Source organism: Apium graveolens, chromosome 4 (assembly GCF_009905375.1).
Source record: "Apium graveolens cultivar Ventura chromosome 4, ASM990537v1, whole genome shotgun sequence".
Classification (NCBI taxonomy): Eukaryota; Viridiplantae; Streptophyta; class Magnoliopsida; order Apiales; family Apiaceae; genus Apium; species Apium graveolens.
In genome coordinates this window covers 279,131,020-279,203,108 of record NC_133650.1, presented here as the reverse complement: position 1 = coordinate 279,203,108, position 72,089 = coordinate 279,131,020, and the positions used below count along the sequence as shown (strand labels likewise).

At 36.9% G+C, this 72,089-nt stretch overlaps 2 non-coding genes across 2 annotated transcripts; both read left to right on the top strand.

Annotated features, from left to right (window-relative positions):
• Window positions 1–8,522: 8,522 nt before the first annotated feature.
• On the top strand, window positions 8,523–8,629 carry LOC141722459 (small nucleolar RNA R71). Its single transcript, XR_012575476.1, has one exon. It is a non-coding gene; the product is annotated as a small nucleolar RNA R71 (small nucleolar RNA).
• Window positions 8,630–56,482: 47,853 nt separating this feature from the next.
• Window positions 56,483–56,591, top strand: LOC141722214 (small nucleolar RNA R71). Its single transcript, XR_012575236.1, has one exon. It is a non-coding gene; the product is annotated as a small nucleolar RNA R71 (small nucleolar RNA).
• The last annotated feature ends 15,498 nt before the right edge of the window (window positions 56,592–72,089 follow it).

Below are 72,089 nucleotides of genomic sequence, written 5' to 3'. Positions count from 1 at the left end.
ATTCCTTTTGATTACATAGGGCGAATAAAACGGTTAGAGTTACCCACAAATCATGCATACTCATACATGAACCTATGCTAGCATGGCAAGTTCTAAATCTCAAGATCCACCGTCGCTTCACAAGAGATTAACAACCTATCTTATATGTTCGCGACGCACATAAGACGAATAAGCACAACCAATACTAGATATCATACAATCATCACACACTAAGGTATTAAACAACTAACTAAAGAGTTCCATAGTAAATCCGTTACGACCCATGATCACGATTAGCCCATGATAGCACTCATCGTCATCATGGGTTCATATGAAAACATGATAATAATACACGAGAATAATAACTAAAACTACTTATATTAAACCAGAGTACGTCACAAGAGTATATAGGTTTAAAGTAAAGAAAACTAGCATCCAACGTTACAACGAAATAAAGAATCACAAGAAAATATGCTTCCTCTTCGTTGCGGTGTGCTAAAATGGTCTTCTTCCTTATCTCCTCGCTCTTCGATTAATCCTACGATCCAACCTTTGTGAAACGTCACTGAAAACTACTTATATAGGAATCCCATAATACCCAGATATCTCAGAAGTTGGAAGTTAAACAAAACTAGGAGTCCGACATAATAATTCTAATTTTCTGTCCCTGAGCGGTTGCTCAGCATTCCTGAGCGGGCGCTCAGCTTCCTGAGTGGTTGCTCAGCAGAGCTGAGCGGGCTCTCAGACCCCTACTGGAAACTGCTCTGTTTTTCTCCCGTTTCTTCGCTGCAATCTGCTCCTATCTTCCCGCTTGCAATGCTAAACACATGCCAAGGCTTATTCTTGATGAAATCTCTCCAGAAATGCAATTATTACCCTAAAATGCACAAACACTAGAAAAACGCATCAAATACACAAAATACTTGATTTCAAGACACCAATTCAAGCCATTATAAGACGTTCCAAGTGGTATTAAATGCCACTTATCACACCCCCAAACTTAAATCGATGTTTGTCCTCAAGCGTCACAGACTCAAAAACAAAACAAAAACATGCATGAATGCAATCTATATGAAATGCAACGATCCCCCTTACTACGACCAAACCAACCAACTTACGACATCTCAACAAATGTAATTAGGCGAACAAAGATCAATCAAATCATGCAAACTAACATTCCGCCGGAAATGTGGTGTGTGCAGATGCTTAACAGATATGCTTCGAAACTAGATCAATTATCATAACTCGACTATCTTCAAGGTAATCACATGATTATACGAAGAATAAAATTCTAGGCATAAAATGCCTTATAACACTTCAAGATTACTGGAGCTTATTACGGAATCATGCTTTTTATTTATCACACAAACAAATGCTTATTTGACCGTGCAATGAGTGAGGTCCACAAAAGACTTATGCAATGGCATCCATGTAGCGAGCGTTAGGTTAGTGGATCCCAGACTATAAAAGCCTTAGGTCACTAGGCACAAAGTCCTCTAAGAACTTAATAACTCGAATACCAAAGAGCCCACTCGTGATCAATTATGCATTAACTCTCTATTTTTTTTCTTTTTTTTTCTTTTTCTATTATTTTTTCTTCTTTTTTTTTCAAAATTTTTGAGCAAGTGCGTTTCGCTCCATCTTGCTCAACCCTAGACTACTCGCATAAAAATACGAGTCGGCTATTAGCCATTTGACGCCTAGCCACTATTAGCAATGAATTCCACTTTTTAGTCCAATTTTTCTTTTCATGTTTTTTATCACTAAGAACCTATTATAAATTCTATGCATAATTAATAGATTAATCTCGAAAAGCATCAAACCATAACAACAATCTAGTCCCTAAGCATTCTCTAAGACTTAGTGAAATTACAAGTGTTTCTAGCATGGATGTCAATCTACAAGACTCAACATCACTTTAACGCTATCATTACACTCGCATCAACATCATAAATTAATTGGCAAAGTAACGCAAAAGGGATCATGGTGTATGCATGAGCTACATGACATGATAAATAAATCTATAAAATAAAAAAAACTATATGGCAAAAAATATGCAACTATATGAACTAAACTATCATGAATAAGCAACTATATGACACACACACAAAATATTCCTTAACTACCACCCCCAAACTTAAAATCTTCACTGTCCCCAATGAAGGTAGTAGAAAGGAACATAGGGTATACCTACTCGGAGAGATCATCATCATCATCATCATCATCACCCTGAGAGGGTGGAGTATCAGGAGGCGGATATGTAGAGTCCTCACAAAAAACTGGCCACTGGATGTCAGCTCCAAGGCCTCTAAAAGTAGTCCCAAGCGCAAGGGTGAGCTCCTGAGCAAACCTGCTCTGCGTCTCGTACATAGCATCCATCCTCCTTGACAGCCTCCTATTCTGGGCATCAATCATCCCAGTACCCTCCTGAGCTCTAGAAGAACCAGCCTCATCATGCCCTGGTCTCGTCATGGTAGCACCGCGTGCTGGATGCCCTCCTGGAAGACTATAACCCATCCCATGCTCCTCGGGCTCTCCACCAGTCCACTCCTGTATCGCATTCAGAGTGCCGGAGTCAATGGTAGTGGCCGACAACTGCAACTGCTCGTGAGACGGCCACTGAACTCCCACTGCTCGGCAAAGCTTTGTAACCGTGGATGCATAAGGGATGTTCATGTGCTTAGCTCCCCTCAAAAACTTCAGAATTCCTTGGTAGATGAACTCACCAAGGTCCACATAGTACTCTTCATTCAAAATACCCCATAACAACTGTGCTCTCTCAACTGTGACCTCATGTGCATGTGAAGTAGGCAGAATATTACCGCAAATAAAAGCATTCCATGCACGGGCATACCTATTCATCGCAATCACCGGAAAATGGCGATACTCATTAGTCCCAGTCTTAAAGGTCCAAACTGTGTCCTTCCTACAAAGAGTAGCACAAATCAAATCCAAGTCAAAATCCTCAGCAGTCTTCTCATTCCAATTCTCCTCTGTGGGCTTCCTCTGTCGCTGCCCAATCACACGGCGAATCACCGCAGGGTGATAATCCACCGTCATCCCCCGCACAACAGAATAACCATTATTTTCAGCCTTCATGTTCGCATAGAACTCGCGAACAACGCTCATCGGAACTACTTCAGGAGACTCACAGAAAGCAATCCAACCCTTCTCAGCAATCATTGGCAACAACTCCCCATCCCTCCCCGATGGTAAGAATCCCCTCTCCTTCAAAATCGGCTTTCCCAGAAACCTAGTATATTCCTCCTCAGCAGCCCTATCAAATAAACGAGGCCTCGCAGCAGTACCCCTTGAAGAATCATCAGCAGGGACAGTGCTACTGCTATCAATAGTCGTAGATCTCTTGGGTGCCATCGAAACTGAGAAAAAGTGTTTAAGATTTATGTTTTTGAATATGGGAGAGAGTTTAAGGTTTGAAAGTGTATGGGGAGTATATAGAATAGTTGTATATATATAGGGTAGAGATTAGGGTAAAATTTGATTAGGAGTGGGTTTGAGGGTTAAAAACATGGGATAATGGGGAAATAGGTCGTGGATAATGGGGCTGTGTTTTGTTTTTTTATTTTTCAGATTTTTTTGGATTTTATAAGACTTAAAAAAATTTATCCCAGTCGGGCCCTGAGCGGGCGCTCGGGGGTCTACTGGAAAAAAATTTTCCTTGCCCTGTTTTTTTGATTTTTTTGTGGTTTTGGATAGGTTACTAACTTCTAAGTGTTCCTGTAACAACAAATCACGGGTTGCCTCCCAAGATGCGCTTCTTTTTCGTCATTAGCTTGACGTAACGTATCATAATCAAGTTGACAATAAAACGGCACTAACCACTTCCCGGTTTGTCATGTCCCCATAGTAATGCTTCAAACGCTGACCATTAACCTTGAATTCTTGGTCTGGATCATTCTCAAAAATCTCCACCGCTTCATGTGGAAACACAGTTTTGACAATAAAAGGTCCAGACCACCTTGATTTCAACTTCCCAGGAAAAAGTCGGAGATGAGAGTTGAATAAAAGAACTTGCTGCCCCGACACAAATGACTTATGATATAACTTCCTGTCGTGCCACCTTTTCACTTTTTCCTTGTACATTTTGTTGTTCTCGTACGCTTGGAGTCGAAATTCATCAAGTTCATTTAGCTAAGCATTCGCTTCTTTCCAGCTGCATCTAGATCCAGGTTCAACTTCTTCAATGCCCAATAAGCCTTATGCTCAAGCTCCGCAGGTAAATGACATCCCTTACCATACACAAGTTGAAACAGGGACATCCCAAGTAGAGTCTTATATGCTGTTCTGTAAGCCCAAACAGCTTCATCGAGCTTTAAAGACCAATCCTTCCTTGACGGACAAACAACCTTCTCTAAAATGCACTTGATTTCTCTATTAGACACTTCCACTTAACCATTCGTTTGCAGATGATAGGCAGTAGTAACACGATGATTCACATTGTAGCGCTACATCATAGAAGTGAACTTACGGTTGCAGAAATGCGACCCTTTATCACTTATGATTACTCATGGCATTCCAAACCTTGTGAAAATCTGCTTATGAAGAAAATTCAACACGACCTTTGCATCATTCGTCGGCAGAGCTTTGACTTCTACCCATTTTGAGACATAATCGACTGCTAGCAAGATGTACTGATTATTGCAGGATGAGATAAATGGCCCCATGAAATTGATTCCCCAAACATCAAAGACCTCAACTTCAAGCATCACATTTAACGACATCTCATCCTTTCTTGTAAGATTTCCCACTCTTTGGCAACAATCACACTTTAAAACGAACTGATGAGCATCCTTAAACAACGTAGGACAGAAAAAACCTGCTTGCAGAATACGAGCTGCCATCTTCTCACCACCATAATGTCCACCATATACTGTGGAGTGGCAGTCTCGTAATATCCCCTCCATCTCACAGAATGGGATACATCTCCTGATGATCTGGTCAGCTCCCTGTCTAAACAAATATGGTTCATCCCACATATAGGACTTCACCTCATGCAGAAACTTCTTCTTTTGAGCTGTATTCAAATTAGGAGGCATTATATTATTGACAAGATAATTCACAATATCTGTGAACCATGGCTCTTCCTCCTGAACTGCGAACAACTGCTCATCAGGAAAAGATTCGTTGATCAAAGTCTTATCATGTGAAGTAGACTCAGGATTCTCCAATCTAGAGAGATGGTCAACTACTTGATTCTCAGTACCTTTTCGATCCTTGATCTCTAACTCAAATTCCTGTAGCAAGAGCATCCAACGAATGAGTCTGGGCTTCGAATCCTTCTTGGAAACCAAATAGCGAATGGCCGCATGATCAGTGAACACTGTCACCTTTGTCCCAAGCAAATAAGATCGAAATTTTTCAAAACCAAAGACTATAGCCAAGAGCTCCTTCTCAGTAGTGGTGTAGTTCATTTGAGCTCCATTTAAGGTCTTGCTAGCATAGTAGACCACATGAAAGAGATTATTCTTGCGCTGCCCAAGAGCTGTGCCCACCGCATAATCACTCACATCACACATCATCTCAAAAGACTCTGTCCAGTCAGGTGCTGTAATAACTGGTGTAGTTATCAAACTCTTCTTGAGAGTCTCGAATGCCGTCAAGCATTCATCATCAAATTTGAAAAGCACATCCTTCTCAAGCAGGTTACACAACTGCTTAGATATCTTCGAAAAGTCCATGATGAAATGCCTATAAAAACCCGCATGACCAAGAAAACTACGGATTCCTTTCACAGAAATAGGTGGTGGAAGATTTTCAATGACTCCCACCTTGGCTTTGTCCACCTCGAGACCCTTACTAGAGACCTTATGCCCAAGAATAATGCCTTCACGCACCATAAAATGACATTTTTCCCAATTGAGCACCAAATTAGTTTCCACACACCTTTTGAGTACTACACGAAGATTATTCAAACATTCATCATACGAATGTCCAAAGACGGATAAGTCGTCCATGAACACCTCGACATTATTTCCAATCATATCAGAGAATATAGCCATCATACATCTCTGAAAAGTGACCGGTGAGCCACATAAGCCAAACAAAACTCTGCGAAAAGCAAACGTGCCAAATGGACAAGTGAAGGTAGTCTTTTCTTGATCCTCTGGTGCAATACATATCTGATTATACCCCGAATAACCATCCAGAAGACAATAATACTCATGATCGGCCATCATGTCAAACATCTGATCAATAAATGGAAGAGGGAAGTGATCCTTCCTCGTGGCCTTGTTCAACTTTCTGTAGTCCATGCATACCCTCCATCCTGTGACTGTTCGAGTGGGGATGAGCTCGTTCTTCTCATTTGCTACCATGGTAATACCTCCTTTCTTAGGTACACATTGCACGGGGCTCACCCAAGAACTGTCAGAAATAGGATAAATGATTCCTGCATCCAGCCATTTTAGAATTTCTTTCTTCACCACTTCTTTCATGATAGGATTAAGTCTGCGTTGTTGCTCAACAGTCGGCTTACTACCCTCCTTTAGCAGAATCTTATGCATGCAGTATGAAGGGTTGATCCCCTTGATGTCTGCTATAGTCCATCCGATAGCCGATTCGAATTCTCTGAAGATCCTCAAGAGCTTGTTCTCCTCACTACCTGAAAGGTCAGATGCAATAATAACAGGTAGAGCAGATGCATCACCTAAAAAGCATACCTCAAGTGTTCAGGCAATGATTTAAGCTCCAAGGTAGGTGCTTCCTCAATCGATAGTTTGAGCTTTCCTTCAGCATTTTTGAAGTCTGAAGTACCAAGAGATTTAAATGGCATGTCTAGCTTTCGCCTCCAAGGAGAAGCATTTAGATATTGTAGTTGCTTATTGCCATCCTCATCATCACTGTCAAAATCCCCCATTAAGGCTTTCTCTAATGCATCAGACATTAGCATATGATCAAGTTCTGAAGTAACCGCAGAATCAATCAAATCCACTTTTAAGCACTCCTCATCTTCTGTAGGGAATTTCATCGCTTTGAATACATTGAATGTCACATCCTGATCCTGCACCCTCATAGTAAGTTCACCTTTCTGCACATCTATCAAGGTACGACCTGTAGCCAAGAAAGGTCTCCCCAAGATTATGGGAATCTTCTTATCTTCCTCGAAATCCAGAATAACAAAGTCTACAGAAAAGAAGAGCTTATCCACCTTGACTAGCACATCCTCCACTATGCCTCGTGGGTATGTAATAGAACGATCAGCCAATTGTAGAGACATGTAGGTGGGCTTTGGATCAGGAAAGTTCAACTTTTTGAAGATCGACAACGGAATCAGATTGATGCTTGCTCCCAAATCACAGCACTTGTCAAAAGACAACTTGCCAATGGTGCAAGGAATGGTGAAGCTACCTGGATCTTTAAGCTTTGAAGGTAACTTTTGTTGCAGCACAACACTGCATTCTTCCATTAAAGCAACGGTCTCCAGGTCATCCAGTTTCACCTTCCTTGAAAGAATACTCTTCATAAATTTCGCATAACTAGGCATTTGCTCCAGAGCCTCAGCGAAAGGTATATTAATGTGGAGTTTCTTGAACACCTCCAGAAACTTACCACACTGCTTATCCAGCTTTTGTTGTTGCAATCTCTTAGGGAAATGTGGTGGAGGATAGAGTTGTTTATCCCCTGTATTACCCTCAGGCAGAGTATGTTCAACAGTAGTCTTCCTTGGTTCCGCCACTTTCTCCTTTTGCTTAGCTTCTTCACTACCAACTTCAGCTTCTCCTTCTTTTGCTTTTTCAGCATCAACAACTTTTCCAGACCTTAAGGTAATAGCCTTAACTTGCTCTTTAGCTTCCTTCCTGCCTGGCACTTCAGTATCACTGGGAAGTGTGCCAGGTTGACGATTGAGCACTGCATTGGCTATTTGACCGATTTGATTTTCCAAGGTCTTGATAGAGACCGCCTGACTTTTGCACAACAGTTTAAGTTCCTCAAAATCAGCACTAGAGGGTGGAGCCGCACCTCCTTGTTGAGGATATGATTGCCTTTGAGCATAATGATGTGGTTGCTGAAATCCAGGTGGATTGAACTGTTTACTTACGCCTTGCTGATATGGTTGCTGAATAGCATTATGATTATTACTCCAGCTGAAATTTGGATGATTTCTGTTGTTAGGATGATAAGTAGCTGGCACAGGCTGCTGCGGTCACTGATAATTATTCACATACTGAACAGATTCATTAACAAGAGAACACTGATCCATAGCATTAGAATCTGCACAAAGCTCACAGACCATAGCTATCTGATTGACTCCATAGGTGGCTAGAGAATCGACCTTCATAGACAGCGCTTGGAGTTGCGCTGTAATAGCTGTAGCTGCATCAACTTCTAGAATACCTGCTACCTTCCCAGACATCATCCTTTGAGTTGGGTTTTGATGCTCATTTGCAAGCATAGTCTCAATAAGATTATAAGCCTCAGTATAGGTTTTAGCCCACAAGGCGCCTCCAGCTGTTGCATCGAGCATAGGCCGAGATTGGGCCCCCAAACCATTATAGAAACCAGTGATCACCATCCAATCAGGCATTCCATGATGTGGACACTTTCTCAACATTTCCTGGTAGCGCTCCCAAGCTTCGCACATAGATTCTGAAGGTTGCTGCGCAAACTGAGTAAGAGCACTCCTCATAGCCGCAGTCTTCGCCATTGGATAAAACTTCATCAGAAACTTTTGCGCAAGATCTTGCCAAGTAGTGATAGACCCAGCTGGTTCAGAATGTAACCAGTCCTTAGCTTTATCCCTCAGTGAGAATGGGAAAAGCCCCAGCTTGATAGACGCATCAGTCACACCATTATATTTGAAAGTACTACAGATCTCGACAAAATTCCTTATGTGCATGTTGGGGTCTTCAGTCGCACCACCTCCGAAAGAAACAGAATTATGCACCATCTGAATAGTGTCCAGCTTGATTTCAAAGTTATTGGCCTCAATAGCCGGGTGCATGATGCTAGACTGAATATCATCAATTTTAGGCCGAGAAAAGTCCATAAGAGTTGGATCTGCCGGAACTATACGATCACCCATGATTACTGGCTCTTTCTGCTCACTTCCTGAATCCGAATCTTCAAATTCTATCTTCTCCGGAATATCAAGAACTTCGTCTGTCTCCTCAGCCGTATCTAAAGTCCTCTTGCGAGTACGAGAACATGTTTGCATAAAGGCTCGCTAAGGTACCTGAAACACAACCGGAAACAATACGTAACACGCCTTAATCACCGAGTCCTAATGACCACTGATGGTAAGTACATAAACTAAACAAATACGCCGAGTCCCCGGCAACGGCGCCAAAAACTTGTTAGGGCGAAAACACGCGCTAATAATACACGCAAGTATATGCGTTCGCAAGTAATATATAATACTTTCTAGTTCGTTCCCACAAATACTCAGATTAATTATGTTCAATTACACTCACTCACCAATGTATGATTACTTCTCAATGTTAAAATAATAACACTTAGATTTGATTAACTAATTATTAACTACAATTAACTACGAGAATTAAGCACTTAATTAACACTTGAATTAACAATATTAAAGCACACATGAGATCATAACTTCATTACTACTTCCTTCAATAGTCATTGTTATTACCCTTAGCATGCAACAGTGATGATATTAATCGAACAACACGAAAATGATGAAATCCAACTTTCATTGTACTAATACCATTCTACCAAACATCCACAATTAAGATAAAAGTTGAATAGGCATCAATTATGTTGAGTCCCTATATGTCTACAGAAATTGACAACATAACGATTTAAGCACAAGTTATTCCTTTTGATTACATAGGGCGAATAAAATGGTAGAGTTACCCACAAATCATGCATACTCATACATGAACCTATGCTAGCATGGCAAGTTCTAAATCTCAAGATCCACCATCGCTTCACAAGAGATTAACAACATATCTTATATGTTCGCGACGCACATAAGATGAATAAGCACAACCAATACTAGATATCATACAATCATCACACACTAAAGTATTAAACAACTAACTAAAGAATTCCATAGTAAATCCGTTACGACCCCATGATCACGATTAGCCCATGATAGCACTCATCAACATCATGGGTTCATATGAAAACATGATAATAACACACAAGAATAAAAACTAAAACTACTTATATTAAACCAGAGTAAGTTACAAGAGTAAATAGGTTCAAAGTAAAGAAAACTAGCATCCAACGTTACAACGAAATAAAGAATCACAAGAAAATATGCTTCCTCTTCATTGCGGTGTGCTAAAACGGTCTTCTTCCTTATCTCCTCGCTCTTCGATTAATACTACGATCCAACCTTTGTGAAACGTCTCTGAAAACTACTTATCTGGGAATTCCATAATACCCAGATATCTCAGAAGTTGGAAGTTAAACAGAACTAGGAGTCCGAAATAATAATTCTAATTTTCCTTCCTTGAGCTGCCGCTCAGCAATCCTGAGCGGGCGCTCAGCTTCCTGAGTGGTCGCTCAGCAGAGCTGAGCGGGCGCTCAGACCCCTACTGGAAACTGCTCTGTTTTTCTCCCGTTTCTTTGCTGCAATCTGCTCCTATCTTCCCGCTTGTAATGCTGAACACATGCCAAGGCTTATTCTTGATGAAATCTCTCCATAAATGCAATTATTATCCTGAAATGCACAAACATTAGAAAAACGCATCAAATACACAAAATACTTGATTTCAAGACACCAATTCAAGCCATTATAAGACGTTCCAAGTGGTATAAAATGCCACTTATCAGTCATACACATTGCTTGATTAACCAAAGAAATATTCTGAGTGTAGCAATCAATATTTACAGCTTCAGCCCAAAAATATGTTGGTAACTTTGATTCTTCAAGCATTGTCCTTGTAGCTTCAATAAGTGATCTGTTCTTTCTTTCCACTACTCCATTTTGTCATAGAGTCCTTGCTGCTGAAAACTCATGCATAATCCCATTCTCTTTACAAAATACTCTCATAAAAGAATTCTTGAACTCAGTTCCATTGTCACTCTTGATTCTTCTAACTTTGAAATCAGGATGATTGTTGACTTGTCTTATGTGATTAATGATGATTTCACTAGCCTCATCTTTAGAATTTAGGATATATGTCCAAGAGAACTTTGAGAAATCATCTACAATTACTAGGCAAAATCTTTTCCTTGAGATGGACACCACATTGACTGGTCCAAACAAATCCATGTGTAGCAATTGCAAAGGTTTTTCAATTGTTGAATCAAGCTTCTTTCTAAATGATGCTTTAATCTGCTTTCCCTTTTGGCAGGCATCACACAGTCCATCCTTAGAAAACTCCACTTGAGGAATACCTCTAACCAGTTCCTTCTTGACAAGCTCATTCATGGTCTTAAAGTTTAGATGTGACAGCTTCTTGTGTCACAACCAACTTTCATCTTGACTTGCTTTACTGAGAAGGCAAGTGCCAGATTCTACATTTGATGAGTTGAAGTCAGCTAGGTACACATTTCCTTTTCTCATTCCAGTAAGAACCACTTTGTTGCTCTTTTTATTAGTCACAACACAGGCTTCTGAATTGAAGGTTACTGAATTGCCTTTATCACAAAGCTCGCTGATACTCAACAAGTTGTGCTTGAGACCATCCACTAAGGTAACCTCCTCAATGATGACATTGTCTTTAGAAATCAAGCCATATCCCACAGTATAACCCTTGCTGTCATCTCCAAAAGTAATACTTGGTCCAGCTCTCTCCTTGAACTCTATGAGCAGGGAAGAATCTCCAGTCATGTGTCTTGAACAACCACTATCCAAGTACCACAGATTCTTCCTGCTTCCCTGCACACATCAAAACCAAATCAAGTTGATTCTGGTACCCAAGTTTCCTTGGGTCCCGCCTTGTTAGCTTTCTTCTTTTGTTTCTTAGGTTTGATCTCATTTGACTTAGGGATATCAGATTCATCCTTAGTCATCTGAGTAGGACCTTTGAAACCAGTCATTAAAATAGAATTATCATGCACATTTTGATTAACAGGAAAAGGCATACTATTTGCAAACATGTTATTCCAGTAAGGCATGCTAAATGGCATTTGAGGCATACTAAATGCAGCATAATAAGGATTAGGTGCAAATGGCATATTAGCAAATTGTGCATTCATATTCTATACAGACATAGCATTCATAGGCATAGAAGGCATGACATTCATGTTGGGAAAAGAAGATGGTACAGATATAGGAGTAGGTATGGCAAGTTTGCAATTAACAAACAAGTGATTAACACTACCACACTCAACACAGATTTTTCTGGGAGCATATTTATCAGGTGTGTAGTTGTTATGTTTGTTAATCCCTACTTTTCCATTTCTATTATTTTTCTTTTTAGTTTCTGATTCAACCTCAATCTTTTCTAATCTGTCATTCAATTGCTTGATAGACAGATGACCAACATTCACTTTCTTCTCCTTCTTCACTTGACTTGATTATCCTGAAACAAAGTTTTTAGAAACTGATCCATACTTTTCATTTAACTTAGTTTGGCTTTGCTCACAGGTTTGCTCACAGCCGACGAATGAGGATTTGTGTCACTCGACGGATAATCCTTTTGATTATCTGACGGATTACTCTCATCATCCGTCGAGTCTACATCTGTTAGTAATCCTTTAACCAAATTGGATTCCAGCTTCTCCCTACTCTTTTTCTAGGCTGCATCACAAAAGGACTCAATACCTTGAACTTTAGTGATTTGAGCATGAACATCTCTGGATGATTTTCATGCTTTAATCACCTCCTGTTCTCGTTCAAGTTGCCTCTTCAAAATCTCTTCTTTCTTCAAGGACTCAGCTAATTCATCCTTAGCAATCTTACATTCTATTCTAAAATTTTCAAATTCAATAAACTGAGACTCTAACACATTATTCCTCTCACTTAAAAACAGATTGTTTTCTTTGATTTAAGCATTTTCCTTAGTGAGGGACTTAAGTGTAACGCAAATGATATAATTCTGTAGACATGTCATTAATTGCATCATTACACTCAGCTTTAGATAAATATGCTAGGTTAGTGGTGATTACCTGATTACTTGAAGAACTTGTCTCCGTTTCATTAGACTTGGCCATTTGGGCTAGATTGACATAGCTGACATCTTCATCTTCATCCAGACCATCTGTTGCCCAGTCATTTTCTTGTGTAATAAAAGCCCTCTCCTTTTTTTAAGCAACTCAAAATACTTCTGTTTATAATCCATAGGCTCAAACTTCTTCTTGCTTGAATCTGACTTTCTACACTCACTGGCAAAATGCCCTGCCAAGCCACATTTGAAATATTTGAATTTTGATTTATCCACCATGTTTTTATTTGGCTCAGCTGCTCCAAAGTTCTTTTTGAACTTGAGCTTGGAAAATCTTCTGGAAAGAAATGCAAGATCTTCATCAATATCATCCATGTCATCTTGGCTCAAAGAATCTTCATTATCAGCTACCAGCCCCTTACCCTTGTTTTCACATACCTTAGAAGTAGACTCAACAGCTTCTACCTCCACCTCTTTCTCTTTCTCCAACTCAGAAACCAGTGCTATGGACCCTCATTTCTTCCTTCTTGAAAGGCATATGTCATAGCCTATTTGTTTATTCGAGGATTTAACTCAACTCAAATAAGAATGTAATAAGTAATTAGTAGATCCACAGTCAAAGAGATCTCTCCAAGTAACATCTGTCAAAGGATTCAGTATCAATGTTCATCTACAACTTGAGAAATTACTTTACTGGAAGAAGTTCAAGAAATTGATCAAGCCTCAGTGATATAAATCAATATTATGGATTTAATCAACTGACAGAGATCTCGTCAGGGTATCAAATATTTACAGGGATTTAATCTGAAGAAAATCAAGTTATTAAAGTCAAGACATGAAGAAACGTCACGGAATTTAGTCACTCATGAACCAGACATTACATCGAGTATCAACATTGAAGTGGTGGAATTGATTCATAATTATCAAAAGATTTTCAGAAGAATGGTTGATGTTCAAGAGTAGTATTAATTCTCTAATAATTAATTAAGTCGTATAATTTAGTTAAGAAAATAAATTATATCTACAAAGATTAATTTATTGATTAATTGAATAATTAATTCTGAATTAATATTATAAATTTTCAGAATTGATTTTGAATTTAAATTCAATATTAATTCAGCAAGACAATCTTTTGAACTAGTATGACAATCGGTATGACAATCAATAGTCATACCGAAAGTCATGCCAGTTCATTTGATTGTCTTATCGGAAGTCTTACTAGCTGTTGGGATTGTCATGCCAGTTCATTTAACTGTCATACCGAAAGTCTTACCAGCTGGTGGAATTGCCTTGCTAGCTCAATTGATTATCTCACAGATAGTCATGCTAGTTCAATTCATTCTGTTGATTGAATATAAAAAGACAGAAGCAGAAGCTCATTAACTACAGAACAACAACCTGAAGAAAGAAAACATCATAAGCATTTCATCTCTCTCAACTGCATTCAGAGCCTATTAATTTCTAGTCATTAATGTTAAATTCAAACCACTAGAAATTATTATCTTGTTGTTGTGTAACTATCTAGCGGATCAAAATCCCTAGAACTTAATCTCAAATTGCTTTAAGCATTTGATCTTTTTATTTCAAAAATAGAAAAAGTTCATGTCGAATTTATTTTAGATTTGGAATAATTTATTTGAGATTAATCCCTTGTAAACGATACCGTTGTTGTAACACCTTTCAAGTTTAATAATAGTTTTATTTAACTTGAATTTTGTTTCACTTTTTTATTCCTCATTTTATTCGATTAAACGGTATAGTTTGTATTCAACCCCCCTTCTACAAACATATTGGGACCTAATAATTGGTATCACGGCCTTAGGATTAACGAACAAATCAAGATCCTAGACTTTTGTGATTCTTCCACTCCTTGAATTTTTATTTACTCAAAAATTCATAATGACTACACAAAAAGTTGGAACCGTTAAATTTCCACTATTCGATAAAGAAAATTATATTATGTGGAAGAAGAAGATGCTCTTGTTTTTACAAGTTGCAAATCCCAAATATCTGGACGTGTTAAAGAAGGGTCCAAAAATTCCGATAGTTATTAAACCAGAGGTTATAGAAGATGATGTTGTAATTACCAAAGCTAGAACCTATGTAAAAGATCCTGAGGATTTTTCTCCTGCTGAAAAAGAAGAAGCCTCCTTGGATGCCAGCCTTCAATTAATTTTAGTTGATTCCCTTGATCCCTTGATGAACAGACATGTGATGAACTGTAAAAATTCCAAACACATCTGGGAAACTATTGAGGTGATTAATGAAGGCACAGAGGAAGTTCGAGAGAACAAGTTAGAGATCCTAACCTCTGAGTATGAACACTTTAAATCCAATCCAGGAGAAGGAATCACTGAAATGTTTGAGAGGTACAATGCATTGATCAACAACCTGAACATAAATGGAAAATATTATTCAATTAGGGAGGTCAACAAAAAGTTCCTTTTAACACTGCCAACTCATCTTGAACATAGAATCACTGCCATAAGAGAAGCGAGAGATCTGAATGAGATTTCTTTGGAAAGGCTCTATGGTGTGCTAAAAACCTATGAGTTGGAGCAGATTCAGCAGAAGGAAGTCTACGGGAAAGGAAGAGTGGTCAGCATGTCTACTGCTCTAGTAGCTGAAGAACAACAACAACAACAACAACGATCTCAACAGTCAGAGAGAATGGTACAGTCTTCCAAGGCTGAAGAAAATATGATAGTAGCCGAATTTGATCCTCCTACTACAAATCAATCAGGAGATGATTTTTACTCCTTGGAAGAACTGGAGCAATTGGAAGATGAGTCGATGGCACTGATTGTCAAGAGATTCTCCAATGTCAGATTCAAGAGGAATCCCAAGTTCAAGTACAAGTCCAACCACAACAGATTCCAGAAAGGTGGATCTTCATCCTCTAACACCAACAGTGGTGGATACAAAATAGGGATGGTTGATCGGAGCACCATTCGATGCTTTAACTGCAATGAGTTGGGACACTTTGCCACAGAATGCAGAAAGCCAAAGCAAGTTAGGAAGAACTCTTATGATTCTAATCAGAAGAGTAAATATGAAAGGGCTTACCTGACAAAGGGAAGAAGCTGGGATGATACTGACAGTGAAGATGAAGAAGATGGGAATCTTGCTCTTATGGCTAGTGATGCAAACACCTCATCATCAAGAAAAGAGGTAAAATTTACTGATGCTGAATTAGTTTATCATCTATGAGGCTCCTTAGATTGTGCTCGTCGTGATAATGAAATGTTAACTCAACAAATCAAAGACCTTGAGAAAGAGGTCAATGAATTAAGACTTGTGCACATTAATCAAGATAAATTAAAAGAACAAGTATCTTTTCTAGAGATTAGAATTGACTGTTATAGACAACTCGAAACTATTCTCAAAGACAAGAACACCGGTCTTGAGACTAAGGTCAAAGCTTACTTTAATTCTTGCTCTAAGGCTAAAGAGTTCTACAATAAGCAAACTATTAATCAAACATCTGGAGTAGGTTATGATTACAATGTTGCTATTGGAGAATTAGGCATAAACTCCCCTCCCCATATTTGTGCTAAAGGTAGGGAAGTACCACATGTGCTTAAGGGTGTTGATAAACCCCTCTATAAAAAATCAATTGTTGAACCATTTGATGAGACCTCCTTTATTATTCAAGAAGAAATACGTGCTGAAGATATTGCTAATGAGAAGGTTGTTTCCAAGTCAAGTGTGTTGAAAGTTCCAGTCAAAGTTGTGAAAGCAACTAAGACTAACTCATACACACCTTAGTTGGATAACAAAAATGCCATGCCTACCATACATAATTTGCTTGTTGCTAATTCCTCTCAGAAAGTATGTGGTGTTTCTAATTGCATGTCTTGTGCTTTTAATTTGATGGTTTCTTATTTTAATGGTAAGCACGTTTCTAGTGATAAGACTACTCCTCGTCAGCATGTGAATAATAAGAAGCATAATAGGTCTAAGACTGCTAGTCCTCCTAAAGCTAGAAAGGAGACATTTGTGCCTAAGCCTAAACAGAAATTTGTCAAGGCTGTTTACAAGGTCAAATATCCAGTCGTTGAGAAAGTTGAGAACATAAAAGTTAAGAATGTTGTTTTGCCTGATAAAGGCCAATTCTACAAGTATGCCGGACCCAACCAAGTTTGGGTTCCGAAGAAGGTCTAATCCATTTGTATTACAGGGCATTAAACATGTGGAACCGATAGTGTGGATTCTTGACAGTGGATCGTCAAGACATATGACCGGAGATAGAGCCCTGCTATCAAATGTGGTTGAGAAAGCTGGCCCAGTGGTTACCTTTGGAGATAACAGCAAAGGTCTAACTGAGGGATATGGTTGTTTGCAAGCTGGTAATGTTATCATTGAAAATGTGTATGTTGTGCAAGGACTTGAACACAATCTGCTTGGTATTAGTCAGTTTTGTGACAACGGCTACAATGTTTTATTCGACAAGCTGAAGTGTCAGATTCTGCACAAGAAAAGTGAAAAACCCTCCTTGATGGGAATCTGGAAAGAAAATCTGTTCGTAGCTGACATGAACTCTGGAAGCAATCCTGAAGTCAATTGTTTCTATGCAAAGGCATCTTCAGATGAGAGTTGGCTATGGCACAAGAGACTTTCCCATCTTAATTTTAAATCAATGAATTCTCTTGTCAAGAGAGAACTGGTCATAGGTCTGCCTCAGCTGGAATTCTCCCCAGAAGGACTGTGTGAGGCTTGCCAGAAAGGAAAGTCAAAGAAAGCAAGTCACAAAGGCACTGAAACATCCTCCATAACTGGTGTTCTTCAATTATTGCACATGGATTTGTTTGGACCAGTTAATGTTCTTTCGATGTCAAAGAAGTGTTACTGTCTTGTGATAGTTGATGACTATTCCAACTATACGTGGGTTTTATTCCTTCACTCTAAGGATGAAGCACCACAAGTTGTGATTGATCATATCAAGTTGATCGAGTTAGATTCTAATGTCCGTGTTAGAGCAATAAGGTCAGATAATGGAACAGAATTCAAGAATTCACTTCTCAATGGATTTTGTACAGACAAAGGGATTACCAGACAATTTTTAGCTCCTAGAACCCCTCAGCAAAATGGAGTGGTAGAAAGGAAGAATCGTACATTGATTAAAGCTGCAAGAACTATGTTAAGTGAATCAGGTCTTCCAATGTACTTTTGGGCTGAAGCTATCAATACTGCATGTTATACTCAGAATCGAACTCTAATCAAAGCCTTCATGAAAACTCCTTATGAGATTATGAATGAACAGAAACCTTCTATCAAATACTTTCATGTATTTGGTGCCAGATGCTTCGTGCTCAAAGATGGAGATAATCGTCGTGGTAAATTCGAGGCAAAGGCATATGAGGGTATTTTTGTTGGATATGGAAGAAGATCATACAGGGTGTATATCATTGATCAACATAAAGTAACTGAAAGTGTCAATGTTACATTTGATGACACTAAACTCCCTAGTATCCAAACTGAAGATCCTTCTGAGAAACTGAAGTTTGATGATATGTCAGATTCAGAATCAGAACATGATCAAGAACCTGAGGTTGTTGCTGGTGAAGAACCTGTTAATCATGATGATACTCAAGGTAATGGTGATGGAAACATTGGCAACAATGGAGATACCACTGCTACTGACGAAGAATCATCGAGTCAACCTGTCAACAAGTCAGGGGGAGATGCTGAAGGATCAACTAGTAGGACACAACATCCCAATGAATTTCAAGGCGAATCATCAAGATCAAATCTTCCAAGACAGACTGTCTGGAATAAAGCTCATCCTTTTGAATTGATTATTGGAAATCCAGATGTTGGAGTCAGAACTAGACGTGCTACTCAAAATGAATGTCTGTTCTCAGGATTTCTTTCTGAGATGGAACCTAAAAAGATTGAAGAAGCACTGACTGATCCAGATTGGGTGATTGCTATGCAAGATGAACTCAATCAGTTTGAACATCAACAAGTCTGGAAACTGGTACTTAGACCTACACACAAGAAAGTTGTTGGTACTCGGTGGGTATTCAGGAATAAAATAGATGAAGATGGCGTGGTTACAAGAAATAAAGTAAGACTGGTAGCTAAAGGGTATTCTCAAGCTTAAGGCATTGATTATGATGAAACCTATGCTCCAGTAGCTAGACTAGAGGCCATCAGGATATTTCTGGCATTCGCAGCATTCTCGAACTTTAAAGTTTATCAAATGGATGTCAAGAGTGCCATTCTGAATGGAAAGCTGGATGAAGAGGTTTATGTAGAGCAACCTCCTGGTTTTGAAGATCCAGATCATTTGGATTTTGTCTACTTTATTTTCAAGGCTATCTATGGTCTCAAACAGTCTCCGAGAAAATGGTATGACACTCTTTCTGAATTTCTTATTGAAAATGACTTTACTAGGGGTGTCATCGACTAAACTCTCTTTTCCAAAAAGCATAAAAATGATACTATATTAGTCCAAGTCTATGTGGATGATATAATATTTGGGTCTACTAATGATAGTCTCTGTAAGAGATTTGCTAAGTTAATGCACAACAAATTTGAAATGAGCATGATGGGAGAGCTGAAGTTCTTTCTTGGAATACAAGTAAATCAAAGGTTAGATGGAATATTTATTTGTCAATCCAAGTATCTCAAGGAACTCCTCAAAAAGTATAATCTAGAGGATTCTGCATCAGCAAGGACTCCGTCATCTACAGCTGTCAAGCTTGGACCATGTAAAAACTCCATTAAGGTAGATGTCACAAGCTACAGAGGTTAGTCTCATGGTACAGCAAGAAATAGCAAACAGTTTCCAACTCAACAGCCGAGGCTGAATATATTGTTGCTGGAAGCTGCTGTACTCAAATATTATAGATTAGGAATCAGCTACGGGACTATGGCTCTGTGTTGAACAAAATCCCTATTCTATGTGACAATACAAGTACAATAGCCATCACCAACAACCCTGTGCAGCACACAAGGACCAAGCACATTGACATCAGGTTTCATTTTATTAGAGAGCACGTCATGAATGGTACTGTTGAACTATTTTTTGTTCCAACAGAAGAACAAATAACAGATATTTTCACTAAACCTCTTGATGAATCCACATTTACCAGATTAGTTGGTAAATTGGGTATGTTGAATAGCTTTAGTGATTAAACTTGTTAATATCTGAAATCTGTTCTTGAATGAATTTACAAATGAATTTTTCATGAATGAAAAATTCATTTGCAAATTTATTTTATCATATTTACCATAATTCTTGCTTAATTCTATGTAATTGTTATTATCTTATCTTATTTATTTATTCAACTTGTTAATTTTATTATATCTCAGAATATTTTATTTTCTCTAAAAATATTTTTCTACGAATTTTATTTGCTAAAATTCAAAAGAAATCTATTTTTGGACTGAAAATATAATTATCTATGAAATATTTTAATTTTGTAAATATTTTCTGCCATTTTTATTAGTCTTTAGTTCAGTTTTCTGTAATTATTTTCTGTATTCTGTGTTTTTGTAACTGTAATTGTCTTGTAACTACAATGACAATCGGCAAGACTATTACAATTGTCTTGCTGAAAGTCATTGTAGTTTAACAGTGCTTAGTTTAAAATTATTCAGTATAGTTTTATACTGGCATGACAATCGGTATGAAAATCAATTGTCATGCCAGTTATAAAACTTATTTTATATTTTTATATTTATTTTTGCACTAGAATGACAATCGGTATGACAATCCGATTGTCTTTCTGGTTTATTCGTGTTATATTCCTAAGGTTTGTCTACTATAACTATCAGTATGACAATCGGTATGACCATCCTGGATTGTCATACCAGTTATACTAAATCGTTTTTTTGTTATTTTATTTGTTTTGTTTTTAATTTTTTTTTGTTTTGTTTTGCCTGGTATGACAATCGGTAAGACAATCGGTATGACTATCCTCGATTGTCATACAAGTTGTCCTACTTAATAGTTTTTGCGTTTGTATAGATTGTCATTTCCAGTCAATTCGCAACTCATTCTCTTAAACAAATTCTCTCAATCAATCAGTTTAGTTTCTTTCTCTCTCGGCTTCAATCAATTAAAAACCTCCATCGCCATTGTTACTCTTCCGCTCGAGTTTTTACTCAGCTTCACAAAACTCCACTTCTGTGATATATACATATGCGTGTATCTATACAGAAGTGCTGCCCGTTTTGTTTCTAGTATTTAAAAAAAATAGTGACTTTATTGTGTTATTGGGTGCGTATAAAATCTGTTTTTTTTAAGTGTGTTTGTGGGACAAAAATCAACAAGATATACTTTTTTAAATTTTTTTTGGGATATAATTAAATTAATTCGGATTATTAATTATTTTTAATTCAAATTTCTCTTAATTTAATTCTTAAAATTCTGAAATTGTATGTTTTATTGAATTTTTTTAAATGGCTCAAAATTTCCAAATTGTCTCGCATAATCATGTTGGTTATTTTAATCCAGAAAAGTGTAATATGGAAAAATTTAAGCCGTGGATTAGATTTTAAAAATGACCATTCGATTGTTAGCTCGGCTATTAAATCAAATGTTCTATTAAATGTCGATCTGCTTAGACTGATTTGCACAACCTCTACTGTGGCCGCTGATTCTAACTCTTTTTCATTCACCGTTGCCAACACACCATTATGTAGTTGATGAAACAGTCATTAATCGAGCGTTAAATTTTCCAATGGACAATTTCTGTAATTTACCCTCTCAAGATGACATTTCAAATTTTTTCCATGCTATTAACTATCAGGGGGTGATTAATTTAACTAAGCTTTCTAAATCCAATTTGGTTTCTGAGTGGGACATTTTCTTTGATACACTTTCCAAAGTGTTTGCCAACTGCACTAAATCAAATTTTCACAACATCACTTCCACTCTGCAGTATATTGGTCTTGCGGTTATTTTCAATCAAAGGATCAATGTTGGCAAATTACTTTTACCTATTCTTCTGAGACGTCTCATTTCAGCTAAGCGTGATCATTCCACAAATCGTAGGGTTTCTTGCTATTACGCTCGCTTTCTCATGCTTATAGCAGAACATCTTCTCACACCTGAGCATAAGGCTCTTTTTGCTAACTCATCAGTAGCTGAACCCCCTCCCGTAAGCAAAAAGATATACACACGCCAAGACACTTCCTTCAAATTCATGCAAATTCCAGTACTTGTATCTGCTTTCATGGCCACCTTCATTCCTTTACCAATTTTCAATCTTCCCGGTCATGAACAGCAAGCTCAACCTCCAGTGGTTCAAACCACCCAGGCTCAAACATCAGATGCTCTTCCACTGCAGGTAATAATTTCTCACTCTCACACCATTCCTACTTCTGTTGAAAGACCCCCAGTGGTTGATAGGGCTGACCATGAAGTTGTAGAACCGCAGCTTCAATCCCAGGTCATAGAGCCAAACACAGAGTCTCAACCTATCTCAACCTCTCCCCCACTGTCTAAAATGTTACCGAGAAAGTTAGTAGGAAGTAGTATGTTGTTGGATGTGAATGAACCCTCAACTCTGCCTCCTCCCAAGAAAAGAAGAACATTTACTGAGGCATCTGAAAGCCCATCCGTGTCCTCCCAACAGGACATGGACTTTGAAATGACCAATGAACAGTTACTAGAGACATTCTCTCAACAGGATGAATCTATTGAAATTCGCCATAGGGCCATGGCATCTTGTACTGAGTCAAGCACACTTCCATTACTCACAATGGAAGCATACATACCCATAGCTGATACTCAGGACACCGAGAGAGGAGTGCACATTGAGTCGGTTACAGTGTCTGCCATAGTTACGGCAGAAGAGCAGTCACATGCTTCAGAGGGAAAATTTGACTCTCAGCCACCTCTAATAGAGTCATTTTCTCCCCTCCCAGATCCAACACCCCTGGCTCCCTCACGGGATTCTCCACTCACAGATTTATCTGGAGAAAGTGGAGGGCAACTCGGTCAATCTATCCCTGAAGCAATTCAGACATCTAGTTCACATGAAAAGATAGGTTTGATTGAGGATCGGGACTCGCGAATTCCCATTGCACCACCACTGACCTCTCTTGAAAAGGCTAGGGTGATTTCAATTGCAGGTACAGAAGACCAGCAACAGGAAGGCTCCTCACGAGCAATTATATTGAGAGATACACAAGCACGTGAGTTGAGTGAAATAGATACGAGAGATATTCAGGTGAGCGCGCACACAGACACAAACACTGACAACCTGTTAGCTCAAATTACTGCTCTGAAAGAACAACTTGCTCAAAGTCAGGCTGAGACTCAAAAATTCAAAGCACAAGTGGTTGAACGGTCTTCTTCTTCCACCTCTCTCAATAATCAGCTGGCACTCATCAGGGCTGAGATATCATATTTGAAGTCCACTGTTGTACCAAAGCTTAATTCCATTCAGGAATCTCCAACTTTATCAGCCGACGATATTGCAAACTTCTGCTCTTTCCATACAAGAATGACTTCTCTTGAAGACCTGGTTGAAATGAATCATTCACTGGACTCTTCCAGATTCGTGAAGATAGAAAAGGGCATGGAACATCTCAATGAAGGGATGAAACACTTGTATTTCATGATAAAAAAATTCTCACTGCCCTAATGAAGAACAAAGGACTTTCTTTGAAGGGCCGTCTGGTGGAGGCTCAGGCTCTGGAGGTAATGGAGGTCAGGGAGGGTCTAAAGGAAAATCGGTAGAGGATTCCTCAACTAAGGGGGAGAAACAGGGGAGAAGTGGAAAAGAAAAAGTTTAAGATTCTGATGTTGGAGGGACAAGGAAGGCTGATGATGAATACTATAGTGGAGAACAGGATGACTTTGAAATTCTTAATGTTCCAACTGTTACCACTGAACCAGTCATGGAAGATAAAGCTGGTATCTTTGAAACTGAAGAGGAAAGTCATTTTGAAGACTGGGAAGAGGAAGCATCAGTGGACCATGTCTTTGAAAAAGAGTTCCAGAAAGAGCAGCGGAGTTGAAGAGAAAAGAAGTTGAACTTTAAAAGATATCTCAGATCATTGACATGAGGAAGGAAATACAACGAACAGAAACTCTTAAAAAGCAACGTCTTCATGACATCAAAGCTGAAGAAAGGAGGAGAGATGTAAATCTAAAGATTGGTGTAAAATGGGATGAAGCTAGGAGAGTACTTGATATGCCTCAGCTGAGCACAAACAGTGATAGGCAGTTTCTACACCTTCTCGACAAGCTGGAAATCTCTAATCCAAACAATGACGTGTACATGGATGCTATCAAGACTGAAGTCTCAAGGATCACAGCTACCTTTGACAGATCTTTAAATGAAATGAGCATCTTTGTATATTTTCATAATGAAGGATCTTTCAAAGTATCACTTCACTTGTTTGAGAATCGTTCTTTATCTGAGATTTGGGTTCTACTCAATAAAGTAAAAAGAAGCTCGGAATTGAATGAAGTTCTTCGAGAAAGGCTCAAAGAGTTTGCCAGCAGGGCTAGTCCTCAAGTGGTCAACAATCCTCATCAAGTAAGATTCTTTAAGTCTGACTGTCTTCAAATCTGCCATCTCGATGCACAATCTCTTAAAGACTACTCTGCTAAGCATCTTGCCTGGATGGAACATCACTTAAGAACTGCCGGATACTAATCCATGTTGAAAACTCAAGTTGCTGATCCGATTCAAGCTTACTGCGAAAAGAACATCAAAAGGTACAATCAGTTTAAGAATAAGCTAAGTTCAGTCAAGGTTCAACCAGTCAAACCAGACAGTCTTTCTACAGAAAAGGATTGTGTCTTCGACAAGGAATTGCTGCAAGAATTGGAAGAAGGTGAAGTTAAAAGGGAAGATTACTGAATTCGAATAGCTCAAAACTTAATGTATTATGCTTAGAGCTTTATGAATCAAGATAGACCAATGTATTCATATGTTCAGACTAGAGGAACATCCATCTTGTATTCACTTGTAAATTTCTTTTAGAATCTGGAAAATGTTAAATATAATCCAGAACTTTTCTGCTATTTACTTTGTATTTCTATTTATATCTTTTCTTATTTGTTAGTTGAGTTATCCTCTAGGTATTTGTTGTTATTGTCTTACAAACAAATAGGGGGAGATTGAAAGGCATATGTCATAGCCTATTTGTTTATTCGAGGATTTAACTCAACTCAAATAAGAATGTTATAAGTAATTAGTAGATCCACAGTCAAAGAGATCTCTCCAAGTAACATCTGTCAAAGGATTCGGTATCAATGTTCATCTACAACTTGAGAAATTATTTCACTGGAAGAAGGTCAAGAAATTAATCAAGCCTCAGTGATATAAATCAATATTGTGGATTTAATCAACTGATAGAGATCTCGTCAGGGTATCAAATATTTACAGGGATTTAATCTGAAGAAAATCAAGTTATTAAAGTCAAGAAATGAAGAAACGTCACGGAAGTTAGTTACTCATGAACCAGACAGTACATCGAGTGTCAACATTGAAGTGGTGGAATTGATTCATAATTATCAGAAGATTTTCAAAAGAATGGTTGCTTTTCAAGAGTAGTATTAATTCTCTATTAATTAATTAAGTCATATAATTTAATTAAGAAAATAAATTATATCTGCAAAGATTAATTTATTGATTAATTGAATTAATTGATTAATTAATTCTGAATTAATATTATAAATTTTCAGAATTGATTTTGAATTTAAATTCAATATTAATTCAGCAAGACAATCTTTTGAACTAGTATGACAATCGGTATGACAATCAATAGTCATACCGAAAGTCATGCCAGTTCATTTGATTGTCTTACCGGAAGTCTTACTAGATGTTGGGATTGTCATGCCAGTTCATTTAACCGTCATACCGAAAGTCTTACCAGCTGGTGGAATTGTCTTGCTAGCTCAATTGATTGTCTCACAGATAGTCATGCTTGTTCAATTCATTCTGTTGATTGAATATAAAAAGACAGAAGCAGAAGCTCATTAACTACAGAACAACAACTTGAAGAAAGAAAACATCAGAAGCATTTCATCTCTCTCAACTGCATTCAGAGCCTATTAATTTCTAGTCATTAATGTTAAATTCAAACCACTAGAAATCATTATCTTGTTGTTGTGTAACTATCTAGCGGATCAAAATCCCTAGAACTTAATCTCAAATTGCTTTAAGTATTTGATCTTTTTATTTCAAAAATAGAAAAAGTTCATGTCGAATTTATTCTAGATTTGGAATAATTTATTTGAGATTAATCCCTTGTAAACGATACCGTTGTTGTAACACCTTTCAAGTTTAATAATAGTTTTATTTAACTTGAATTTTGTTTCACTTTTTTATTCCGCATTTTATTCGATTAAATGGTATAGTTTGTATTCAACCCCCATTCTACAAACATATTGGGACCTAACACTTCCTTTCTCCATTCTCTCATCTTGCTTTATTTCAAGCTCATAAGTTTTCATGATGCAATACAGTCTCTCCAGAGTAAAATCCTTATAATCTTGAGAGTTTCTCAATGAGACTGTCATTGGTTTCCACTCCTTTGGAAGAGATCTAAGGAACTTGAGATTGGAGTCTTTTTTCTGATAGAGTTTTCCATGCAACTTCAGAGCATTTAGCAGTTTTTGAAATCTACTAAAAATGTCAGTGAGAGACTCACTATCTTCATAATGAAAGTGCTCATATTGCTGAATTAGCAGTTGCATCTTATTTTTCCTTACTTGCTCAGTACCATCACAGATAATCTGAATTGTGTCCCAAACCTCCTTGGTTGTTTTATAGTTAATGATGTTATCAAATATATCACCATCAACTCCATTGAATAATATATTCATGGCCTTCTTGTCTTTCCTGACTTGCTCAATATCAGGATCTGACCATTCATGCCTAGGCTTGGGAACATATGGTTTATTGCCTGTTGCAGCTCTCATAGGCACATGAGGACCTCTCTCTATGCAATCCACATAGGCCTCATCTTGAGAAAGAAGATGTAGGTGCATCTTCACCTTCCAATGGTGATAATTGTCTTTTTCCAGAAATGAAATCTTGACTCCAACATCCTTCTTGTTCATCTTGCTGTTTTGTTGTGATCTTTAAACTTTTTGTACTTCAAGAGCTTGCTCTGATACCAATTGTTATTCCCTAACAATACAACAAGAATTACAGAAAGTGGGGTTGAATGTAACTCTGACTTTTTTTTGAGATTTAAGAAAAATGGTTCTAACTCAATAATATATTTGTGTTTGATTTGCACAGTGCGGAATAAAATAATTATATAAATCAAAACACAAGTAATAAAAATACAAGTCTTTAAAACTTTCTAGTGGATTTGAATGTATCCACCAGATATATATATATATAGAGAGAGAGAACCCTGTGAAGCTTGAATAGCTCACAGTTGCTTTACAAGTGAACAACTAAACTTACAGAGAAATGCTATAGGATACAGCTTATAAATGTTTCTCTGAAAATGTGTTTTGATTCATCTATTGTTTGTTGTTGTTGTTGTTATTGTTCTACTTGCTACACTTGGTTTATATATCACTAAGTTTACATAGAGTAAGACAAGATAATAAAACAAAACCTATCAAGTCTAACTCCATGCTGCTTCACTACTCTATTCCAGTATCTTTGAAAATCTTCATAACTTGCATGGAAATGGTAATGCTTCTTTGTTCTCAAAATCCTGCTAAACAGGCTGCCACAATCCTTTTGTAAACACTCGACGCATGTGACTGTGTTGTCACTGTCAACAGCTATTTAAATTGATCATCCGTCGGGTACATGCTTGTTATCCGTCGGGTAGCCTTGTTGATCATCTGTCGGGTAGCCTTTTATCACTTGACTCCATTTCATTTGTGCAGAATTATAAGACATCTTATATTTACATTTAATCAACCTATTCTGCACATCTACTAGCAGTCTACATGATTCATAAGCTACTACAGAATTTATACAAAGTTGTTTGCAGAAATGTGCTACATGACTTATTGTTACATAAGCTACTCACCCGATGGATATCAATTAGTCATCCGTCGGGACTATATTGAATCATCCGTCGGGACTATAATTGATCATCCGTCGGGTGCTACAAAATTCACTAAGTTAAATCTACTAAGGTGTTTCGTTTAGCTTATCATCAAGTACAAAACATATTCCTAACAGTTACCTTAAGTAAAGTAGTGACAAATTCCAAATCCTGCCATGGTTTATTTTCAACTGCTCTTGATTAAGCCTCAACCTTCTTCCAGATTCCAAAAAATAAATCAGCTTTTCACCAATTATATCATTCACAATCTATACTGACAAAATTTTATGCAAATATTCAAGTATTGTATTATTCCCAATTCCTGTCAGATTTCCAGGATCCCTTAGAATTAAAGTATCAGCAACATATTTATCAGCTTTTGAAAATACGAAGCCACTTGTTCAACCATCTCTTCAGGACTGAGTGTTTCCATTATAGATCTTGTTTATAGTCTCAGAAGAATCTCTTACTGGTGCAGGTGTCTTACTTTCCCATAATAACTTTTTCTTTTCTTCTAAGGTCAATTTTGGCATATCAGAGTTTACATTTTCCAAATCAGGATTTGTGAAATCAGCTTGTATTTTACTTGAACTGTTAACAACTTGAGTAGTATCAGTGGTTGTGATTGGTTGAGCTTTAACAATCATTTCTTCATCAACTTGAGCATTGTCGGAGGTTGATATAAGCTGTAATTTCTCATCCCAATCAGCTTCAGGAATCATCTTTCTATTCTTGTGAAACTGGTTGGCTTCTTCTTTTTGAATCTTCTCTTCATCAGCACCATCATAAGCTACAACTACTGAATAGATTGGATCTATCAGTGTTTGACATTTTGAAACTTTAGATGCTGATTTCTTCTTGGATTTTGCTTTAGGCTTTGGCTTTGATTTCTCACCAATTTTCTCTTTTCCCTTATAACTTCTGTCAGCATTTAAAATTTCTTGAGACCTTAAAGGCCTTTCAGCATCAGTTTGACTGACCTCCTTGCTCACTACTCCTTTTGTGGGTTTGCTACCAGGAACATCTTCATAAGGTGAGATAACATCAGTATTTGCTGATCTCATTGATTTGAATTCTTCCTCCATAAGCCTAAACTGTTCCATATCAACTCCAGGATTATCTCTCTCAAATATTCTTCTACTCATCTCAGAATTAAAAGCTTGAATCTTTGGATCCTTGTAGAAAATAGTTATTTTTTCCCTTTCACTTTCAGTATTTGTAGATACTAACTTACTTCAACACCATCTTCTATCTCCAGAATTCCCTGGTCATCATCAGCATTTGCTTTTAGAGTTTTTTGAGATTTAGTCACAGTCGGCTCGTTTACTTTTCCAATTCTTTGAGACTTGCCTTCCAGATCTCCTTCCTTCACCTTGTCTAGATTGACTAGTGGTTTTAGATGTACCAGTAGTACCAATCAGATCTCCACCTTGTTTCTTCAAAACTAACTCCTTCTTAATGCCTTTGCTATAACCATCAGGACCATCCTTATCAGCATTTTTCAGTTTGAACTGCTTGCATTTAAATTTAAGTACTTTCTCCCCCTTTTTGACATCATCTCCAAGTAGGAGGGAAACTATAAGCTCCATTGACTGTTGTACCTCATTCAATTGCCCAGACATCTTATTTTTGAGTTTCCTCCAATCTAGCTTGATTGGCTTCCATTTGTTCCTGTCTGGAAAGAATGGGTGCTAACTGCTTTTGGATTTCCTTAAATGCGGTCAACTTGGTTTCAAGAAAGGATTCCTTGAGTTTATTGATTTGAGAGTTGGCAGATTCTTGTGAATTCTGAACTGACTTGACTAGTAAAGCTGAAGCTTTGAGATGATTCAAAATGTCAGGATTTTGAATGTTCTTCTCAGCTGTCTGCAAATGTTCAATAGCATGAGTAACAAAAATTGGATAATGAGCATCCTTCCATTTAGAAATTCAAAGTTGATCAAAGAATTCATGTTGCCTTTTAACATTAAAGTCAGCTAGTTGCCTTTTCTTGTCATGTTCAGATATTACTTCAAGAAAGAAAATTTGATCAAGATACTCATCAGGATTTAATGTTACATTGTTATCTTCTCCATCATTAAGGGTTAAATATCAAAGTGGTCACTCAACTGAAGGTCATACAAAATTTTTATATCAAGAAAGAATTAGACGATTGTGTCTGCACTTTGAGAAGAATGGAATTAATTTGAAAAGTTTCAATAAATTATACAACTGTGTATGCTTTCCGATAATTGGGAGTTTATTTGAAAGTTTGTGATGACGGTATTTTGAATTATCAGAGTTTTTTTTTGAAAATCTTATATATTTTGGAAATTCAGATCAAGGATATAATATATTCGAATGTTGAGTTTGTAATATGAAAAGTATTTGAATTAAATGTTTAATCATTTTAGGATGCAGAATTGCAGTCCAGCTGAATTATGATAGAGCGCGACATTGCGCCTCAGAGTTTTGTAGAGTTTGAGCCCAAACAATTTTTTTAGTTGTCTCAATGATTCGCTCATTTACCAATGGTCGTTGCTTTAAACAAAGTGAGATTCAGCTTCTTCTTCTTCAAAATAATAAAGTAAGGTATCTTCTCTGTGTGTCATCATTATTGCATTAAGTATATATATCAAGCAACATTAAACTCCAAAACAGTAATTGAAATTTCTTGTAACTTATTTTTTCCCAAAAATTTACACAAACACATCAAAATACACAAAATCTTTATTTCAAGTTTAAAATCAAGCTTTGTTGGATTAGATAAATTATCAGTTTGACCTCTTATGAACAATGACCTTTAGGCAACCAAGCATCAACGAGAATAAGATGAAGATAAAAGGATCGACATCATGAGAACCCTGCAGACTACCTAACAGATCACCAACTGGAGGAGGAACTCACCCTACAACAATGATGATTGTGAAAATAATTGAGGTCATGTCGGCGAACGTGGTAATAATAGTATATGTCGTCGAAATAATAAAAATCGTGGTAATTGAGATGAAGATGATGATGATTATGATCATCAATATGATGATTACTACAGGAGGGATACCGATGACATTAATGAAAGGAATATATATGATGATCATAGTAGGGGATCACTATAATTATAACCAATATGATGAAGTAGTCTTTCATGAGAGCAATTGGATAGATTGGGAAGAAAGATGCATGGTGAATGAAATGATGACTACTCAATGGAATCATCATCGGTTAGAAACAACCAATATTATGTTCCTAAAGTTGGTTATGCGATTATGAAAAAGACTTACTACTATGATAAAACTCTCCCGTGAGCATGTCACCAGATATGAGAGACAAATATAGTGCACTTGTCACGAAGAAACTATCACGTATAATATATCTGAAATCACTACAAGAAAATAAGGATAAATACAACTGCACAAATACAACCGGAGTCAATTTCAACCACTTTCGGTTGAATTTAAGGGCATGGCTAAATTCAACCGCAGGATGTCGTATTTAAATACAGTTGTATATATGCGGTCGAATTTATTAATATTTACAACCGAATAAATAAAACCGTATTTATATGCAACCATATACAACTGAGTTTAGCCGTGCTCCTAAATTCAACCGCACTCGGTCGAATTTAGCCTTGCCAAAAAAATGGAGGGAATTTTCCCGCCAATGATTTTTTTTACACTACTTAATTCAACCGATTTCGGTCAAATTCGATTTTTGAAAATGGCGGGAAATTTCTAAAAAAAAAGATAGAATAAAATTTACAAAAAAATTAAATTTTAGTTCTTGCAAAAAAGATCATTATGATAGTTAATATTTATGGTTCAAGTAATAATTATAATTTGAGCTTTAATTTATTTTATATTTGTTTTAAGTTATAATCCAACCATAAGGATTTGAAAATTGTCAAAAATAAAAAGTGTACGGGAAAAATTACGTAATTTGAATATTTAAATATTAACTATTTTTACAAATTTAATTTAAGGTTTGAGATCCTAACACTAAATTAGTTCGACCAATACTTCTTACTAGTGTTTAGTACCGTACTGATGTTTCGATTTTTTCAAAAATTTGATGAATGATCCCACCTTATAGATTTCAAGATATATATATTTTAGTGATATGATAAATTTTTTAGAAAAAATAAATGTATTTGGCTTGCTATTTTAATAGTCAACTAGTTGTTTGACTCGTTCTTCTTACTTGTATTTAGTCTCATACTGATGTTTCGATTTTTTTAAAAATATTTATGAATGATCCAACCTTAAGGATGTCAAGATCTATATATTTCAGTGATATGATAAAAATTTTATAAAAAATAAATGTATTGTTTTGCTATTTTAACAGTCAACTAGTAGTTTGACCAGCACTTCTTAATAGTGTTTAGTCCCATATTAATGTTTCGATTTTTTCAAAAATATTTATGAATGATCCAAGAGTAAGGATGTCAAGAGCTATATATTTTAGTGATATGGTAAAATTTTTATAAAAAAATAAATATATTTAGTTTCCTATTTTGACAGTCAACTAGTAGTTTGACCAGTACTTATTCTAGTGTTTAGTCTCATACCGATGTTTCGATTTTTATAAAAAATATTTATGAATGATCAAACCTTAATGATGTTAAGATCTATATATTTTAGTTATATGATAAAACTTTTAGAAAAAAGATAAATGTATTTGGTTTGCTATTTTAAAAGTCAACTAGTAGTTTGACCAGTACTTCTTAATAGTGTTTAGTCCCGTATTAGTGTTTCGATTTTTTCAAAAATATTTATGAATGATCCAACTATTATGATGTAAAGATCTATATATTTTAGTGATATGATAAAAATTTTAGAAAAAAATAAATGTATTTGGTTTGCTATTTTAACAGTCAACTAGTAGTTTGACCAGTACTTCTTAATAGTGTTTAGTCCTATACTGATGTTTCGATTTTTTATTTTTTTTTTATGAATGATCCAATCTTAAGGATGTTATGATCTATATATTTTATTTGATTTGCTATTTTAATAGTCAACTAGTAGTTTGATCAATACTTCTTAATAGTATTTAGTCCCATATTAATGTTTCAATTTTTTTAAAAATATTTATGAATGATCCAACCTTAAGGATGTCAAGATCTATATATTTTAGTGATATGATAAAAATTTTTGAAAAAAATAAATGTATTTGGTTTGCTATTTTAACAGTCAACTAATAGTTTGACTAGTACTTCTTAATAGTATTTAGTCGCATTGTAATATCCGGGAAAATTATGTGAATATTTTATGTTAAATAAATAAATATTATGTGTTTTATAAGTATAAAGTGATTACTTCCATGTTATTAAATGTTATAGCTGGTATTTGTGTTCCCGTGCGGACCAGAAATTTTTTGATTGATTATTATGTGTTTAAACTGTAATTATATGAATCGATCTGCAATTTGGACTCGTATTTAATTGCGTCTTTATCGAGGTACTCGTTTCATCTCGTTTTATGTGCGTTTGAATGAATTTTATGTGTTTTCGGGGTTTTCTGTTAAATTAGGAATCATTCCTGTTTTTCAAAAATAAACGGACCGGGACCCTACCGGGACGTCAAAACCCACAAAATTTACGTTTTTATTTTTATAAAATCAATCGTATTTCAAATACTCAGTATTTCTGCATTTTTAAATTATTCACAATTTTTGGGAAATTTTGATATAAATTTTGTATTTTATCATTTTTAAAATTATTTCCCGTAATTATTATTAATGGGTGTAATTATTATAATTAGGGGATAAAAACACGCTAAATTGATTTTGGATAATTATTTTCCAAATAATATAAATAGCAGATTTTATTATTTTACTTTATTTTTATCTCATTTATTTTCAGAAAATTGAAAAACTCAAGAATAGGAATTGGGGGTGAACATTCTTTCTCAAACTTTGATTGATGATTTTGGAGTGACCAGGGAACCAAATCAAACGTTCTAAACACCAAAATGATCCTTGTTTCAAGCTCTATATTTTGATATCAACATCGTGATCTGAGGTGCCGTATTCCTAAAAATCAAATTTTTGGTGTTCTTATTCTTAAGAATTCGTTTTTGATTCTAGATGGATTGTTTGATGTTTTGGTTGGTTGATTGTTGTTCCTGGAGTCCTAAGGATCGATTTGGTATATAGTTTTGTTAATTTTGGTTACGATTTAGTGAAGTTCGACTTTTTAGTTTTTTTAGTTTTGTTAATTCGAATTTAGGTTCTTGATTTTGATTCTGGGTTGATATGGTTGGGACTAATAGATTACATATGTTCTGGGCTTTATTTTCGTATAAAGAACACTGGATTTCGTCTAGGATTGCTTGAGTTTGGATTTTCCGATGACCTCACCGGATTTTTCCGAGTTCGCCGACGTTTGGCCGAGACTCGCCGGAATCGACGATTGCAACGTCGATTTCAGTAGTTGTTGTTTCAGTCATGTTTGTGATTTGATTTAGAATGAAACCAGAACAAACAAATAGAGCTTGGCTATGTGTTTTATCCGGAGAAGGGACGGCCGAAGCCGGTCAAATCCCCGTCGGAAACTGGGTGTTTTTCCAGAATCCGACGGGTATTCAACCCGACCCGGTGTTCTTCTTGGAGACCCGTTTTTTTGTTAACGTGACCCGGTTTTAATCCTAAAAATCCCTTTCCTGTTTTCTAAAAACTGTTTTCAGTATTTTCTTTTTATTTTTAATTTAAACTTCACTTTATTTTTCTAAAAATCATTTATTTTATTTTAAAAATCATTTACTTCTTATTTATAATTCTAAGAATTATTTTCTTAATTGTTTTAAATTCCAATTTTTTTTTATTTTCAAAAAAAATCATAATTTTTTAATTATTTATAATTTATTTTAATTAATTATTTATAGATTTAATTAATTGGTTAATTCATTTAATCAATTAATTTTATTTATAAATAGTTAAATAAAATTAAATTATTTATAATTAATTCAAACAGATCCTAAAAATTGTTTTTAAGCTTTTCAAAATTATATTTTGGTATTTAGAAATCAATTAATATTATTATTAATTGATTTATTCCCCTTTAATTCATATTTTATTTATAATAAATAAACCGTTCGTCTGTTTAATATGAAACGAACGCGTACAGACTTAGAAAATCATTACGCTTCCAATAAAAATGCTTTCGAGTCCTAATTTATTTTTTAATGCATTATCATTTGAATTATATATCATTCTGAGTCGGTATCTGATCAATAAACATTGTTATTGACCTGATTTCTGTTCTGAACATATTGAGACCTATCTGTTGAGTATCTAATTTATGTATTGATATGTGATATGCATGCTATCTGTTTATAGTTTTAAAATGCCATGATTAATTATAAACGATCGGGTAGATGTCAAGACGTATAGTTACGTCGATTGAGTTTGGTTCTGTCAATTAAGAAAGTCCTTTTGTTTATAGAATCGAGTAGCAAGAAGTGTAATCAAGTGTTAGACGGAGTCAGTAGACAGCAATTATAAGCCAGAGTTATAGTGAGAAGATATCGAATATACCAGGTAAGTTTTCTCCCCTATTCTAAATTCAGAATAGCTTATTGTTTTACGTATTCAAAATATTAGAACTGTTTGTAAATACTCTGGTAGCACAGAGGATACCAATAGTCATTTGTTTATTGGAATTCTTTTATTCTAGCAATCATTCTTCTAGAACAAACCTGTTGAATTGATAGATAGTGAATAACTATGTTATCCAGATATACTCAATACAGTGAAATTTTGTGATGAGATTAGCGAATAACTAATTATTCTAGTTATTTCACCAATAGTTGTTGAGATAACTCAAGACCATGTGAAATGGGGAGTTGAATGGATAAGGATGTCATTAATTTGACTTCTTTAATCAAAATTGTTTTGTGAATTGGTTATTGGTTAGCGTAAAAGGCCGAGGCACCGGTCCAGCGTGAGCTATTATACGAAAGTGTAATATCTTGCAAGACGAGTAATTCAGGAGAAGATCGTATCGAGATGTGTACAGGTCCAGCGATTGTCCAGATGTTGGGACTGATGCAGCAACAAGTATTGCATCTTACACAGTAGCAACAGCAGCAACAACAAGCAACAGCACCACCTGCGGTAACTTTTAAGAAATTTCAAGCTGTGAAGCCATCAGAATTTAAGGGAAGTGCTGACCCCGTGGAAGCCAATGCATGGCTTAAAGAGATTGAGAAGGCTTTTGACTTAGTCGGGGCATGAGCTAAACAAAAGACCAAGTTTGCAAGCTACTTTCTAAAGGGTGAGGCGAACTATTGGTGGGAATCCATGCGAGCGTTGGAAGGAGGTGAGTTTGTAACTTGGGAAAGATTTACAGATTTGTTCCTGGAGAAGTATTTCCCAAGGTACATGAAGAATCAAATGGAGATCAAGTTCTTGAACCTGACCCAGGGTGATCTTACTGTCGCTGAGTATGAAGCTAAGTTTACTGAGTTAGCGAGGTTTGTGCCAGATCAGGTTGATACAGATGAAAAGAAAGCAAGAAGATTTGAACAGGGATTGAAATTTTAGATTCAGAACAGAGTGGCAATATTTCAGTTGACTTTATATGTGGTAGTGGTTCAGAAAGTAATGGTGATCGAAAGTAGAAGTGATATGTCTTAGAGAGAAAAAGATGGAAAGAAAAGGAAAATAGAAACCTCAGGAGGAGGCTAGCAGCAAGGAAATTTCCAAGGCCATTTCAACAAAAGGCCAGAGTTTCAAGGTAATAGGAATGTGGGATTCTGAAAACCACAATAAGGAAATGAAGGACAAGGCAACCGTTTTCAAAATTCAAATTAGCAGAGGCCCATTCGTCAACCAATACCAGATTGTAAGTTTTGTGGCAGAAAACACTTTGGGGTTTACAAAACTAATTATGTGTGCTACAAGTGTAATATGAAGGGACATCATGCATATGAGTGCCGCAATCAGATGCCAGAAGTTACGTGTTTCCGATTCGGGAAGACATGGCATTATACAAACAACTGTAAAGAGCAAGCTCAAGTTGCAAATGTACCAAGGATTACAGGACCATCCTCTCAATTTATGCCTAGGATTGAAGGAGCACTAGCCAAGAATCAGCCAAAAGCCAGGACATTTAACATGACAATGAAGGATGCTGTTCAGAGTTCAAACGTGGTTGCAGGTACGCTTCCAATCAACTCCGTATATGCTAAAGTTTTAATTGATTCTAGGGTTGCAAGATCATTTATTTCTCAAGATTTTGTCGATAAACTGCATTGCGAAGTTGAATTGTTAGAACAAGAATTAATGATAGAATTAGCTAATAAGAACCAAGTTCCTATCGACCGAGTGTGTCCGAGATGTGACATTGAGATATGAGGACATCATTTTTGTTAGGGTTTATACTGAAATATTCGTTTGAAGTATATATTTTAATAATAAATTATTTGAGAATCTTGAATGCATGTTTTCATATAGTCTGTATATTATATATTGTAGACAATCTAGTATCAAATGGGATATCAGAAGATTAGATGATAATCTCCTTATATAATATAATAAAGGTTCACAGTCTAAGTGGTATTAGACAAACCACTGGAACGGCTAAAGTATTATTTAGAAATAGTTTATCTTGACTATTGAATAATACTTGTATACTTTGTGTATATTGAACGGGATCAAAATAGTAGAATAATTGTTTCTTTTATTCAGAAATAAAGAAGAACTAAGATTCTATGATATTATTATTGCTTATATTCTTAATCCGGATGTAGTAATTGACACTTGTATTTAATGCACATGCCTTGATTCATACATTAAGTAATTTATTTTAAATTACGAATTTATGTATTGGGCAATGACATTATATACAGAGTGGGATATTAACTATAAAAGGAAACCGTGTCCGAAAAATATATTTGGGTGATGATGTCCTCTTGAAAGCTCATAAAGATAATTATGCTTTAGTCCTGTAGGCAGATTTGTTCTTGCATAATTATAAGGTTGAGTGGATGATCAAGGATAAAAGATATTGATTAAATTAATTGTCAGAAATTAATTTAATTAATGGACATGCAAAATCTTAAACATGGGAAATTTATAAGCAATTAATATGGGAGCCGAATTAAATAATTAATTTACGGAATTAGGAAAGGTAGTGTAAATATTAATTCTTTAGTGGATTGAATTAATATTTAATGACATTGGGCTTGGCCCGGAATGTCATTAGAAGGCCTGACCTAATGGTCCATGATCCCTACTGTAGCCTATAAATATTCTCATTCTCCTAAAGCTAGGGTAAACACACAAAAAACAAAATTACATCCTAGGGTTTGAGAGAGGCAGCCATTTTTCTCAAGGAGCCAGCTAGGGTTTTGAAATTTCGGAGCTTTGGGAGAGGTACACCTTGGGAGATCGAAGCCCACACTTCGTCCAACGAGAATCAGGGAATACAGTAGAAGACGTGGATTTGAATCGCTTGCGCTGCGATTAAGGTTAATGTTCTATTCGTACTCTTTTAAATTAATATCATAAAATGCAGGGCCAAGATTCGATAGATCCAATAATTGGTATCAAATCCTGGTTCTTGGTTCTGCGTTTTATGATATGTTGTCCATGTCATGATTATATATGCATGTATATAGTGGTATGCTTGTATTGATTCTGTGATGCAGGTTATTATTCACTATTATGGCCATGTTTTAATTATGTGTTTGGATCCCACGTGGTGTAATCGTGGTTATTTTGTTATGATTGGATTCCACGTGGTTTATCATGGTTTTGTTGTAAATCACGAGGGTTGATCGTGAAAGTTTTATTTTTTCCTATTATGATCTTGTAATCTTGTAAATCAATTTGTAATTGTTTTAGATTATAATCTGATGTAATAGAATAGACTGGTTCATCTGTATTATTTTTTATGTAATTGTTTGATCAACAGAGCTGCAAGAAATAGAGATTTTCCGCTGCTGCATTCTGTTCTCGGGGTGCTTCGTTATTTTGGCTGCAGATTTTGCATACGATGTCCAATTTGGGCGTACGATACTTTTTCGGAAATGGCAGAATGAGACGATCAGGGATCCAAAGGTCGAAAGACTGTTGACCCATTATTTCAAGGCGTTTTGAGGCTGTTTAGGCCTCCAACCGGGCTCTCGAAGATTTCTAGAATTTTTTGAAGGATGAATTCAAAGCTTTCTGGAGCCATAATAGTGGATGTGTTTTATTATGTTTTACATAATTTATGCTTCTCTTGATTATTGCTACTATCTGTTTCTTGTCTGTATTGTTATGCCATGTGATACTAACCCTTAGCATGCTAGAATGACATGGACATAGGGATATTTTTATTAATGCTTTAATCATGATAGTATGCTGCTATGTTATGTGTTCTTTGTGTTATAATACATGTGGACTTCGAAGAAATAACATAGGACGATGCATCTAGATTAAAATCCTCAAAGTAAATACTAAGTGGGAGAGGGAATTAATATAAAATTAAATCCCATGGTCTCCATTATTGTTTGTATGTAATTTAACATAAAGACGAATATAAATTATATATACGTCACCCATCGTGGCATGTAATTTATGGTGTCTAGAATGTTATAGAAATTACTAGAACAAACTTCTTAAATTAATAAGTTTTAAAAACAAGGAATAAATACGAATTTTCTTTATTTCTGATATGGGGTGAATTTGTCAAAAACGGGTTCATTGAACTTGTAAGGCTGTGGGTATTAAGTGAGACCGATGTGACTCCTCCACTACCTGGAAATCAAACCATTGATGAATATTGAATTGAAGTATTATATTCAAGGAAAAATTACGAATATTGGAAGCTATACACGCCACCCATCGTGGCGTACCAAGTTCCAAAGATTTCGAATAATTTAAGATTTGATGATGGAATACAATTAGCTATGAAAAATAATATAGACCACCCCAACGTGGCATATTGTTTAGTAATAGGACTGAAGTAACATTTAAACAAATTTAGGTGGTATACATGTCACACATCGTGGCGTACCAGAAACTTATGGTGTGTAGATGTTAGTGTATTTAATTTTAATAATTGTTAGAGGAATCAATAGGTCTTAATATTTAATGCACCCTTATTTATGTGTAATGTGATGTTTTTTATGCATGATTCTCAGGATAAAATGGGCTTTAATCCAGTATCACCATACTTAAGGATAACAAATTTACCGGACCTAACTATATTGAATGGAAATAAAATTTGGACATTGTGTTGACTGCTGAGGAGTACAAGTTTTGCACTTATGAACCCAAGCCTGATCAGCCTGCTGCTGATGATCCTGAAGATGAGAAAGAGTATTATAAGCGGTGGATTAAGGCTGATGAGATGTCACGATATTACATTCTGGCAGCAACGTCGGGTGTTTTGCAGCATCAGCATAAGTCTATGGCCACTGCTTCAGATATGCTCTTTAATCTCAAGGAACTTTTTGGAGATCAGAATAGGGCTGCTAGGCAAGTAGCCATGAAGGCTTTAATGAACACTCAGATGGCTGAAGGAATACCTGTAAGGGATCATGTTCTCAAGATGATGTCAGATCTGAATGAGATAGAGATCCTTGGTGCTGAACTTGACGGGGAAACCCAGATTGACATTATCCTTATGAGCTTGTCCAAGAGTTTTGAGCAGTTCCACTTGAATTACAACATGAATAAGAGGCAGTATAGTCTCACGGAACTGCTGACAGAACTTCAGGCTGCTGAAGGATTATTTCGGCAGAGTGTTCAAGTGAATGTGGCTGAGAAAGATTCTTCCTCTAAGCCGAAAGGTTCCAAGAAGAAGAAAAGGCTCAGACACAGAAAGCTGTGAAGGCAGTGAGAGTTCAAGGTGGTATGAAAAAGCCTAAGGGAAAGTGCTTCAGGTGTAAATAGTCAGGTCACTGGAAATAGGATTGTCCTCTTCCTAAGAAGATAAACAATATTGGTATGTCTCTTTCTCTAGTTACAGAAACATTTATAGCGGCTATATCTACGAGCACTTGGTGTGTAGATACAGGAGCCACTGATCATGTTTGTAATTTTATGCAGGGGTTCCAGCTATCCAGAATGCTTAGAGATGGTGAGATATACGTGTTCATGGGAGATGCTACGAAAGTAGCAGTAGTTGCAGTAGGAGTTATTCATTTATCTTTTGGTTCTGATAGGATTTTGGTTTTGAATAATTGTCTTTATGTACCTTCTTTTAGAAGGAATTTAATTTCGGTTTCTAAACTTGCTTTGGATGGTTATAATGTTTGTTTGGATCGTAATGTTTCTATTATGATGAATAAACGAATTATATGTTCGGGTACATTGCAAGACAATTTGTATATAATCAATCCTAGTCAACCTGCACTGCAACTGCAATATAGGGAATTAAACAACACATCTTCTAACTCTACTAAAAGAAAGGAACCTTCTAGTTTGAACCAAACATATCTTTGGCACTTGAGATTAGGTCATATTAACTTGAGTAGGATACAAAGACTGATAGTAGACGGGCATTTAAGCTCATTGGCAGTGGAGCCATTTCCAGTTTGTGAATCCTGCTTGGAAGGTAAAATGACTAATAGGCCTTTCAAGGCAAAGGGGAATAGAGCCAAACAAGTGTTAAAATTGGTTCACTCTGATTTATGTGGACCCATGAATATCCAAGAAAGAGGTGGTTATGAGTATTTCATCACTTTCATTGATGATTATTCTAGATATGGGTATGTTTATTTGTTGCGTCGTAAGTCTGAGTGCTTTGATAAGTTCAAAGAGTACAAAGCTAAAACGGAGAAGCGACTTAATAAAAGTATCAAGTCACTATGATCAGATCGTGGTGGCGAATACTTTCCTGGAGAATTTTGGGAATATTTATCAGAAAATGGGATAGAATTCCAGTTAACTGCACCAGGCACACCCCAGCAGAACGGTGTAGCAGAGAGAAGAAACCAGACTCTTTTAGAGAGTGTTAGATCGATGATGAGTTATTCGGATTTACCCAAGTCATTTTGGGGACATGCCTTAGAGACAACAGCTTATCTTCTGAACTTAGTACCTTCTAAGTCAGTTCCTAAAACCCCCTTAGAATTGTGGACCGGGTATAAACCGAGTCTAAGACACATTCAGATACGGGGTTGTCCAGCACATGTGCTGAACAAGAATGCGACTAAGTTAGAATCTCGTGTAGAAGTAAAGTTGTTTGTAGGCTACCCCATGGGAATGAAAGGTTATTTATTTTATAGTCCGAAGAATTGGGATGTCATTGTTACCAATGCAAGATTCTTAGAGGAGGACTATATAATGAATCACAAACCCATGAGTAGTGTCATTTTAGAGGAACTAGTGGGAGGGACAAATAATACCCATGAAGCTGTAGTACAAGTAGAACAACCACAACAAAATATACAACTTGTCACTAATACCGCACCAGTGCCTCGTCGTAGTGGGAGGGTTGTTCAACAGCCTGATAGATTCATGTTTTTGGGAGAGTCTTCAGACTTGGTCTCTGGTGAACATGATGATGATCCCCGTACATACGAAGAGGTAGTACAAGAAAAAGATGCAGATCTTTGGAAAAAGGTGATGGAATCTGAGATGGAATCAATGTATTCTAATCAGGTCTGGGAGCTCGTGGAACCACCCAAAGGTATAAAACCTATTGGATTTAAGGGGATCTACAAGAAAAAGAGGGGATTAGATAAAAAGGTTAAAGCATGGAAATCAAGACTTGATGCGAAAGGGTATACTCAGAAAGAAGGTATCGATTATGAGGAAACCTTTTCACCGGTAGTCATGCTTAAGTCAATCCATATTCTTTTATCTATTGCAACTCATCTCGATTATGAGATTTGACAAATGGATGTCAAGATAGCTTTCCTTAATGGAAGTCTTGAAGAAACCATCTATATGCAACAACCAGAGGGATTCATTAAAGAAGGCCAAGAGCATCTTGTATGTAAGCTTAAGAGGTCTATTTATGGACTTAAACAAGCTTCTAGGTATTGGAACATTTATTTTGATCAGGTAGTCCAGTCGTATGGATTTGATCAAAGTCCAAGCGAAGCATGCGTGTATAAGAGATGTGAGGGAAATGCAGTGGTTTTTCTAGTACTATATGTTGATGACATTTTACTCATTGGAAACAATGTTAAGATGTTGTCTTCAATAAAGGCATGGTTATGGAAATAATTTGAAATGAAGGACTTAGGTGAAGCAGCATACATCCTTGGGATCAAACTTATAAGGGATCGCAAGAAAAAGGATGCTGGCTTTATCTCAAGAGCCCTACATAGATGACGTATTAGCTCGTTTTAACATGCAGGACTCCAAGAAGGGCAATTTACCTTTCAGACATGGAATTTCTCTATCAAAGAGTCAATGCCTCTGGTGAACATGATGATGATCCCCGTACATACGAAGAGGTAGTACAAGACAAAGATGCAGATCTTTGGAAAAAGGTGATGGAATCTGAGATGGAATCAATGTATTCTAATCAGGTCTGGGAGCTCGTGGAACCACCCAAAGGTATAAAACCTATTGGATGTAAGTGGATCTACAAGAAAAAGAGGGGATTAGATAAAAAGGTTAAAGCATGGAAAGCAAGACTTGATGCGAAAGGGTATACTCAGAAAGAAGGTATCGATTATGAGGAAACCTTTTCACCGGTAGTCATGCTTAAGTCAATCCGTATTCTTTTATCTATTGCAGCTCATCTCGATTATGAGATTTGACAAATGGATGTCAAGATAGCTTTCCTTAATGGAAGTCTTGAAGAAACCATCTATATGCAACAACCAGAGGGATTCATTAAAGAAGGCCAAGAGCATCTTGTATGTAAGCTTAAGAGGTCTATTTATGGACTTAAACAAGCTTCTAGGTATTGGAACATTTATTTTGATCAGGCAGTCCATTCGTATGGATTTGATCAAAGTCCAAGTGAAGCATGCGTGTATAAGAGATGTGAGGGAAATGCAGTGGTTTTTCTAGTACTATATGTTGATGACATTTTACTCATTGGAAACAATGTTAAGATGTTGTCTTCAATAAAGGCATGGTTGTGGAAATAATTTGAAATGAAGGACTTAGGTGAAGCAGCATACATCCTTGGGATCAAACTTATAAGGGATCGCAAGAAAAAGGATGCTGGCTTTATCTCAAGAGCCCTACATAGATGACGTATTAGCTCGTTTTAACATGCAGGACTCCAAGAAGGGCAATTTACCTTTCAGACATGGAATTTCTCTATCAAAGAGTCAATGCCCTTCGACACCTAAAGAGATAGAGAACATGAAGGTAGTTCCTTATGCTTCGGCATGTGAAAGCCTAATGTATGCTATGTTATGTACCAGGCTTGATATCTGTTTTGCCGTGGGCATGGTTAGCTGATACCAGTTAAACCCAGGACAAGAACATTGGAGTGCAGTACAAATAATACTCAAGTACCTGCGAAGGACTAAGGAGTATATGTTAGTTTACAAGTCCTCTGATTTATTGCCTCTGGGATATACTGATTCAGATTTTCAGACAGATAAGGATAAGAGAAAATCCACCTCGGGATGTGTTTTTACTTTGGGAGGTGGAGCCGTAATATGGAGGAGTGTGAAGCAGAAATGCATTGTAGACTCAACCATGGAAGCCGAATATGTGGCAGCCTCTGAGGCAGCCAAAGAGGCTATATGGTTCCGAAACTTCCTGCTGGATTTGGATGTGGTTCCTAATTTGCCACGGAATATCATGATTTATGGTGATAATACTGGTGTTGTGGCAAATACCAAGGAACCACGAGCCCATAAGACAGCAAAACGCATAGAGCATAAGTATCACCTCATACGGCAGTTCGTTAAGCGAGGAGATATCATTGTGGCTGATATAGCATCAAAGGATAACCGGGCAGATTCTTTCACGAAGAGTTTACCAGATAAGGCTTTTCAGGAGCACGTGGAAGCGATAGGAGTCAGATACTTGGTCACATAGTTATATAGTTGGTAGTGGATTGCTTGTAATAAACACCGATATACTCAAAGAATATCTTGAGTATAAGTGGGAGATTGTTAGGGTTTATACTGAAATATTCGTTTGAAGTATATACTTTAATAATAAATTATTTGAGAATCTTGAATACATGTTTTCACATAGTCTGTATATTATATATTGTAGACAATCTAGTATCAAATGGGATAGCAAAAGATTAGATTGTCAAACTCCTTATATAATATAATAAAGGTTCACAGTCTAAGTGGTATTAGACAAACCACTGGAACGGCTGGAGTATTATTTAGAAATAGTTTATCTTGACTATTGAATAATATTTGTATACTTTGTGTATATTGAACGGGATCAAAATAGTAGAATAATTGTTTCTTTTATTCTGACAATAAAGAAGAACTAAGATTCTACGATATTATTATTGCTTAGATTCTTAATCCGGATGTAGTAATTGACACTTGTATTTAATGCACATGCCTTGATTCATATATTAAGTAATTTATTTTAAATTACGAATTTATGTATTGGGCAATGACATTATATACAGAGTGGGATATTAACTATAAAAGGAAACCGTGTCCGAAAAATATATTTGGGTGATGATGTCCTCTTGAAAGCTCATAAAGATAATTATGCTTTAGTCCTGCAGGCAGATTTGTTCTTGCATAATTATAAGGTTGAGTGGATGATCAAGGATAAAAGATATTGATTAAATTAATTGTCAGAAATTAATTTAATTAATGGACATGCGATATCTTAAATATGGGGAATTTATAAGCAATTAATATGGGAGCCGAATTAAATAATTAATTTACGAAATTAGGAAAGGTAGTGCAAATATTAATTCTTTAGTGGATTGAATTAATATTTAATGACATTGGGCTTGGCCCGGAATGTCATTAAAAGGCCTGACCTATTGGTCCATGATCCCTACTGTAGCCTATAAATATTCTCATTCTCCTAAAGCTAGGGTAAACACACAAAAAACAAAATCACATCCTAGGGTTTGAGAGAGGCAGCCATTTTTCTCAAGGAGCCAGCTAGGGTTTTGGAATTTTGGAGCTTTGGGAGAGGTACACCTTGGGAGATCGAAGCCCACACTTCGTCCAAGGAGAATCGGGGAATATAGAAGAAGACATGGATTTGAATTGCTTGCGCCGTAGGGATTAAGTTTAATGTTCTATTCGTACTCTTTTAAATTAATATCATAAAATGCAGGGCCAAGATTCGATAGATCCAACCGTTTTTATGCAATTTAATACCTTTTAAGTTGGGAGAATTTGATGTTATCTTAGGAACGGATTGGTTGTCAGAGAATAACGCTCAGATTGATTGCAAGAATAGGAAAGTGAGACTTCAGACATTGGATAGTAAGAAGAAGATAATATTTCAAGGAATTAAACAAGAAAAGAAGTTTTTAACGATAGCTCAAGTGAAGAAGTTATTACGTCAGAATTGTGAGGCATATTTGGCCCATGTGATAGACACCAGCAGAGAAGTTCCAGCACCAGAGGAAATTCCAGTTGTCAATGAGTTTCCAGATGTTTTTCCAGACGATCTTCCAGGATTACCTCCCGACAGAGAAATTAAATTTGTGATTGACTTAGCATCCGGAACAGAACCAGTTTCTAAAGCTCTATATCGAATGACACCAGTGGAGATGAAAGAATTGGCAACTCAGTTATAAGATCTTTTGGAGAAAGGAGTTATAAGACCCAGTGTATATCCGTGGGGTGCACCAGTATTGTTTGTCAAGAAGAAAGACGAGAGTATGCGACTGTGTATTCACTATCGGGAATTGAATAAGCTGACCATTAAGAACAAGTATCCGTTGCCGAGGATTGATGATTTGTTTGACCAACTGAAAGGTCCTGTATGGTTTTCTAAGATTGATTTAAGATCAGGATACCACCAACTGAAGATTAAGCCAGAAGACATACCGAAGACAACATCCAGAACTAGATATGGGCATTATGAGTTTTTAGTAATGGCATTTGGATTAACCAACACACGAGCAGCTTTCATGGATCTAATGAATCGAGTATTCAAGAAGTATTTGGATAAATTCGTGTTCGTGTTCATAGATGACATTCTAATATATTCCAAGATAGAAGAAGAGCATGCAAAGCATTTAAGGATAGTTCTAGAGACACTGCGACATGAGAAATTGTACGCAAAGTTTTCAAAGTGTGAATTTTGGTTAAAAGAAGTACGATTTCTTGGACATATAATTAGCAATAAAGGAGTGTGTTAGTCGCTAAACACGCGATAATATTACACGCAAGTATACGCCTTCGCAAGTAGTATAAGATATAAATCAAATTCGATCCCACAGAGACTGTATTGGTTAACTAATCAACTCGTGCACTTAAGCAACAATGTATGGTTATTATTTAATGCTAAGATGATAAGAAAGTGAGGTTGTTTATAAGTAAGAATTAAACTAATTATTATAACCACTAGAATAAGATAGACTGAGTTAATATATATAACAAATATGGAATTAAAACTTCATTAAGTACTTCATTCAATAGCCTTACTGTTCTTAACCTTAGCATGTAATGATGATGACACTAATCAGACAACACGAAACTGATAAATGCCAACTTTCGTTGCATGAGTACCATTCTACCAGACATCCACAAAAGAGATAGAAGCTGAATAGGCACCAATTATATTGAGACCCTATATGTCTATAGAATTCGACAACATAACGGTTTAAGCACAAGTTATCTATCTTGATTACACATGGCAAGTAAGATGGTTAAAATTACCTACATATCATGCATAGCAATACATGAACCTATGCTAGCATGGCAAGTTCTAAATCCTTAAATTCACTTTCGCTTCATTAAGAATTAACACACTATCTTATAAGTTCGCGACGCTCACAAGACGAATATGCAAAACCCTAACTAGAATATCATATAATCACCACATACTAAGGCATCGAAACAATTTAACTAAAGAAATCCATAAATAAATCTGCTAGAACCCCACAACAACGATTAGCTCATAATCCAACTCATCGCCAACGTGGGTTCCAATGAAAACATGATATAGCAAATGTAGTCTTTATATGAATAAATAAACTAAAGTAAAAACAAGAGTAAAGGTTCAGCAAAATAAGAAACAAATATCCAAATTACAACTTAAAACAAAGATTCACAAGAATAAACTAGATCGTCTTTGCCTTGGTTGAATTGTGCCCAAAAGGTCTCTTGACGTCTTTTCCTTGCTTGATGTCTCTGAAAAATGACCTAAGTTATGTTTATATAGCAGTCTATGCATCCCAGGAATCCAGCAAATCAAATTGTAGTTGAATCAGGATTTTAATATCCCGACCCAGCGCGACCGTGCGCTTCACCAGCGCGGACACGCTGACTTTCTGTTCTCCCGGCGCGGCCGCGCGCAACACCAGCGCGGGCGCGCTTTCCTTCTGCCAAAACTTCTTTTTTTCTTCTTCTTTATTCCTTGAAGCTTCAAGCCAGTCTTTCAAGCTTTTATTCCAGCACATCTTAAACACCATATTAGCATCAAAATAATGCTAATTCACCTGATTCACGAAGTAAAGCCTGAAATGCAAAAACACTTGAAAACACGTTAAAACACAAATAACTTGAGTACAAATACACCAACTCAAAGATTATTAGAGCATAAATAAGTGTCATAAATGCCACTTAACACACCCCCAAACTTGAATCGATGCTTGTCCTCAATCATAAACAGACTCAAAGAACAATAAATAAAAATGCATGAATACAACTAATATGAATGCATCGATCCACAAAGAATAACTAAACCAATCAACCAGCAACACCTCAGCAAATGCAATTATTCACATAAAGATCCATCAAATCTCATAAATCAATCTACATACGAGAGACGTACGTGTGTGCAAATGCTTACAGATATATTATCGCAACTAGATCGACAATCATAACTCACTACTTATCAAAACAATCACAAGTTTATAAATAGAATAAAATCTAGACTCAAAAATAATGTATAACACTTCAATTCTTATAACGGAGTTAACATGGATTCACGCTTTTATTCACAACAAAACAACATAAATATGCTTATTTGATCGTGTAATGAGTGAGGTCCATAAAAGACTTATACAATAGCACCCATGTAGCGAGCGTTAGGTTAGCGGATCCCAGACTATAGAAGCCTTTGGTCACTAGGCACAAAGTCCCCTAAGAACTTAATAACTCGAGTACTAAAGAGCCCACTCGTGATCAATTATACATAACACTTATTTTTTTCTTTTCTACATTTTTTTCCTCTTTTTTTTCAACAATTTCTGAATGAGTGCGTTTCGCTCCATCTCATTCAACCCTAGACTACTCATAAAAATATGAGCCGGCTACTAGCCAATTAACACCTAGCCAATACAACTAGCAATGAAATCCAATTTCTCCAATTTTTAAATATCCATGTCTTTATTATTAAGAGCATATCCTAGATTCTAAATATAAACAAGCGATTAAACCTCGATAATCAAACAAATCATGACTATGATCTAGCACTCTAGCAACCTATAAGACTTAGTGAAATACAAGTGTCTCTAGCATGCAAATCATTCCAATAAGAATCAACATCACTAAATACAACACCACTACACTAGCACCAATATCACCAATTAATCGGAAAATTATCTAAGGGGTCATATTATAATGCAAATGCATGAAACTACATGAACAAATTATCATAAAAACTTCCGAATTAAAAAAACTACAAGGAAAAATATATGCAACTATATGAAATAAAACTATCATGAACATGCAAACTATATGAGACTCACACAAACTATATTTCTTCAACTATTACCCCCAAACTTAAAATATTCACTGTTCTCAGTGAAGGTAATAGTAAGGAATCATGCATACCTACTGTGAATCAGAATCCTCACCCTCAAAGGGTGGAGTGTCAGGTGTGTCCGGAGGTGGATACACAGAATCCTCACCAAAAACTGGCCACTGAATGTCAACTCCGGTGGCTTTAAATGCAGTCTCAAGTGCCTGGGTGAGATCGCGTGCAAAACGACTATGGATGTCGTACATTACATCCATCCTCCTCGCAAGACGCCTATATTGCATCGAACTTAAACCAGCTCCCATGTCTGCTCCTGCTCTTTCATGCTGCTGCTGTGATCCTGACGATCCAGCCTCCTCTCCATACCGAGCTCTCCAAGCTGCTCTACGTGCATGCTGAGAACCTCCTGCTGTAGCTGCTTCCATAGGCACACCACCTGGCAAATGATCATATGAGTAACCAAGCCCCTTAGGATTGGGCTTCCCTCCATACTACTCAACCATGTTGTGCAGTGTAGAACTGTCAATAGGAGCATTGGGAATCTGAAGCTGCTCATGTGCAGGCCAACAAACACCAACTGCCCCGCATAACTTCATCACAATGGACGCATAAGAAATAGCCCTAGTAGTACCTCCCCTCAAAAACCTCAAAATCCCATGATATATCACCATCCCCAAATCAATGTAATCACCCTGCAAAATACCCCAAAGCAGATGAGCACGCTCCACCGTAATCTCATGCTCATGCGAAGATGGCATGATGTTAGCACAAATAAACGAGTTCCAAACCATTGCATACCTGTTCATGTATGAAGCGGGGAACGTGGAGTAATCAGTAGTGCCCCTCTTGAACTTCCAATGAGTCTCAGGCACACAGAGAGTAGCAACGATGAGATCCAAATCGAAGTGCTCAGGAGTCTTATCGTTCCAAGTGTCCTGGCCCACCTTCCTCGCAGGCTGCTCAATCACTGTCCTGATAGCCTCGGCACTGTACTCAATAGTCCTCCCTCTCACCACCATGAAACCATTCTTCTCCGCCTTAGCATTGGCGTAGAAATTCCGTACAACACTCATGGGCACAGCAGCGGGAGCCTCACAAAAAGGAACTCAGCCTATCTCCAAAATCATCTCCAACAGCTTACCATCATTCCCTGATGGCAGAAATCCTCTCTCCTTAGCAATAGGCTTCGAGAGAAGACTCGTGTACTCCTCCTCAGCCTCACGAGTAGAGAACCTGGGCCTCACACCACTCGCAGTAGAAGAATCGGTGGCGCTGCTTCCAACTTGAGTTCTCTATCTTTTGGGTGCCATCAGGATTGAAAAAGAAAGAATAAAAGCTTAAGTGTTTAGAGAGAATTTGTGTTTGAGAGTTTGTGGATTGGAGGAGAAGTTGTATGCAAGTGTATGTATTTATAGGTGGAGGGGTGTGAATCTGATAAGGAATAGAAGTGGGAATTGATTATGGGAATCATGAGAATAATGGAATTGATTAGGAGAGGGAATTATGGGATGTGGAAGAGTAAAAATCGGGTTAGAATTGACTTTGGAATTAAAATCCCAATTTTCTCTAATAAACTGCTATTTTTAATTTTTTTCTGAACAGGGACTCGGCACGGCCGCGCGCTAGGACAGCGCGGGCGCGCGCTAGGACAGCGCGGGCGCACGCTAGGACAGCGCGGGCGCGCTCTGACTCTGGAATACCAGCGCGGCCGCGCGCTAGGACAGTGCAGGCACGCTTGGTTTCTGGAAAAACGGTGCGGCTGCGCGCTTGACTGGCGCGGCCGCACGCTTGGCCAGCACCGCGCCAGCCAGCGCGGGTGCGCCCTACTTCTGTACTTGGCCCTGAATATTTTTCTTTTTCTGATTTTTTTGTGTTTTTCTCTTTTCTACTTGCTTCCTCTACCTACTAATGTACAACATACTTGGGTTACCTCCCAAGAAGCGCTTCTTTAACGTCGCTAGCTCGACGTAGAATCTCGAGATCAAGTGGACAATAAAATGACAGTAACCACCTCGCGATTTACCGTATCACCATAATAATGCTTCAACCTTTGACCATTTACCTTGAATGCTTGGCCGGGATCATTCTCAAAACATTCCACAGCTCCATGTGGAAATACAGTTTTGATTATGAAGGGCCCTAACTATCTTGACTTCAACTTTCCAGGAAAAATACGGAGATGAGAGTTGAATAAAAGAACTTGTTGCCCTGGCACAAATTTCTTGAGCACTAGACCCCGATCATGCCATCAATTGACTTTCTCCTTATACATCTTGTTGTTCTCATAAGCTTTAAGTCGAAACTCGTCGAGTTCATTCAATTGAAGCATCCTCTTTTTTCGAGCCGCATCCAAATCCAGATTAAATTTCTTCAAAGCCCAATAATCTTTATGCTCGAGCTCCATAGGCAAATGACACCCCTTACCATAAACCAACTGAAATGGCGACATTCCCAATGTAGTCTTATATGTTGTTCTATCTGCCCAAACAGCTTCATCAAGCTTCAAAGACCAATCCTTCCTTGATGGACATACCGCTTTCTCCAAAATGCACTTGATCTCCCTATTAGATACCTCAGCTTGACCATTTGTTTGAGGATGATAAGCCGTAGCAATGCGATGATTCATATTATACCTTTTCATCATGGCAGTGAACTTGCGGTTATAAAAATGCGACCCCTCATCACTGATTATGACTCTTGGAGTCCCAAGCCTTGTGAATATATGCTTGTGAAGAAAATTAAGCACGACTCTCGCATCGTTTGTTGGCAACGCCTTCACTTCAACCCATTTTGACACATAATCAACTGCCAACAAGATATACCGATTGTTACAAGATGAGACAAATGGCCCCTTGAAGTCAATTCCCCAAACATTGAAGACCTCAACCTCGAGAAGCACATTAAGAGGCATCTCATCCTTCTTAGACATATTACCCACCCGTTGACATCAATCATATTTTAAAATGAACTGATGAGCATCTTTAAATAATGTTGGCCAAAAGAACCCTGTTTGAAGAACACGAGCTACTGTCTTTTTTCCACCATAATGTCCTCCATAAGCCGTTGAGTGGCAATCTCGCAAGACCCACCCCCCCCCGTTTCGCTGTGAGGAATACATCTCCTAATGATTTGGTCAGCTCCTTGGCCAAAAAGAAATGGCTCATCCCACATATACCACTTCACTTCATGAAGAAACTTCTTCCTTTGAGCATAAGATAAATCGGGAGGCATAATGTTACTCACAAGGTAGTTCATAATGTCTTTAAACCACGTCTCTTCTTCTTGCACTCCAAACAGCTGCTCGTCGGGAAAAGACTCATTTATCAAGGTCTTATCCAATAAAGTAGCATTAGAATTCTCTAAATGCGAGAGATGATCGGCAACTTGATTTTCAGTTCCTATTCTGTCCTTGATCTCTAGTTCAAATTCTTGGAGAAAAGAACCCATCTAATCAATATAGGCATCGAGTCCTTCTTCGAGATGAGATATCGAATTACGGCATGATCAGTGAAAACTGTCACCTTAGTCCCAAGTAGATAATATCAAAATTTCTCAAAACCGTAGACAATAGGCAAAAGTTCTTTCTCCGTAGTAGTATAATTCAGTTGAGCACCGTTGAGTGTCTTACTATCGTATTAGACCACATGAAATATATTGTTCTTCCTCTGCCCAAGAATTGCTCCAACTACATAATCACTTGCATCGCACATCATCTCAAAAGGCTCATTCCAATCAGGTGCGGTTATGACGGGTGCCGTGATTAAACTCTTCTTCAATGCCTCAAAAGCTACAAGGCACTCGTCATCGAATTTAAAAGGAACATCTTTCTCTAATAGACTACACAAAGGCTTTAAAATTTTTGAGAAGTCCTTGATGAAACGCCTGTAGAAACCCGCATGACCAAGAAAATTGTGAATTCCCTTAACAGAAATAGGTGGAGGGAGATTCTCAATGACTCCCACCATGACCTTGTCCACCTCTAGACCTTTATTGGAAACCTTGTGCCCGAGAATAATGCCCTGACGCACCATAAAATGACATTTCTCCCAATTGAGAACCAGATTAGTCTCAACACACCTCTTGAGAACATGTCCAAGATTTTGCAAGCATTCATCAAAAGAATCGCCAAAGACTGAGAAGTCGTCCATGAACACCTCCACATTCTGACCAATTATGTCGAAAAAGATGGCCATCATACATCTCTGAAATGTGGCTGGTGCACCACACAGACCAAAAGAAACTCGTCTGAAGGCGAAAGTACCAAATGGACAAGTGAAGGTAGTCTTCTCCTGATCTTCTGGGGCGATAAAAATATGATCGTAACCCGAATAGCCATCCAGAAGACAATAATACTCATGACCAACCAACCTGTCAAGCATCTGATCAATGAAGGGAAATGGAAAATGGTCCTTCCTAGTGGCTTTGTTCAGCTTCCGATAGTCCATGCAGACTCTCGAACCTGTGACTGTCCGTGTAGGGATAAGCTCATTCTTCTCATTTGCCACCACAATAATTCCACCTTTCTTTGGCACACATTGAACCGGGCTTACCCATGAACTGTCAGAGATAGGATAGATGATCCCTGCATCTATCCACTTCAGAATTTCCTTCTTCACTACTTCCTTCATGATAGGATTAAGTCTTCTTTGCTGCTCGACTGTAGGTTTGCTACCTTCCGCTAGTAGAATTTTACGCATACAGTAAGAAGGGCTGATCCCCTTGATATCCGCTATAGTCCATCCAATTGCCGATTTGAACTCTCTCAGAATTCTCAAAAGCTTTTCCTCATCGCTACCTGAAAGGTCAGATGCAATAATAACAGGCAGAGTAGATGCATCACCTAAAAAAGCATACCTCAAATGTTCAGGTAAAGGCTTAAGCTCAAGAGTAGGAGCTTCCTTAATAGAAGGCTTGAGGCGTTTAGGAGCTTTGCTCAATTCTTCCATTCCAAGAGATTCAAAAGGCATATCGATCTTCCTCTTCCAGGGAGAAGCATTCAAATATTGCAATTGCTCATCACCTTCGTCATCTTCACTGTCTAAATTTCCCAATAAGGCTTTTTCTAAGGTGTTAGACCTTAGCATTTGATCAAGTTCTGATGTGACCACCGAATCGACCAACTTGACTTTTAAGCACTTCTCATTATCAGTAGGAAATTTCATAGCATTGAACACATTGAACATTACATCCTGATTCAACACTCGCATTATAAGCTCACCCTTCTGCACATCAATCAAGGTTCGACCAGTTGCCAAGAAAGGTCTTCCCAAAATTATGGGAATCTGCTTATCCTCCTCAAAATCAAGAATTACAAAATCAGCAGGAAAGATGAGTTTATCAACCTTGACCAAGACATCCACCACAATACCTCGTGGATATGTAATAGAACGGTCGGCCAACTGCAAATTCATATACGTCAATTTAGGATCAGGTAGATCTAACTGCTTGAAGATTGACAAAGGCATCACATTGATGCTAGCTCCCAATTCACATAAGAATCTATCAAAAGACAATTTTCCAATAGTACATGGAATAGTAAAGCTTCCTGGATCTTTAAGCTTCGGAGGCAACTTCTGCTGTAGCACAACACTGCATTCCTCCGTGAGAGCGACAGTCTCCAAATCATCTAGCTTCACTTTCCGAGAGAGAATACCTTCCATAAACTTTGCATAACTAGGCATCTTATCGAGAGCCTCAGCGAAAGGTATATTAATATGAAGTTTCTTGAACACCTCCAGGAACTTCTCAAACTGCTTGTCCAGCTTTTTTCTTCTGCAGCCGCTTAGGAAAAGGCGGTAGAGGGTAGATCTATTTCTCCCCTGTATTACCCTCAGGGGGAGTGTGCTCAACAGTAGTCTTCATTGGTTCCACTTTTTCATCCTTCTGCTTTACTTCTTTCTCAGCCCGAGCTTCTTCAATTAACTCTTGAGTTTGTTCGGGATTCGCAACCTTCCCAGACCTTAAAGTGATTGCCTTTACCTGCTCCTTAGCTTCCTTCTTTCCTGGCACTTCAGTGTCACTAGGCAATATACCAGGTTGACGATTTAGCAAGGCATTGGCAATTTGCCCAATCTGATTTTCCAAGGTCTTGATGGAACCGGCTTGACTCTTGCACATGAGCTTCAACTCCTCTAATTCAGATTTTTCATTAGCTTGTTGCAGCTGGAGTTGTTGTTTTTGTGCATACTGCGGTTGTTGAAAACCAGGGGGTTGTACTGCTTAGCTGGATACTGATGATAAGGCTGTTAAACCGCATTCTAAGCGTTGCTCCAACTGAAATTAGGATGATTGTGGTTGTTAGGATGATATTGGCTGGCACAGGTTGCTGCGATCGCTGAAAGATGCTCACGAACTGAGCTGATTCACTAAAAATTAAGCACTGATCAGTCTAATGGGCACCAACACAAAGCTCACAGACACTAGTGATTTAATTAACTCCATAATTAGCCAAAGTGTGCACCTTCATTGTCAAAGCCTTAAGTTGGGCAGTTATAGCAGTTGATGCATCCAACTCCAGAATTCCTGCTACTTTTCCCTGAGTCAGTCTCTGGGAAGAATTCTGGTACTTATTAGCATCCATCAGTTCAATAAGTTCATAAGCTTCATCGTAGCTCTTAGCCCACAAGGCTCCTCCTGATGCTGCATCAAGCATGGGTCTAGAAGTAGCACCCAATCCATTGTAGAAACAATTGATAATCATCCAATCAGGCATGCCATGGTGTGGGCACTTCCTTCGCATCTCCTTATATCGATCCCAAGCCTCACACAGAGAGATTCTCAAGTTTGTTGAGCAAATTGAGCAAGAGCATTCCTGATTGCGGCAGTCTTCACCATGGGGAAGAATTTAGTGAGAAACTTTTGAGCGAGATCTTCCCAAGTGGTGATAGACCCTGCTGGTAGAGAATGTAACCAACACTTAGCTTTGTCCCTCAGAGAGAATGGGAAGAGTCGTAGCTTGATAGCATCTTCAGTCACATCATTGAAATTGAAAGTGTCGCAGATCTCGATGAAATCCCTGATGTGCATGTTGGGGTCTTTGGTAGGAGAACCCCCAAACTGAACTGAGTTCTATATCATCTGGATCGTGCTTGACTTGATCTCAAAAGTGTTAGCCCTGATGGTTGGTCTAATGATGCTAGACTGAATATCATTAATCTTAGGCTTAGAATAGTCTATCAAAGCCGTCAGATTTTCTGCTTGATCATCCATAGCTACTACAATTGGCTCTTCAACTTTCTCTTCTTCTTCTTCTACCTTCTTTTATTCCTCAAAAACTTCCCTACGAACTACCACAAGTTCTTCATCAGCTTTATCCAGGGTTCTCTTACGAGTACGCGAACACGTATGCATACACCCTCGCTAGATCACCTGCAATAAAACAAGGAAACAAGTAAGTAACAATGTCCGAGTTAATGAACTTTAACGACCACTGATGGAAAGCACATAAACTAATAATTAACACTGCAGTCCCCGGCAGGGCGCCAAAAACTTGTTAGTCGCTAAACACGCATTAATATTACACGCAAGTATACTCGTTCGCAAGTAGTATAAGATATAAATCAGATTCGATCCCGCAGAGACTGTATTGTTTAACTAATCAACTCATGCACTTAAGCAACAATGTATGGTTATTATTCAATGCTAAGACGATAACAAAGTGAGGTTGTTTATAACTAAGAATTAAACTAATTATTATAACAAGTAGAATAAGATAGACTGAGATAATATTTATGACAAACATGGGATTCTAACTTCATTAAGTACTTCATTTAATAGCCTTACTGTTCTTAACCTTAGCATGTAGTGGTGATGACACTAATCAGACAACATGAAACTGATAAACGCCAACTTTCGTTGCACGAGTACCATTCTACCAAACATCCATAAAAGAGATAGAAGCTGAATATGCACCAATTATATTGAGACCCTATATGTCTATAGAATTTGACAACATAACGGTTTAAGCACAAGTTATCTATCTTGATTACACAAGAAAAGTAAGATGGTTAAAATTACCTACAAATCATGCATAACAATACATGAACTTATGCTAGCATGGCAAGTTCTAAATCCTTAAATTCACTTTCGCTTCATTAAGAATTAACACACTATCTTATAAGTTCGCGGCGCTCACAAGACGAATATGCACAACCATAACTAGTGTAATAACCCCAATTTTTGGAATTTTTGAAACCCTTATGAATAGTGCTTTTGCTAACTATGCTGAATAAGAAAACTTTTAATACCACACTATGTAGGAGTTCTTTTATTGATCTTTTGGGATATTATTAGTACTCTATGTGGTATATAAGTGTATGTAAAGATCGTCAGAATCCAAATCCGAACACTTTGATTTTTCCCGAAAATCCACCAGATACGGAAGGAATTTAGTATAAGGTAACAGGATAAAAAGGATTTAAATTCAAGGATTTTAAGAGAGGATCATCAAAGGAATATAATGTATTGAGAAAGGTTAAGGGAACCCAAGTAATAAGATCCCGGGTATGATCCCTCAAAAGATAAACGATAACGAAAGTTAAGCGAACCGTATGACAGATCAGCGGTCATTAGGCAAGCAATTAAGAGTTAATCAAGGAGGTTAGGGATGATGATGTCATCAAACCAACAAGATGATATAGGAAAGGTGACATAAGCATGACATAAGGGAAGGAGGTGTGGTTGATTAATAACCACACAATTTTTTATGGGTAAAAAGGTAATTAATCAAAAAACAAAAGCTAGCAACCAAGCAAACAAATCAAAAAAACACAAAACACTCCATTTTCTTCATCAAGCTCTCGGCTTTCCTTCATTTTCAAGGATAAGAAAATCCAAATTCAAGCTCCAAGCATTGTTAAATCGTGAGGTAATTATCCAAGGTTCCTTGTACTTAGATATAGTTATCCTATGAATCTAAGCTCCAAATTCCTTCACAATCTCTTCCTAAAATTCATAGAAAAAGATGGTGAATAGTGTTTTTCATGAACTAAAATTTTTGTTCTTGAGTTTTTGTTTTGATTAAGCTTGGATAAGGACTTGTAAGGGTGATTCCAAGCTAATTACTTGATTCTCCACTTTCCAAGGAAGGTATAACCCCTCCAAACCCTAACTTTATTTGAGTATTTAGGTTTAGTTTTGTTGTTATAATTCATGAGAGGCTTGTTTGTTGTGAATGTAGAGATTAGTTGGTTTTGTGAAGTTTTTGTAGTGGTAATTCTTGGATTGTTGATTAATGAATTTAAGTGTAGTTTAAATTCATGTTTAAGAATAGTATAAATTGATAATGTTGAGTTGTTGGGGCTGTTATGATGAATTATGGATGGAGTTTGGTTGGGATGTTGATTGTGAGTTGATTGTGAGTTGATTGTGAGATGATTTGGAGTGGTTTAAATTTGGGTAATCACGTAAACATAGCCGTCATAATGTCTGATTTACTTTAGGCTGTTTTTGTCATTAACATTAGGACCCGTGAACTCACCGATAGGTTTTGAACATTGCCATGATAAGATAGTTCATGTTACGAGCTTCGTTTTGATATGTGGTTCGTTTGAATCCGATATACGGTTTAGGAGAAACGACCGTTTTAAGTAACAACATTTCGCGAACAAACCGTTACCACTCGCCTTACTTTGAAACATAGGTTAAATACCTTAAAGGACTAATTGGAGTAAGAAACATTTATGTGAAGTGTATTATGCAGTTGGTAAGGCACTTGCGAAAGAATCGACTTAAAACCCTTAATGGTTAATTTATTAAAAATGGTGGAGCCGAGGGTACTCAAGCAACTTAAGAGAATCAGTAAGCGCAAAGCGAGCGTTAGAGTCTAAATTGGTTAGAGTATAGATTGATAAGTGACTTTGGTTTAATTCCAAATTATATGTTGTTTATAGGTTACCAGACTCGTCCCAAGCCATTTGTAACCCCCAGTCACTCAGGCAAGTTTTCTATCCGTTATACTGTTGTTGTGATGTATACATATGTATATGCATTATCTTGTGATAGATGCATGATGGTTAATTAGCAAATTCTTGCGATATATTGTAGCATGTGATATGGTATATATGCATGCCTGTTTCGTATTCTTGATACATATATCTGTTGATTCAGTTGATAATACCTATGCTAGAGATAAGAGGTAATTTGCATATACCCTAAGTATAGGGGACCCAAAGGTGAACTTTTTTCTAAAACCGGGAGTCGATGCTCCCGAGTATAATATATATATTTATATATATATATATATGAATAGTTTTTAAAACTATGAATCAAATAAGGTTTATTCGATAACCTTATTTTATTAGTGAATATTATTTTGAATATTCATTCGAGGGCTTATGACCCCATTTATTTTATTATTGAATATTATTTTGAATATTCATTCGAGGGCTTATGACTCCGTTTATTTTATTAATGATTATTATTATTTGAATATTTATTCGAGGACTTATGACTCCGATTATTTACTAATTATTATTCTTTACTTTATTAAGGAATAATGTGTCGATAATCAAACTCACTTTTGATTATTCAAATAAAGATAGTACTCTCGTATAAGTATATCTTTGGTTATTTAATATTCATTGCAAGTATAAGTTTTAAAACTTCTACTTCAATTATTTTTATAAAGATTATTCTTTATGAGGATATTATTTAAATAATAATATTCAGATATTTCCTAATATATCGGGACTGATTTATTTTAGTAAATCAGCATCACTCCAAACATTCCTAAAAATGTTTTGCGAGTTTTCAAAATGATTTTAAAAGTTAGAGCGGATCCCAAAACTCATTTTATATTTAAGATCTTCCTTTCAAAGGGGATTTAAATATTCGCTCAAAACCTGAGGGATTCGGCTATGTGGTGTATTTTATATTCGCAACGAGGTTGCTATTTTGATAAAAGAGTTTTTGATTACTTACCCAATACTCGGGAAGTAAAATTCTTGGAACAAGTTAATCCATTAATAGGCATCGCCTGGGAAATATCGGTGAGTTTTCCTTTCCAACTAGATACGACTTCTTGGTGGAGCCGTATCAACAAGTTTCTACTTGGGGAAAGGGGGGACGAGCTTTACGTTTCAGAGTCATGGATTTCATCTGAACTAGGACTGGCGTAAGTGGTCGAGTGGCGCCGGCCCAGCCTTATTATATTGGCCCAAATGGCCTGGAAGTTCCGCAAGACGGTACATTCCTTAGGAGTCCAGTGCTCGGTTGACAAGTAAATCCGACAGGTTCTCCTCTACATGTAGAAAATGGTGGGGTTGCACTACTACGACTGATCATCGTAAGTGGTCTTCCTGGCGTGGCAAACTCCCGTAATGAGTTCATCATCCAATTGGATATTTCTGCAACACTACCCAGAGCACTTCGATAGAAAGGCTACGGTTGGGCGATTGTTGAGTGTTGGCAGGGTCAAGTTTCCAAAATGATGTTTGCATCAAATGAAGTATCTCATAACTTCATTTTATTTTGATGATATTTTAAAGATTGATTCTATTCAAGTTTTGTCTTGTAGTTTAATCTATGGGATGAACTATTTATACATTGAACGGTGGTAGTTTAAGTAGTATTCGGAAAAGATATAAGTGTATTGGAGTATCTTGTAACTTCATCTTTTCAACTTATATCTGGTTAATGATTATCTTATGCTTGACAAAGATTTTCACAAAAACGTTGAGACAAGGTTAGATATATAAGATCACCTTGCAACAATATTTTTTATACAGTTATAAACTGGAACTCTGTGTATATTATACATGTCAGAGGATTTCAAAGATTGTGAAAAGTATATATGTATATATATACTGAATATTTTGTGACTTGGTCGCGTTAAGATAACAAACTTGGTTCATTTCTTTTTGGACCAAGACTTTCATGAGTACTATGAGAATGCTCATATATTGTTAATCATTATACATATTATTTTGGTGGGCTTGTTGCTCACCTTTGCTTTCTTCTTTCATTACACAACAACAGATAGAAAAGATGAACAGGACCAAGCTCCCGATTCGCAAGCGGTTAGGAAACGTTCCGCAGTTTCCTGTAGGCGTTGATGCCGTTATAGCCGAGGTAGGATCTACCAATAGGCTAGGCTTCCAACTTTTGATGTACCAGACTTATGTATATTTATGAATTGCAATAATGGCAAAGAAATGTAAAATTATTCAGAAACCCTTTTAAGGTGTAACGGTTTATAATTTTGGAATATAAGGACTTGTGTTAACTTTGGGTATTCATATCTGAGACTATAACTTGTGGTGTGTGTGTGTATATTGTGGGGTCACAGTACAGAGTAGTTGATTGTTTATTAAGATTGGGTGTTATTAAGGGAAATGGAACTCGTGACAACCCGGATTCCCGACCCCGGATTTTGGGGTGTTACAGAAATGGTATCGGAGCTAAGCGTTATAAACCTCAGAGATGATGTGACGTTAAGATAATAAGTTCATTAAGATAATAAGAACTCTTGCCAAGTTCATAGTCGGGCTACCTAACATAGTAATGACAGTTAAAACCCTTATGGGAACCCTTATAAATATCGTGATAGGAGCGTAGTTCGTTATCGTATATGGTAGCGGGACTCCGAACCCTGAGGTTGAGGAGCAACAACGCGATGATGTTTTATTAGTTATTGGAGATCAGATTGTGGATCCGATAGAGCGTCCTAACACGGGACCGGATGATGTTCATATTGAGGATTAGCGGTTGAGGATGTTGTCCTAGAAGGGATTATCGCTGAGAAGGATCCTGACAAGAATGAATAAAGGACCACTGAGGAATTGATGACCATGGTTAGGGCGACTACCAGAGGTAGGATTGGCCAGTCACTACCAGAGGTTCGTTCAAGTTTGTAAAGATAGTAGCCCCTTTAACGCGGCTTACTCATAAGACTGAGAAGTTCGAATGGACAGAGAAATACGAGAACAGCTTTTAAGAACTGAAGCAAAGATTGGTGACGGCCCCTATGATGGCATTGTCGGATGGAAAAGGAGATTTTGTGATATGTAGTGACGCTTCGCATAAGGAATTAAGGTGCTTCTTATACAGCACATCAAGGTAATCGTGTACGCGTCAAGACAATTAAGGGAATATAAAATTCGATATCCCCACCCATTAGCTTGGGCTCGTGGCAATAGTTTTGCCCTAAAGATTTGAGGCACTACTTGTATGGAGAGAAGTGCGAGATTTACACAAGCCATAAGTGCTCTAGTGCATTTTCACGCAGAAAGAGCTCAACATGCGCCAGAGGAGGTGGTTAGAGCTAATCAAGGATTACGATTAGGAGATTCTTTATCATCCAGGGAAACCCAGAATGGTGGCTAATGCCCTTAGTATAAAGGAGAGACTCAAGATAAAAATTTCTTTGGGAGAGTTGATAAGAGATTTTGAGAAAATGGAAATAGAAGTGAAGGTAACCGGAGCCGGTACCGAAAAGCTGTTTGAGATTGCAATACAGCCCGAATTATTGGAGAAGATCATATTGTGCCAAGAAAAAAAATTGATGAATAGAAGCAGAGAACCAATGACCGGAGAAGAGATTAATACCTAGAAAGATGATGAGGGAATAATGAGGTATCCCTACAGAATTTGGGTTCCAAATGTTCAAGAGCTTAAGGACTGGATCTTAGATGAAAGTCATAGTTCGAGGAATAAGATTTAGGGCAAACCCTGAATGTGATAGTCAGGGAGGACGTCATCAAGGTAGAAGGAACCCATAACATAATGAAGTGGAAAATGAGGATTTAAAACATATAGGATGACCCCGATTATGGGGAGGATGTGAAAACATTTCATACTGAGAAAACAGAAGTCGAGCAAGATAGGGAGAACCAGGACGGTATTCCTATGGTGCAATTCATGGACCTGCCTAAACAAAACTTATACTTTTATTCCCAACCACCACCTTGAGGAAACAATGCGGTAGGAAATTCTTTCATGACCTTTAAGTCACTAAGCTCTCAGAGTTCCAAGGAACAAGCTGACCTAGCCGAGGCAAGAGCCTGGCTAAAGGAAATAGAGAAATGATTTTATATTCTAAATGATTGATGAAGCGCAAAAGACTATTTTTGTCACTTATGCTTCCAAGAGAGAGGCCACCCGCTGGTGAAAGGCCAAGAAAGGCACGGAGCCAGAGGTTATGATAAACTGATTAAAGTTCAATCAATTGTTTTCGGGAAAGTCATTCCCAAGGATAAGGAGATAGTGTAAAAGCTTTGGAGCTAGAACAAAAGCGGACGAGTATGATGAATTATGAATCTAAGATTGTAAAAGTTGTCAAGATTCCTTCTGAGGACACGAATCCAGAATGACGGGATGTTTGAAATCAATGCTTATGTTGTGTTGGTTCATGAAATAATGATAAGAGAAAGGAAAATAAAAAGGAATTGAAGTGAAAAGGAATATAAAGGCAATAGAGTTTGAGGAATGATAAGGGAGTTGGGTATGAGGAAACCCTAAAGACTCGTAGCAATAGAAATAGAAAAGTATGTAATCGTCAGGATGAGGGTGATTCACCATGAGTTAAAAATTGATGGTTGAAGGCATAAGAGATACATATATTTTATTCCCTGTAAGTTGGGAGGATTCGAGGAAATCTTGAGATAGTTCGAAGGATAAATAATGAGACGCGGATAGACTAAGGAGACAAGAAAGTAAGAAATTAGGAAAATTGGATGAAGGGAGTGACCTTCAAGAATGTGAAGTGTAAGACTGGTGGCTTGATACCCAGAAAGGGAGACGCCAGGTATGAAAGATATCCCAATATTGAGATGACTGTTGAGATAAATAACAAAAGTAAATAAGGAATTATTAAGAAGAAGTTCACGTTGAACACGACCAATATCTTCCAGAACATCCTTGTTATCGTTACCAAATTAGGCAGGAAAAGTGGATAACCGTTGTTATCTTTTGGAGGCCATATTGATTGACCTCATTTTGAATACTGATGTTATTGTGAAATTAGGCATATACTATCGAGGTGGGAATGATTGAATAAGACACCCTTATCAGGGATATATGACTTGATTTATCCATGGAAGGATGCATGTACCTTTTTAAAGGTGGAATTAAGGATAGAACATCGGTAACTTAAAATGAATCCTATGGGATGCATAAAGGTTGGCATTTCACCCTTAATAGGGATAGTATGAGTTTTGACAGTATGAATTGGAAAGGATTAAAGTAATAACAACCTTTAAGGATCAGTGGAGAAATTTTTCAAAAGTATATAGACAATGATTCTGGTATTAGTAAATGGTATCTTGATATGCCCTGTGCCTAGGGTGTACCTGATGAAGGATTTAAGGATAACCTTAGAGGTTTTACATGGAGAAAGGTAATATTCAAAGTTTACAATAATAGAAATTTTGATTAAGGAAAAATGGCGTAATTATAATAATGCCAGGTGGGCACGTGTTAAACCATAAGAAGTATAGATTGAACCAATGAAGGTCAGAATTATTAAAGCAAGAAGGACCCAAGATAAGAGACGTCCTAAGTATGATCGAGAGTCTGTCGTGGCAATGTTCACATCTAATGACTAAGGCAATGACTTATGGAAAAAAATGGTGATTTTTTTTCTTCTCACTAGGACTTAAGAAAAGCGTTTTCACATAAGCAGTGATTGAAATGAGGTAGAAAATTTATTTGGAGGTGGTTAAAAATAATGACATTGATTGTAAGGAAATTTTACTATCAGGAAAGGTCAAAGAGGTGGCCGACACTTTAAGTGTAAGAGGACAATTATAAGCACTCGTGCCAGAGGGATACAGTAATGATGGTTAAAGCCGTGAAGGTTGTATTATGGTTTGAAAGATTGACATTTCTTCTGATGATTATACGATACTCAACCGTAATAGTAGTTTGGTAAAGATTTAATTCATGTTAGCACTGTGAGCGGGCTATCTATTTTAGAAGGTCCTATCTTGAGAATAATCCAGGATCATGTTTCAAAAAGACTAAACGAACCTTTGAGTTAAGTCTTCTATTGAAGGCATATGATTAAGAATGGTATTAACCTGCTATTGTTGCTTTGATTGAAACTCTTCTACAATTTTATATGCTTCATGTCATGAAAGTACGTCAGGATCAGGAGTGTTCTTCATGAATTATGAATGGTGATTATGTTAACTCCTTAGAAGAATTTGATACGACAGGTATGGACTCCGTATGGTTAGCTTTTAAGATTCCAAGGAAAATGAATGACTACAGTAGGTCAGCGATGGACCAGAGTAATGCATCAATGATTCTGCGAGTAATGAGTCGATTACAACCGTGAGAGTTGTATTGGAATGGATGTTGAGATTGAGTACCACTAATCGGGTCGTGGTGGTGTATAAGTAATCATCGATAGACTAACTAAGGCGATCATTTACCTATGATATATTTATTCCTTCTTATCGATAAAGAGTAGTATTACTATACGAAGAAGTTTACGGAATAGCAATGGATTCTAGTAACTATGATGTCTAGAATGAAATCCCTTATTCGAGTTTCGATGTCGAGGGAGTTTCAAAGGTGAGTGTTTATGAGCTCGAGTAAGAGAATGGGTCCGTAGAATGATGGACGGAATTGCAAAAAAATCTTTAAGCACGTGAAATGCGATGCTATAATACTTGATGTTGATATATATACATATATGTTTTGTTCTCCTATGACAAACCTCTATAGTTCAGAGGTAGACTCCAAGCCAAATATTTTGTGGCAGTATATTTTTTTCATATATACAATTCTCTTCAATTCGTTCTTTTCTTTTCATTTTGTATAAGCTGAGAAGAACAACCCTTCCAGAAGGGGAGGTATTGCCGAATGACTATCTATCTGTGTGATAGAAGCCTAGTAGGATACCACATGTTGTTTAATTGCTTGTCAAGTACTAAAGGCTGGCCACCTTCTGTACTAACTATGCAATAGAACAAGTGTTCATGATCATAGTGATCTCTTAACAAATTCCTTTACTTCTATATGATGGATCAAGCTTTCGATACCAAGTAAGGTGGTATTCCGATTCTAACACATCCATGATACTAAGATTGACGCGATTATTAAGAGGTTATAAAACTCTAGCGAGTAAAGGTATATCTAGAATAGTATTCTGTACGGAAGATAGTCACGCTTACGAACCAGAAAAGAAGGAGTATTGAGAAGCAAAAGCTATAATGCTAGAAGCTATGATGAGAGTCTGTGCAATAGACTTGAAAGAATTTAGAATGATCACTTAACGCAGATTGAGTTTTCTTACGACAATAGATCATATGTCATTATCGAGATGTCGCCTTATGAGATCCTTGAGGGAAGACAATGTCGATCTCCCTTATGTTAGGATGAAGTTGCAGAGCGCAAGATGCTCAGACCAGCAGTGGTCCAAAGGACCAAGGATATAATAGATCTAATCAGAAGACGGCTGGTAATAGCCCAAGATGGACATAAGAAGTATATTGATTTGACACGAAAGGACAAAGAATAAGAAGTAGGGGACCTAGTATTGTTATAGGTATTCCCTTGGAAAGGATGGATGAGGTTCGGAAAGAAAGGAAAGCTAAGCCCACGAATTGTTGGACCCTTGGATATATTAAGACGTATTGGGAAGTTAGCATATGAGCTAGCCCTACCCCGAACATGTAGCAAGTCATAACGTGTTCCACGTATCAATGTTAAGGAAGTGTAATTCGGATGCCAGACAAATAGGGGCGTATGAGCGCATAGACATGGAACCAGACGTAACCTATATGGAGCAACCAGGAAGGGTTATAGATTGAAAAGGAACAAGTGCTTAGGAGAAGGGTTATCAAACTATTCAGAGTTTGATGGAAGAACCACAATGTGGGAAAATTTACTTGAGAGTTAGAAAGTGCAATGCTAAGAAAGTATCCATATTCATTTTCTATCTGATTCTGAGACGGAATCCTTTTAAGGAGAGGAGACTGTAATAACCCCAATTTTTGGAATTTTTGAAACCCTTATGAATAGTGCTTTTGCTGAGTATGCTGAATAAGAAAACTTTTCATACCACACTATGCAGGGGTTCTTTTATTGATCTTCTGGGATATTATTAGTACTCTATGTGGTATATAAGTGTATGTAAAGATCGTCAGAATCCAAATCCGAATACTTTGATTTTTCTCGAAAATCCACCAGATACCGAAGGAATTTAGTATAAGGTAACAGGATAATAAGGATTTAAATTCAAGGATTTTAAGAGAGGATCATAAAAGGAATATAATGTATTGAGAAAGGTTAAGGGAACCCAAGTAATAAGATCCCGGGTATGATCCCTCAAACGATAAACGAGAACGAAAGTTAAGCGAACCGTATAACAGATCAGTGGTCATTAGGCAAGCAATTAAGAGTTAATCAAGGAGGTTACGGATGATGATGTCATCAAACCAACAAGATGACATAGGAAAGGTGACATAAGCATGACATAAGGGAAGGATGTATGGTTGATTAATAACCACACAATTTTTCATGGGTAAAAAGGTAATTAATCAAAAAACAAAAGCTAGCAACCAAGCAAACAAATCAAAAAAACACAAAACACTCCATTTTCTTCATCAAGCTCTCGGTTTTCCTTCATTTTCAAGGATAAGAAAATCCAAATTCAAGCTCCAAGCATTGTTAAATCGTTAGGTAATTATCCAAGGTTCCTTGTACTTAGATATAGTTATCCTATTAATCTAAGCTCCAAATTCCTCCACAATCTCTTCCTAAAATTCATGGAAGAAGATGATGAATAGTGTTTTTCAAGAACTAAAATTTTTGTTCTTGAGTTTTTGTTTAGATTAAGCTTGGATAAGGACTTGTAAGGGTGATTCCAAGCTAATTACTTGATTCTCCACTCTCCAAGGAAGGTATAACCCCTCCAAACCCTAACTTTATTTGAGTAATTAGGTTTAGTTTTGTTGTTATAATTCATGAGAGGCTTGTTTGTTGTGAATGTAGAGATTAGTTGGTTTTGTGAAGTTTTTGTAGTGGTAATTCTTGGATTGTTGATTAATGAACTTAAGTGTAGGTTAAATTCATGTTTAAGAATAGTATAAATTGATAATGTGGAGTTTTTGGGGCTGTTATGATGAAGTATGGATGGAGTTTGGTTGGGATGTTGATTGTGAGATGATTTGGAGTGGTTTAAATTTGGGTAATCGCGTAAACATAGCCGTCGTAATGTCCGATTTACTTTAGGCTGTTTTTGTTCTTAAAATTAGGACCCGTCACCTCACTGATAGGTTTTCACCATTGCCATGATTAGATAGTTCATGTTACGAGCTTCGTTTTGATATGTGGTTCGTTTGAATCCGATATACGGTTTAGGAGAAACGACCGTTTTAAGTAACGGCGTTTCGCGAACGAACCGTTACCACTCGCCTTACTTTGAAACATAGGTTAAAGACCTTAAAGGACTAATTGGAGTAAGAAACATTTATTTGAAGTGTATTATGCAGTTGCTAAGGCACTCGCGAAAGAATCGCCTTAAAACCCTTAATGGTTAATTTATTAAAAATGGTGGAACCGAGGGTACTCAAGCGACTTAAGAGAATCAGTAAGCGCAAAGCGAGCGTTAGAGTCTAAATTGGTTAAAGTATAGATTGATAAGTGACTTTGGTTTAATTCCAACTTATATGTTGTTTATAGGTTACCAGACTCGTCCCAATCCATTTGTAACCCCCAGTCGCTCAGGCAAGTTTTCTATCCGTTATACTGTTGTTGTGATGTATACATATGTACATGCATTATCTTGTGATAGATGCATGATGGTTAATTAGCAAATTCTTGCGATATATTGTAGCATGTGATATGGTATATATGCATGCCTGTTTCGTATTCTTGATACATATATATGTTGATCAGTTGATAATACCTATGCTAGAGATAAGCGGTAATTTGCATATACCCTTAGTATAGGGGACCCAAAGGTGAACTTTTTTCTAAAACCGGGAGTCGATGCTCCCGAGTATAATATATATATATATATATATATATGAATAGTTTTTAAAACTATAAATCAAATAAGGTTTATTCGATAACCTTATTTTATTAATGAATATTAGTTTGAATATTCATTCGAGGGCTTATGACCCCGTTTATTTTATTATTGAATATTATTTTGAATATTCATTCGAGGGCTTATGACTCCGTTTATTTTATTAATAAATATTATTATTTGAATATTCATTCGAGGACTTATGACTCCGATTATTTACTATTTATTATTCTTTATTTTATTAAGGAATAATGTGTCGATAATCAAACTCACTTTTGATTATTTAAATAAAGATAGTACTTTCGTATAAGTATATTTTTGGTTATTTAATATTCATTGCAAGTATAAGTTTTAAAACTTCTACTTCAATTATTTTTATAAAGATTATTCTTTATGAGGATATTATTTAAATAATAATATTCAGATATTTCCTAATATATCGGGACTGATTTATTTTAGTAAATCAGCATCACTCCAAACATTCCTAAAAATGTTTTGCGAGTCTTCAAAATGATTTTAAAAGTTAGAGCGGATCCCAAAACTCATTTTATATTTAAGATCTTCCTTTCAAAGGGAATTTAAATATTCGCTCAAAACCTAAGGGATCCGGCTCTGTGGTGTGTTTTATATTCACAACGAGGTTGCTATTTTGATAAAAGAGTTTTTGATTACTTACCCAATACTCGGGAAGTAAAATTCTTGGAACAAGTTAATCCATTAACAGGCATCACCTGGGAAATATTGGTGAGTTTTCCTTTCCCACTAGATACGACTTATTGGTGGAGCCGTATCAACAAGTTTCTACTTGGGGAAAGGGGGGACGAGCTTTACGTTTCAGAGTCATGGATTTCATCTGAACTAGGAGTGGCGTAAGTGGTCGAGTGGCGCCGGCCCAGCCTTATTATATTGGCCCAAATGGCCTGGAAGTTCCGCAAGACGGTACATTCATTAGGAGTCCAGTGTTCGGTTGACAAGTAAATCTGACAGGTTCTCCTCTACATGTAGAAAATGGTGGGGTTGCACTACTACGACTGATCATCATAAGTGGTCTTCCTGGCGCAGCAAACTCCCGTAATGAGTTCATCATCCAATTGGATATTTCTACAACACTACCCAGAGCACTTCGATAGAAAGGCTACGGTTGGGCGATTGTTGAGTGTTGGCAGGGTCAAGTTTCCAAAATGATGTTTGCATCAAATGAAGTATCTCATAACTTCATTTTATTTTGATGAGATTTTAAAGATTGATTCTATTCAAGTTTTGTCTTGTAGTTTAATCTATGGGATGAACTATTTATACATTGAATGGTGGTAGTTCAAGTAGTATTCGGAAAAGATATAAGTGTATTGGAGTATCTTGTAACTTCATCTTTCAACTTATATCTGGTTAATGATTATCTTATGCATGACAAAGATTTTCACAAAAACGTTGAGACAAGGTTAGATATATAAGATCACCTTGCAACAATATTTTTTATACAGTTATAAACTGGAACTCTGTATATATTATACATGTCAGAGGATTTCAAAGATTGTGAAAAGTATATATATATATATATACTGAATATTTTACGACTTGGTCGCGTTAAGATAACAAACTTGGTTCATTTCTTTTTGGACCAAGACTTTCATGAGTACTATGTGAATGCTCATATATTGTTAATCATTATACATATTATTTTGGTGGGCTTGTTGCTCACCCTTGCTTTCTTCTTTCATCACACAACAACAGATAGAAAAGATGAACAGGACCAAGCTCCCGATTCGCAAGCGGTTAGGAAACGTTCCGCAGTTTCCTGTAGGCATTGATGCCGTTGTAGCCGAGGTAGGATCTACCAATAGGCTAGGCTTCCAAGTTTTGATGTACCAGACTTATGTATATTTATGAATTGTAATAATGGCAAAGAAATGTAAAATTATTCAGAAACCATTTTAAGGTGTAACGGTTTATAATTGTGGAATATAAGGACTTGTGTTATTTTTGGGTATTCATCTCTGAGACTATAACTTGTGGTGTGTGTGTGTATATTGTGGGGTCACAGTACAGAGTAGTTGATTGTTTATTAAGATTGGGTGTTATTAAGGGAAATAGAACTCGTGACAACCCGGATTCCCGACCCCGGATTTGGGGGTGTTACAACTAGGATATCATAAAATCATCACATACTAAGGCATCGAAACAATTTAACTAAAGAAATCCATAAATAAATTCGCTAGAACCCCACGATAACGATTAGCTCATAATCGAACTCATCATCAACGTGGGTTCCAATGAAAATATGATATAGCAAATATAGTCTTTATACGAATAAATAAACCAAAGTAAAAACAAGAGTAAAG